Consider the following 72,089-nt stretch of genomic DNA (forward strand, 5'->3'; position numbering starts at 1 on the left):
CGGTCCACCTGGAATATACGAGCCATGGTGCTCACAATCAACAACCATATGCATATCAACAACAAACACGCGAAGTGCATGACCATAACCATGGAGAAACGGATAGCACAATATACCCCAAATAGGAAGACCATAACTAAGGCGCAATCAACCATTCAACATCCTGTCATGACCCTAAAACCAACCCAGTCGTGATGGCGCCTATCGTGAAACTAGTCTAGCCGATGCAATTCTCGAATTAACCATTATTCAATAAAAGTCATTTTTAAGCCTTTAATTAATCAATATATCATAATGTAAGTCTCTAAATAAACAGTGCGGAATAAATACAGAAGCCCGACATCGGGGTGTCACAAGTCACGAGCATCTACTAAGGTCTGAATACAACAACGAGTCTGAAAATATACTAAAAACAATCTAAGGAAGACAAGAGGAAGAAGAACAGGGATGCGAACGTCGGGTAGCTACATTGCTAACTCCGATGACTCTGCCACTAAGCAATCAACACCTGCTACAGGGTTCAGAAATACCTAAATCTACACACAAGGTGCAGGGAGTAATATGAGTATGTCAACTCAGTAAGTAATAAAAGTAAATGAAAGCTGAGCAGTAAGAAAACATGTAAACCATGTCATAACGCTACAACAAATGCAGTACATTTCCAAAATAGTACTGAAATAATTTACTTCGTAAATCAAGCTTAGTTTCAGTAAAACCTTTTAAAACAGCTTTCAATAGTTTCAAACTAGTGATAAAATAGTGAGTAAAATGATAGAAACATAAACAGCCCCTCGAGAATTATATGTACCATACACCGCCCCTCGGGCAAAATATCAACAGAACCAGCCCCTCGGGCTACCTCACAATCACTCGTAATCAGCCCCTCAGGCATAACATGAATCAAGAACTGCCCCTCGAGCAAAACATGGATCAAGGACAGCCCCTCGGGCAACAACATGAAACAATAACAGCCCCTCAGGCAATATCACATCTCACACTGGGTACCCGCGCTCACTGGGGGTGTCCAGACTCTGGAGGGGCTCCTACAGCCCAAGCGCTATAACAAGCCATCTCGTGGCATAATCAAATTGGCCCTCGACCTCATAACAAGCCACCTCATGGTGTAACAAATCAGGCCTTCTACCTCATAATCATGAATCAATAACAACTTGATGCGGCGCGCAGCCCGATCCCATAATATCCTCAAAACACATGCCCTTAGCCTCACTCAGTCAGAAATCTCTCAAGCCACTCAGGCAACAGTAAAACATGATGTTCAGCCCAAAATGTCATTTAAATTATTAAAACAGAGTAAACACGACTGAGTTATGAAAACAGTAGAATACAGCATGACTGAGTACAAATATGAAGTCAACACAGTGAGGAATAGTAGTAAAAATCCCCTAAGGGCCCAAAACAGTTGGCACGAGGCCCAAATATGGCATTCAACCCAAAACATGGTAATACTTTCCAAAACACAATGGTATCAAATAGTTTTCAATCAAATACGCGACTTAATAGTCGTACGAGACAGACCAAGTCACAATCCCCAACAGTGCACGACCCCATGCTTGTCATCTAGCATGTGTGTCACCTCAAAGTAGCACAACGATGTGAAATCCGGGGTTTCATACCCTTAGGACAACATTTACAATCATTACTTACCTCAAATTGGTCCAACCTATAGCATGTGATGCCTTTACCTCTCGAATCAGCCTACAAATGCTCCAAATCTAACCAAAATCAGTATATTATCATCAATATATGCTAAAGGAACAAAGCCCAAGCAAAAATAATCAAATTAACTCAAAAATCCCGAAATTGGCTCAAACCCGGCCCCTGGCCCACGTCTCGAAATCCGATAAAAATCACAAAACTGGAAAACTCATTCGCTCACGAGTCTACCCATATCAAATTCACCAAAATCCGACATCAAATGACCATCCAAATCCCCAAAATCAACTCTCCAAACCTTCCTCCATATTTTCCAATTTTCACTCCAATTCCCAAATTAAATGATATGAATCAAGACATAATTATGAGATTTAACCAAATTTGAGTGAAGACCACTTACCCCAATCAATCCTCTGAAAATCCCTTCAAAAATCGCCTCAATCCAAGCTCCATAGCTCCAAAAATACAAAAATGGCCGAAATCCTCGAAATAGAGTACTTTATAATCTGCCCAGATATTTACCCTATGTTATCGCGAACAAACTAATGTGATAGCAAAGCACAAAATTTTCCAGCCCTTCTTTTACCCTATGCGATCACGGCCATTCCCCCGCGATCGCGTAGAGCAAATTTTTCCAACAGCCTTCTCCAACTCTTTCGGACAGCCTCTAGTATAATGGTCATAACTTTTTGTACAAAACTCCAAATTACAATTGGTTTATCTGAAAACTAGACATCAAGGGCTACAACTTTATTTTTGGATCATCTTCAAATTCCTTATAGATTGTGAGATATAATTTTCCAAAGTCGGGTCAGTGCAGCAGAGATTTTACTCTATGCGATCCCGGGAAGACTTACGCGATCGCATAGCTCAACTCCATTTTTCCAAATTTTCTCTATGCTAACGTGGTCAGATCTATGCTAACGCACTGTACACCCCTGAAGCCAAAAACCAGCAACTAGAAATGGTCCGAAACCACCTCGAAACTCATCTGAGGCCCTCGGAACCTCAACTAAACATGCCAACACATCCCATAACATCATTCAAGCTTGTTCCAACCTTCGGAACACTCAAAACAATATCAAAATCATCGAATCACCCTCGGATTCAAGCCTAAGAATTCCAAAATTTCTGAATTTCGAATTCGATCAAAAAGTCTATCAAACCTCGTCCGAATGACCTGAAATTTTGCACACACGTCACAAATGCCACAACGGACCTATTCCAAATTTTGGAATTCCATTCCGACCCCGAAATCAAAATTTCCACTACCGACCGAAAAATGCCAAATTTCCAATTTCACCAATTCAAGCCTAAATCTACCACGGACCTCCAAAATATATTCCGGACGCGCTCCGAAGTCCAAAATTACCTAACGGAGCTAAAAAATCATAAAAATCCAAATCCGAGATTGAATACTAAAAAGTCAAAACTTGGTCAAACCTTTCAAATGTTAAGCTTTAAACTGAGAATTGTTCTTCCAAATCTATTCTGATTACCCTGAAAACCAAAACCGACGATTTACATAAGTCATAATACATCACACGGGGCTAGTCATGCCTGATAACTAGAGAGCGAAGTGAAAAAGCTCAAAATGACCGATCGGTTTGTTACACACCCTAAGAGCCATCTCGCTCGAATTCTAACATAAGGCCCAAACATAACTGTATCACGTGCATAAATAGTCAACAGTCTCACAATCCATCGTAGCATAGGAGAGTATCACATGGAACATATTAGAACACAAATAAGATCAACTCTAATTGATGACACACACCCGAACCATAACTATGTTGAGTAAACAAATCCAATCCGAATACATATTGATCTCACAAGGCCTACCAGTGGCCTCGAAATCGATTTTGATCCTCCAGAAATAGGTAGATAACCTCCGAAAAGTTCATAATAACCTATCCATAATACATATAACTTGTCGTAAACCTCTTAACATACCTTCACCATCCGCAACCCAGGAACAACCTGCCTTGAGAACCCTCCTAGTCTTCAAATCACTAGAATACAAAAATCTCCATGTCTCATCCCAACTCCACCACTCAAATTACTAACACATCCCCCATAGACAATCATCTCACGAAAAATACTTTCATAATTCTTCTGTACCACATAGCAAAATCCTAACATCAGTAGTCAATCAACCAAGCATTTATCGTAATACTAGTCAAGCTTCCGCAAGTCAAAACACAATGTGCCTTTTGAAATACGCACCTTTCTCGGCGATAACAGATAGTTCCATTTTTCTTCTAAAAATCTGAAACCATCCATGCTGTCTGAGACTCATGACCTTCCTTTTGAAACGAAACCGCAAACTTGTACATGCAAATCACGATCCTACACGTCGCACCGCATCTATCATGAAAACACAAAAACTCCATTATCAACTCTGAATCATAAGTAGGATACATATTTCATCAGCTAGAAACCTTCCAATTTACCCTATCTAGGAGAAGATCATAACACGCAACGTACTCCTTATACTTATCAAAAACATTCGTCCCAAGCCGTACTCAAAACTATCGAGAACTCTTCAAATCCCATTGGCACATAATCAAGCCATTAGAACTGAATCTCTCTAACTCAAAAATGTTATGCAAATCAATCAACCCAAGACTATTGCCACAAAATACCTACAAAGCCTCGCCACACCAAAAGAACCGATCATTTCTACTACCATGATGATCCAACCCACTGCCAAATTGTCTTATTCCTTTGAGTTCTTCTCGAATGCCTTCAAGTTAACATTTCTCCTTGCCAGTACACTATGATACTTAACCCAAAGCTCACCACAAGAGATCCTAGCATAAAATCACATCGTCTTAAGGCCCATAAGCTAATATATTCCCTCTTAAGCACCCAATAGTACCACAACCGAAATGTCTACTTTGAAGAGACCTTCCATAAATCTGAAATTGTTTCCTCAATCTCTCTGATACTGAAATGTAGGATCCATAATGATACAGAAATACTGTAAGTCCTGACACCGTACAATGCAAATCTCAGATCTTAGCCATAAAGAAATCCGAAAAATCCTCAAATACCATATATGAAGCTTGAACTCACTGGAACCTTCTTGAGAGTCATCCAATCTTCTCTAATCTCCAATGTACCGTCCAAATGAGCCGAATAACTTGTGCTCCATTAAAACACAAACATCTAAAGAAGTAACCCCACCTTCAAGCAACCGAGTAAATTCTCTCTCCTTGCACACTACATCCATCATGAATAACAAACCCGGATCATCCCAAGATTTCCATATATCCATAAATTATAACACCTCACACATCCAGCAATTTCCTTGCTCTAGTAATCCTCGAAACCAACATCTTCAACTAATAACTATTCCACAAGTATGCCTCATACCAAAGATTAATATAACACTTGACCATACAGTCTGATTGTCAATAGGATCCTCCCTCACTTTTCTCGAAGCCATTTAACATAACATCTAATAACCCACAATACCTGTACTCCATAACTGCCATGATCTTGCACTATAAGTCAACTAAATCCTTTATAAAATCATGTATCACTAACCATAAAATACCTCAAACCATCTTCTAAGAACATATACATCCTCGTGACAGTCTTGTGAACTTCCTCGAGTAACCCAAACTCAAATTGCAACACATGAAATCTACTGGTAGAAAGAAAACTCTCCACAAGATCATCATAAAGATCACACATCCGTAGACCACCCCATAGGTGATAACCCACCTACTTAGCCTCAAACTGACATCTCTCTATGACCCCATCTTGGTCACTTAATCTTCTGAGTCTAAACTCATCAACAAGACATAAGAATCTTTTTCATTCCACAAATGAACAACATGAAATATCTCTCAACGCGCTTATAATTCGAGACTATATAACACATCAAGACAGAAATCAAGCATCCATAGTCCTTTCTCATCCAAAGCAAAATTATTCTCCTTACATCCCAACTATCTAAGCACATCTCATAGTCATATAATACTCATCATATAGCTATCCAACCATTCACTAAGCCATCAATTCCACTCCTGGAAACACTACTGAACATATAAGTCTGAAAGCACATACTTACACAACTGAAATCACCGAGCCCAAGCTGTGGTAAGAACCTGGCCTCAAGTCCTCCAGACTGTCCTAACTCTACAACACAAAGAACATATCTCGCACATTTTCCCTGACATCATAAGCCGTCGATGCAAAGCTAATATCGAGTGCTCAATATACCGTACGAGTGGATGGAAGGAAATCAAAGATATACATTTCAAGTTGAATCAAAGCAACACGATAAGAAAGAAAGATGAGAATTTTCCTAGATTCCCTGTAGCCTCTCAAAAATAGGTATGAACGTCATCATACCAATCCGCAAGACTCTACTAGATACTTTCTCATGACTTGCAGAACTTTTGAACCTAGGACTCTGATACTAATTTGTCACGACCCAAAATTCACCTAGTCATGATGGCACCTAAACCAACCCGTTAGGTAATCCATATAATAGTCAACACAACTCTGATAAAAATAATAATAATAATAGATTAATAAGTGAAATAACTGAGTTTCCATACTATTACCCAATGATTGGTAGTACAAGTCATGAGCCACTAAGACTTATATTTACAAAGCTAGTATGAAAATAAATACGACATTTGTTTGAAATGTACATAAAAAGAATTTGAATTTAAAACTACCAAGGACAAATGGTAGCTATATCCAGAAAACATGTACATCTTCAATGCCAGCTCCCGTCATCCACATCATCTTATCTCCAATATCTGCACGCAATGTGTAGAAGTGTAATATGAGTACAACCGACCCCATATACTTAGCAAATATCATAACTAACCTTGGCAAGATAATAGTGATAATAATTATAAATGGTACTCGCTAATCACATGTACAGTTTATAAATCTAATAAATACAGAACAATAATATGATCAAGTCATGAGTCACAGATAAAACACACCTTGGTCCATATAATAACTTAACATACTCTGCTCAGTCAACAATCCAGCATATAAAGAAGATATGCAAATAAATCAGGTATTCAACCAAGGAAAATTACAAGTAAAGATGAATTACAATAGCCAAATCAAATAATCTATTGTGGCATGCAACTTGATCCAAATAGAAATCATATCATGGCACTAAGGCCCGCATCAGAATTTCAGTAACTGAACCAAACCAATGATCAGCTCTCCTAGATCCCACGTCAACAAGAAATCCGTCAGTTTCTCACTATTCGTGTGTACACCATCAAGAAGAAACATGAGAGAGTGACCCTGGGGGGATGAATCCATATCCACACATATCACGAACAACTCGCGTGCTATTATAATCTGCTCGGCATGGTCACATGCTCAATATCATAATCCGCTCGGCGTGTCATATGCCCAATATTATAATCTGCCCGGTGTAGCCACAGACTCAATATCACAATCCGCCCGCATTGGTCACATGCTCAATATAATAATCTGCATGGTTTGGTCACAAGCTTAATATAACAATCAGTCTGACGTGGTCACATGCTCAATACAACAATCCGCACAGTGTGGTCACAAGCTACAAGTCTAGTCCATATCACACAGAAAGCAGATATACAAGGATATAAGTGACATCTTAAGGTGTATGCACGTGCAAGTTAGAATCCAAGTTGGTTTAGATGAAATAGCTACACCGTTGGTTATGGTAACAAAACTCTCAGAAAGAAATTTTGTATGAGATATGTTATTTAACATGTAGCAGCACTTGTACGCATCAAGCTAACAAGTTAGAATAAGTTCCCCTATATGATTAGTTTAGAGTAAGGAACCAAATAATTCCCATCTAAAAGTTTGGATATGCGGACTATGCTTCAATTATTCCACCAAAACACACAAAAAATGAATTCCAAAGAAGTTTGGAGATATATGTTAGTGATCCTAACATTAAGGGGAGAAAATAGGCAGCTAAAAAATGCATGAAATATTGCTAGACACATTTGCTGAACCAAAACTAAATATTACATTCCAACTGCAAATGCTCCAAATATAATCAAAGTCCATAAAGGACAAAGTCTACGACATGCCTGAAGCATGATAGACCAATCAGTTCCAAAGATAAAAATTCATGAAAAAGGAAAGGAGTAAGTTATCAAGATAGTCATAATAAGGATGAAAGCGCTCCAGGGGAGCATCATGAGGAAAGGCTCAGGTACCTAAAAATAATGAGATAATGAAATCTTCATAAGTTATGTTTGTATTGGGTAATGGTGGAACATATGTAAAATGATTATCGACGATATCATTGATATAATGTAGCGCTCAATATTATAAATGTTAGCGAGGATATTGAGCTCAAATTTGTCATAGAATGTGAAAATATAAATGATTGGCCAAATAAAAAATACGTAATTAAGATTGACTTCACTTGGAAAATGTGAAATTTTGGACGGATAGTCCCACCACCTGAAAGCATAAAGCCAGTGGGGTACATATGAATTCTTGTGCAAAAACTGAAATGAAAAATACAGTCGATAGACATAAAGATGACTTGTGGCACACATTTTTTCCTAAATATTCTGGCATTGGTTACATGAACACATGTTCTCCTATGGTGGATGCAATTACTTTCAGATTTTAGTTTGGAGATACATGAAAAGCTTGATATGCATATAACGAAAACCCTTGAAGGATTTAAATAATTCTGATGCATATAAAAGTTCCCAAAAAATTTACTAAATAAAGCTTCAGCAAATCCTTGTATGGATTAAAGCAATCATGATATATATGATTTGTTTTGTGTCTTAGTGCAGTTAGTGCACTTATGTATCTTGCTAGAACCATGAGTATAACAATATGCTAGTGGAATATAGTTTTACTCCAATGTGGAGATATTGAAATAGAATTACCAAAGTTCGTTCTTCAAATAATCTATTTGCATATGAGGATACTGCCATATTATGAGTAAAGTATTGATACCAATTCAAGTCATGCCAAGATATTAGCAACAAACAAAGTAAGTGACTCAACACGCAAGAGATTGCGACTTTTCTTTGAAAAGAAGTTTTCATTAATATTGAAGATAATATTGCTTGCATGGCTCAATTTAAAGAAGGATATATCGAAGGAGACAAAAAATAGCGCATTTCACCAATGTTCTTTTTCAGACACGATCTTTAACAGAATGATAAAATGGATGTTAAACAAATTTATTCAAGTGATAATTTAGTAGAATAGTTCACTAAGGAATTGTTGATCTCAACATTTCAGAAGTTGTTATAAAAGATTGGAATTCATCGTCTCTGAGATAAGTGATGTTCTTATCAGGGGGAGTAAAATATGTGATGTACTCTTTTTCCCTAGCAAAATTTTTAAAGAGGCAGAAATCAATATGTATTACAAGATATGTATACTCTTTTTCCTTCACAAAGATTTTTTCCCACAAGGTTTTTTCTTAGTAAGGTTAAAATAACCTGATTGGTCATTTTGAGTTCTAGCATTTTCTATTGTGATTTGAGACTTAGAGTGGCTTCATATGGTATATTTTGACTTGCATGCAGGGTTGATTTTGATTTTTAAGTGGTTCGGGATTGGTTTGATAGAGTGATTCTAAATTTGGAAGCTTTAAGTTGGAAGAGTTGACTAATGTTTGATTTTTGAGTAAACGATCTTGGATAGGTGATTTGATGATCTCAATTGGTTCATATAGTGATTTTGGACTTGGGAGTATTTTTGTATTTGAATTTGGATATTCTTAGAAGATTTTGGCTCTATTTGTCAAAAGTTGGCAGTTTGAAGAATTGAAAAAATTCACAGGTTTGTCCGGGAGTTGACTTCGGTTTTATCATACTCCTATTGTAGTTATAAGATCTTGTAGATGTTTGTTTGATTAATTGGAACTTGTGTACAAAGTTTGATTGTGATCCGGAATGTCTAAGTGTGATTCGGGCGCATTCGGCAAAGTTTGAAGGTTTGAAAATTTAAGAAAGAATTTGATATTCGATGCATAGTTTTTATGTCATTTATGATGTTTCGAGTAGTTGGATAAGTTTGGATAATGTATATGGACTTATTGGCATGATTGGTTGGAGTATCAAGGGGCTTGGGTGACTTTCGAAATGATTTAGAACCATTTCGGATGTTTGTAATCCCGGTTTGCCGGTATAAGGTAATGCATCGCGATCGCGACCCAGGTATAGCATTTGCAAATAGGTAGGTAAGCTGGAGGGAGTTATGAATCGTGTTCATGATAAAGGAACGCACTCGCAAAGGGTCTGTGCATGAAGGTCTTCGTGTTTCCATGTGTTGGACCACGTTTGCGTAGAGAGATTAGGAGCTTGGAGCTGTGTGTGTCGCATTCGTGGGGAGCGTACGCATTCACGATGTGTTGGGTGTGCTGGTCATCACATTCGTGAGCTAGTCTTCGCGTTCGTGAAGAAGAATTTTGGTTAGAGGCAGCTTTGTGCTTCACGAAAACGAGGTTTTTTCCACGTTCGCGAAGGGTACCCTTGGAGCAGATTTATTTAAGATATTATTTCGGGATTTTACCCATTGTTTCATATTTTAAGCCCTAAACTTTGAGAAAAGGATATTTTGAAGAGCAATTTCACTACTACCTCGGAGGAAAGTGATTTTCACTTAGATTTGATTTTATATATTGATTACCCATAGATTTCTACACATAAAACTTGGAATTTTGAAAGAAAATTTAGGGATATTGTCTACACTTTGAGAGAGTGTATTTTGGGGATTTGAGTGCCGATTTGGACTCGATTTTAGAATTTAATCATATATTTGGAGTCGGCAGATTATGGGTCAGATTTGGGTATTGGTTCCGAGTTTCGGACACGCGGGTCGGGTTGAGTTTTGTTGACTTTTGGAAATTTCTTCAGAGATCAGCGTTTTATGGATTGAGATCATTTCCTATAGTATTGGTGGACTTCCATGGACGATGTTTGGCTAGATTTGAGCCGGCTAGAGGTGATTTCTCAAGAAATGCAATTTTGGAGCTATGTACTAGCCCAATTGAGGTAAGTATCTTGCCTAATCTTGTTGAGGGAATAACCCTTAGGATATGACTTTATTTTTCTGTTTGAAATGTGTGAGAAGCGACATATATGTGAGGTGACGAGTATATATACGGGTGCTATGTATGATTGATTACTAGAATAGTTATCATGACCCAAAATTCTCACCTTCGGATGTCGTGATGGCACCTAATTTAAGACTAGGTAAGTCTAACACATGCTGAATTATTAACAGATCTAAATCATTTAACCATTAACCTAGAATCCAGTAACTACCATACTTAGCCAAAAATGATCATCAAATATACAATATCCAAAAACCGATAGTACGAAGTCATAAGATCTTCTAAGAGTAACTAAAAATATGAAATACATCACTATTTGAAATGAAAATAAACAGTATCAAAGTAAAACTCCAAAAGGTGACTCCGGGGCCTGCAAACGCAATGGCGGGTATGCCTTGAAATCTCTGCCGCAACTCACAATCAACTAACTAGTGACCGACATGCTCCAAGGCACCTAGATCTACACAAAAGATGTGTAGAAGCGTAGCATGAGTACACCATAATGATACCCAGTAAGTATCAAGACTAACCTCGGTGGAGTAGTAACGAGGTTCAAGTCAAGACACCTACTATACATAACAACCTGTGCTATTGTTAATATAAATCTAACAGAGGAACGAATTTCAATGTACACCTAACCATAGAAAGAATAACAATATAATGCTAGCAATAGAAAATGGAAACGCAGAGTGGCCACAAGAAGTAACATGTGATAACGCAACAAGTAATCAGAACACATTCCAAGTGCCAATGATACCAATTAAGGAAATAAATGACAACCAGATAATCCATTGTTCTATCACAAAGTTTACGCAAGAATCATCCTGAGGCACACACCTCATAATCACAAATCACGAGTCCCAGATCACGAAATCATAATCACATGTCACTTTATGTCAACATTATCAATCGCAATTGCACAGACAAACTCACGTGCTACACGAAAAACTCACGTGCCAATATCGATAATACCTCAGACCTGCACGGATGACTCACGTGCTAATAGTGACAATATCACATATCTGCATGGACCATGCATGTGTCACCAGTCCAATCCACACACAGAAATCAAGTATATAATAATACATGTACAAGATCAATAAACATCAAGAATCATCCTCCTGGATTGATATCGGTGACATGTTAAGGTTTATACTTGTGCAAGTGTACTATCACATCTCAAGTTAACAGGTAAATTAGAGACACCAAGTAGCACATTGAAAATAACACAACAAAAACAGTAGTATGTATGACACACACAAGAAGGTCACACCACCACACAAATATCATCAATAACAATGTCCCCAGGCCATCACAAATCATCCCCGACATAGCAAACCTTGTCTCACCGCGTGCGCAATAATACAATAAATGCAAGCCTTGTCTCGTGACACGCGCATCAATAATTATCTCACCTTGTCTTTCCCCATGTGCAAACCCAACATATATAGCCCGCCTTGTCTTACCGTATGTGCAAATATCAATAATAACAATAGCACGGATAACTCACGTACGAATACCCCGGCAATCCTCTGAAAAATTCCACATGTTCCAAACACACAACAACACAACATAACAACTCGCAACACACGTGACCATATGCCACAATATTTCCATAACAACAATATACCACAATAATACATAGCCCACGATCAACATCACTGAGCACAATAACAATAAGAATAACACAAGAGTACGGTAAGTAGATCAACACAATGAAACTAAAGAATAGACTCAGCAGTGAAGGAGATAACATGGAATAACAACTTCAAATAAGGATAAATCAACAATAAAAAGGGTAACATGAAATGAAACTTCAATTAAGAATAACTCGATAATAAAAGAGGTTGCATAACAATAAAAGCATATATGAGTAAGCTTGACAATGAAGGATAGAGCTTGAACAAACAATTTCGAGTATAACATGTAAGAGTAAACTTAAAGATGGAAAGTATAACATGATATGACAACTCCAATTAGATGCATGAAAGAAGCCTAAGAGTCTAAATCGGTCAATTTCCACATATAACGTCGTATACACACTCGTCACTTTATGTACACATCTTTCACATAAGCAAATAGTACAATCAAATTCAATCCTAAGGGGGAGTTCCCCCACACCAAGTTATGCAAGATACTTACCTCAACTAGGCTAAATCAACACTCAAAAATAACTTTTCCTTTATAATTCACCTCCGCTCGGCTCAAATCTAAACAAAATCGACTTAATAATATCAACTAATGCAAGAGAAACCAATTCCAATAGTAAAGCTATGATCTTTATACAATTCTCTAAAAGTCAACCCCGGACTTGCCCTATCAAAACTCGTGTCCAAGGGTAGATCTTGACTATCCATAACCTCACGAGTCTATATATGTGTTTTACTTCAAAATACGAGTCCAATTCGACTCTCAAAACCCAAATTTTTATTTTTCAACACATAGATAAAATTTCCCAAAATTTCACTTTGATTCTCAAAGTTTTGATGTTAAATCTCCTCACAAAAGTGGAAATTACTTCGCAAAAGCAAAGCTTGAACAGTTCTACACACATCGTAAATGCGACAATACATGTCGCAAATGCGAAAACTGGCCTTTCGCAAAAGCAGCCAGTTGGTCGAAAAGTGACCTCCCCGGAGCCTAGGCCACCATCGCATTTGCGAGGTTGTCTTCGCAAATGTGAAGCTTGCCAGTCCCCAACTTCTTCGTAGATGCAGTGACTTGTTCGCAAAAGCGATAATCACAAATGCGGCCATTATCTCGCAAATGCGAGATAAGAAACACCAGCAAATATGAACCTTCTATAAAACTCTTCGGAACGCGTCCGAAACTCACCCTAGCCCTCGGGCTTCAAATCAAATATTCATACAAGTCTAAAAATATCTTACGAACTCGCTATCACTATCAAAACACCAAAATAATATCTAGAATCGCGAATCGGATATCAAAATGCATGAAAATTTATATTGAAACTTAAGAACTTTTAAAAACACAAGCACACGTCCTATTCCTATCAAATCAACTCGAAATGACGCCAAACTTTGTAAAAGATCCAAATAGAATAACAGACCTATTTCAAGTCCCAAAACCAAAATTCGAATATGATAGCCATAAAGCCAAACCATAGTCAAACCTAAGGAATTTCTAAACCTTCTAATTGCCAATTTTCTACAAAACACGCCAAATCAGCCTAGGGGTCTCTGAATTAAATTAAGGACATCCGTCCAAGTCTAAAATCACAATACAAACTTATCAGAGCCATCAAAATACTATTCCAGAGTCGTTTTTATAAAAGTCAAACCTCGGTAAATATTTCCAACTTAAACTTCTAAAATGAGAATCACTCATCCAAATCAATTTCAGAACATTCGTAAATCGAACTGAACCATAAAAATAAGTCATAATACACAACATGAAGCCACTCAAGACCTCAAACCACTAAACAAAATGTTAAAGCTCAAAACGACTGATCGGGCCGTTACAACAGTCTTTAGGTTGTACTATGCCTTGATTTTTTTATTGTGCTTTTTGCGGTCATGCTTTATATATTTGTATGACTATTTGAACTCCGTGAATCATGCTAGATATCATGTGTAGATGTTGATTTCTTGTTATGCATGATATTTACTATCGTATGGCGTATGTACCTGATCTGAGTTGTAGTTGTATACTCACACATGCATACATCTTAGCATGCTATCTTCTTCAGTCCATGAGGATGTGATGTGATATCCATTATTCGTATACATGTACTTGTATATGCTTTCTGTTTGATGGACTGGATTGACATCATGTGAGCGATCCATGCGGGATGAGTTATTAAGGCACGTGATTTTTCGGTGCAGTTGTTATGATTATGACATGTGAGTTGTCCGTGTGGCTATGGCACGTGAGTTGTCCATGCAGCGTGTGGATAAAAATCCATCCCCCTAGGGTCACCCTCTCATGTTTCTTTCTTGATAGTATATATGCAAGTTGTGAGACACCGATGGATTTCTGGTTGACGTGGTTTATGGAAAATTGATCTTTGGTAGGACTTTGTATCTCTTCTCTATTAGCAAACTCCTTGGATGTATACATGATTTTTCTGCATATCTTATCTATATGCTAGGTCCGGAATGTATACATGTCTTTGTGCATATCTTCTTTATGTGTTGTCTTACTTGATGAGTTGATTCATGGATATATCTTCTCTATATGCAAATCCGTGTGACCTGACTTATTTAATCATGCTTATCTTCTCTATATGCAACTGTATAAGGATTATTTGACGTCTTATGCGTAAGAACTAAAAAAGATTTCAGTATCTCGTAAAAAAGAATATGTAATATAATTTTTTAAAAAGTCTAAATAAAACAAAAGAGTTTTTGATTTCTTTCTCGCATCGAGGGAGAAGAAGTGCCCTCCTATCTTTAGATTTGGAAAGCGCCACATAACAAAGGTGGCCAATATTTATAAAAAAAATAAATGACTCTTTCACTAGAATAGGTTTGACCAAAAGGGAGGAATATTGACATGGTAAAGTACACGAGGCGCCTGTGAAGTTTAAGGGCTCATTTGGTACGAGAGATAATGGATAATTATTTTCGGGATTAAATTTGAGATGAGTTATTCCATGTTTGATTGGGATAGAATTATGATATAATTAATCCTAAAATAACTAATCCCGAAATAATTAATTATGGAATAACTTGTTTCCTAATCAAACGACAGCTAAGTTTCTAAATACTCCTCTAACATATTACTAGTTGATCTCGTAAGTCTTTTGTATATATATATATATGAGCATCGTAGTTTAAGTTTTACCTAGAGATTGGTAGTTTGTCAGGGCTGAAGTTCTTGTAATTCATTCCAGAGCCTCATTCGGAAGCGATCCTGTAACCCCTTGGTACTTTCGGTTATAAACTTCAAAATTCTCATTACTATCCTTTGATATGATTGAGGAGTAGGTTGGTACATTAGACGATGTACCTTCATTTTTTCTGTATTATATAAAATCCATAAACTCATTATATAAAGGATGATCGATATTACCTCCTGCTATATTAGCAATAATTAGTTTTTGATTTTCCATTTAGGCGAAAATATTATTCCCTCCTACCTGGCCGACGAAATTTTAAAACCAGCTGCAAACCTATAGTGACATCAAAAACCACAAATTGATAAGACTCATAGTGAAACTCCACCAACTTAATTTCCATTTGACCAATTCACCCTTTCATTTCTCATTTCTTTTTTCCCTTCATGAAGCCCTTTAATTAGTTAGAGAATCCCCAGAATCAATCCCCCTTCTATAGGTAAAGAAAGTATGATTTATGGTAGAGCTTAAGATAGAGGAAAAAGTACTTTCGTTATTAAGTTTAAAATTTAACAGACGAGTCTTAATATGAAAGTCATCATGAGCCAAGTCAACTATCAAAAATTAATATATTTCATTTAGAAATAAAAAATTAAAGAGGGTTCTTCTATCTAAAAATAAATACTACATTAAATGTTAAGGAAATAAGAAAAATGTTAAAATTCGACCAAATAAGAACCAAAAGTAGATTAAATAAATTTGCTTGAGTTAAAAATGTTTAAAATAAAGATGTGATATAAGAAGCTAATGGAGGAGGAAGATGTAAAACTAAGAATGCTTTGATTAGTAGATAGCTTCAAGTAGAAAATTGTCATTCATTTTCATTACGATATTCTACATTGTCTAGAAAACATGACTAAGTTTATTTATTATCATTATTAAAAATCAAAATCTCATGCTTAATGACTTGTTTCAATTCGCAACTAGATACTTACATCAATGTCCCTCACATTGAAAATCAAAATAAAACTATCAATACTTATTCCGGTTAACTTTGGGGATACGTCATATCTTATGCTTAAACAAAATAGATTACAATCAACAACAACAACAACGACGACGCCCAGTATAATCCCACAAGTGGGGTCTAGGGAGGGTAATATGTACGCAGACCTTACCCCTACCCCGAAGGGTAGAGAGGCTATTTCCCGGAGACCCTCAGCTCAAAAAAGCCACAGGAGACGATATATTAGTACCATAAAAATGCATAATAAAATAACAGCAATATAAGAGATATGACATACAGAATACGAAATACGAAATAGATGGCTGGTATAGTAAAAACTAGCAGGTAAAGCCCTGCATCAATAGACGACCAATGACATTCTTAGTCTAACTCCTAACTGGCTAGTCTCACTCTATTATGCTGTAGAAATATTCACAACTTTCCCCTAACCTACAACCTTAATGCTCGACCTCCATAATCCCTGTCAAGGGCCATGTCCTTAGTAATCCTAACTCGCGCCATGTCCTGTCTGATCACCTCTCCCCAATACTTCTTAGGTCGCCCTCTACCTCTCCGCGTGCCCACTACAGCCAGTCGCTCACAACTCCTCACCGGTGCATCAGTGCTCCTCCTCTGAATGTGCCCGAACCATCTGAGTCTTACTTCCCGCATCTTGTCCTCCATGGGGGCCACACCCACCTTCTCTCGAATATCTTCATTCCTAATCTTATCCATCCTTGTATGCCCGCACATCCACCTCAACATCCTCATCTCTGCTACTTTCATCTTCTGGATGTGTAAGTTCTTTACCGGCCAACATTCAGTTCCGTATAACATGGCAGGCCTAACCACTGCTCTATAAAACTTACCTTTTAGTAACAGTGACACTTTCTTATCACACAAGACTCCCGACGCTAACCTCCACTTCATCCACCCCACCCTTATACGGTGTGTGACATCTTCGTCAATCTCCCCGATCCCCTGAATAACCGATCCAAGGTACTTGAAACTACCCCTCTTGGGAATGACTTGAGAGTCAAGTCTCACTTCAACTCCCGCTTCCGTCGGCTCAACCCCAAATTTGCACTCGAAGTATTTCAAAATTAAAAGCTTTATAATAATTTTTGTCTAATCTATTAATCCTCCTTGTACTATCATGTTATTTATTACAAATTCAAAAGGAAAAAAAATAATTCAAGCTCGTGATTACAGTGATTCATATACTTTAGCATTTTATCACTTATCTAAGTTCAATTAACATTGACAAAAATAAATATTCCAAAACCATTTCCCTTGAGCCCCTGAAAACACAAACTCATTAAATGAAAAAATATCCCAAACAAAAACAATTCCCAGGGCACTTCTGTAAATTTAGTAGAATTTTAAGTTTTTTCTTTATCAAAAACCAAAGAGATTGCTATGAAAAGTCCTCTCATTCTCTCTCTTCGTTCCTAAGCCACTCTTCTCCTTTTCTCTCAGATCCACAGCTCCAACAAAAAATTTCATCGCAATGGCATTGAAACCTCTCTATACACTCTCTACGATCTCGTGAATTTTCACCTCGATAGGGAGTAGAACATTCTAGAAGAGTCAATATATACGCCGTTCATTTGGTCGGTACGGAGTAAGTGTGAATGGGGGGAGTACCGTCAACACCGAGTTTCAATGGTGGCGCACAGCCGCAGGACACGGCGGAGTATCTAATTGAAGCATTTATTGGAGAGAAATCGTTCCCGCTTGCTTCGGATTACTGGCAGAAGCTTCTAGAACTTCCTCTTCATCTCCATTGGTCCTCCAATCGTGTTCAAAAAGCTTGCCTTCTCTTCGGTACTTAACTTATCTGCATTTTCTAATTTTTTGTAAGCTTTAATGCTTTTTATATGTTAAATTGTTCATTTCCTAGTTTATTTATTGAATTTTGCTAACCAAAAAAAAGTTATCTAGATATATTGTAATGTTAGTTCGCATTTGAAGTGTTGTTAGAAAATGTTATTTGATTATTCTAGTTGATGTCAGAAGATTTCGGAATACCGTATGCTAGTTTGCGTTGCTAATAAGGTTGTGTGCTTTTTAATAAGGTGCATTATATGTGGGTTGGGAAAAGTGAGCGAGTGAGTCGTGGCTGTCGCAGTTGTTGAGGTACTTTATCAGGTTGCAATGGCTAAACTTAATAGAAATGGAAAGAGAAAAATAAATTCATACCACTGTTTTGCAAACTCACGTGACTCCTGTGTTAGCTGAAAGCCAGAATCTTATGGTTTTGTATTACAAAGTGCAGACTTCAGAAATCTGTCTTACAAAAATGGTAAAGATAAGTAAAATGAGTAAATATGGCTTATACATAAATGTGATCTTTGTATACAAATATATGGTGTTTGTAGTTTGCTCCTTTTAAGGATTTGGAAAGGTTTTAGTGTCTATACTCTATGCTAGTTGTGTAGGCACTTATATCTGAAGCCATTCATCAAATTTGCCACTTGGTGGAGCTCTAGCTGAATATTCTTATGCTCCTGCGTACTCTATTTAAAGTGGACACTAGCCTAGTTGTCTCTCAATCCTAAAATCTGAACTGGTGATAATTTTAGGTGTAAAATTAACGTTTATGACATTGATACCCTCAGAGGCAGGTCCAAAATTTTAATTTGATGGATTCAACCTTTGAAAACTTACCATTGAGCCTAATGCACTTCTGGGATTATGGTTTCGAAATTTAATATTTGTTGAAGTTTAGTAGTAATTTTTACAGATGCTGTGTCTAAAATGCTCGGTTCGGTTGAACCCAAAACAAACATGCTACGTCAGTCTCAGGATCTCCTCAGATGATCTTTTAGAACTTTTTAAATACAAAAGTCTATTGGTTCTGATTTGTCGATTTGCAGTGCGCTTCCCAAGAATCGAAGAAAGAATTCTCTAACTAAAATTTTCAAAAAGGATCATGTTGTCTGTTTGAAATGGAAGAATTTGTAACTTATAGTAATTTCCATGTCTAAATTTCCTTCAAAAGTGAATAATTATATATCAAATTACAAACCAACATCTGTCAAATTGATCCTTGTAAAATTAAAATGGACTAAAGTTTTAGGAGAGATAGAATATCTTATGTTTTCTAGTTTAAGTATGTCTTTAAAATAATTTTGTATAGTATAGTTTATTATTGTTCGAATTTAGCAGAATAATATGCAATTTAATCTGAATGTATAGTATAATATGGCTTCTTGGATGTCCATTTATGTATATAGATGAATGCATTCCATGAGCTACAAGTGGATCAACTTGAAATTTAAAGGGGATTAAGAACAAAGATGACCTAAGAAAGTGCTTATTGTCTGGTTTGCACAAACTTTGGTGTGAGGTGTGGAATCTCAAATCTTTATGGAATACTATGGGTAATGGCATGGACGGTAAAGGACCTGCTAGGTGGAAATTCAGAAGATAAAATAGAAGGGATAATATGGGAAGTAGCATTCCTAGTGGTCATGTAGACAATACCGAGAGAGGACATCGGAGGGCTTTTGGTGGAAAGGAAACCTCTTTTGAACATATTAGAGGAATTTTGTTCTTTTTTATTTTTAATTTTATTTTTGGAGCACTTTAAATATCCCAGGAAATACAGATGATTGCTTGCTTTTTGTAGGTACCAATCATTTCTAAGGTTCTCACTTCTCTATATAGTGTACATCTTTTCAATAAAATTATCACCTTTATTAGAAACAAAGAGAAGCATAAAAGGGTCTTGCATCAAGCCTGTGCAGTATCTCAGCTACCTTCTAAGACCATCTGTGTGCTGGTGTAGCTAGAATATAGATTGCTTAGGAATGCATTTGATTTCTGTTACATTTTAAACTGACATTATATCTGGAGTTCTTGTGTAATGAATAAAAAACAAAGGAGAAAAAATATGAGAATTGATGAAAGATAAAGAGTGTGGAAGGAGGAGAAGTCCAATAGAGAGAAGGAGACAAATGCAGAAGCTCAACTACAGTGCAAGCGCCTAGATGAAGTTACTATGGAACACATAAAATATGCCCCTAGAGTTGTTTATGGAATCAAGAACTTCATTCTCTGGATTCTTTGAGCGGATTCATGAAAATTGCTTAACTATTTCAGTTGAAAATTTTGTTTCATATTGAAGCGTAGTGCAAAAATTAGGTAATGCTACTTGGGCTCAAGTTATCTAGAGTTTTGACTTCCTGCCAATGTTGTGTTAAGTAAAATTGTATTCTCTTTTCTCTGCTTCATTGTTATGTGGAGGCTGCTTTTGGAAAAAATGAACTTAGTACTGATTTCCATGTAATTTAGAGCAAACCTGAAATACTTAGGTAAGCAGAGGGTGAAACGTGGTACCTCCATTCTACTTTTCATGTTTTTATGCCTCATGCTTGGCTTTGTATGTATTTTCTTGCTGATATATAGTTATTAGTTATATCCACATAGCTGCAGTGGTTATAAGATGTCGCTCTGAGAGCTTTTAGGACATATCAGTGGGCTGTTGGCACTATCCATATGAACTCTTTATCAGAATCTCCTATTGTATCTTTTCTGTCTATAATTTTTCTGTTTACTTTTTCTAGAACCAACTCTTAATCATGAATGGGAATAATTTATCTGACACATTTATTCCATCTTTTTTTTTCTTGGGATGATGAGGTCAGAGCTATGATCTTCTAAATACCATCTGTTTTTTGTTGCAGCTCAGAACAACTGTCATACGAGGCATCTTGCAAAAATATTAATTCACCTGTCTTGGTGTTTGCAAGAGTGTGTTTCTACGTCTGATGTATCTTCATCAGCTTATGTGAAAGCTCTCAATGCAGTGTACATCTCATCTGTTTTTCTGAAGCACCTCATTGAGAATGCCAAAACTGACAACTTTGAAGATCTATACATGTCTCTGAATGAAAGTGAGGAGGAAATTCCAAGTAACGTCTCTAAAGGTAATGCATTCACAGCATAGTTTGTTCATTTTTCCTTAGTGGGACTTATCTGATTTTCTTATTTATATTCCCATTTCATTTTTCAGTTTCGTTCTTTCTTCTATATTTATCTCTTCTTTTTGTACTTTTGTGTGTGGGGATAGGGTGACTGGAGTATGTAGCTACTTAAAAGTGACCACTAAACTGTTTCAACCACTATGGCTGAAACAAAGCGAATAGATCTATGCTATCTAATAGTGGATTCTACGCTTTATCGACGTCATTGCTCACAGTTCAAGACAGTATTCAGTCTAATGTATTAAAAACTTGAATGGTTGTCTCCAATTATACTCCAAGTACTGATGAGGTGTTTGGTTATTAGCTTTTGCAGATATATTATTAAGGTAAATCGCAAAATTCTTGTTACCTATGTATGGATGAAATTGTGCAATACCGTTGGAATGGCCGAAGGATTCTTTTAGATTCTAACTCGTAATATCTTGTATAGCTGGTTTCAGTGGGATAGCTTGCAGAAGTTGTTCTCGCAGATATTGATCTGGTTGAGTTTTCAACATTTGGGAATCTATGTTGTTTAACCTTCTCACTTATGTTTTATCAAGATTTCAGATCTCTGGGAGTCCAAGCTCATTACTTCCTACTCTTTCCACCATTTCCTCTTTCTTTTATCTTTTACAGTACAGGGTATTGAGCATCTTGTTGTGCATAGTGTGCTTAATTATCTTGGCAGAGTAGATGTAAGGTATGTTGAGCTTTGTGCAATAGGTATCTTCTCACATGGCTTGCCAGTTGTTTGCCTAATAGTGTGTTGTTTTTCTGACAGCTCGGATACATATCTTCTACACCATGAGTTGCTTAATTTCATGCTTGTCGCCTTGTCAACTCAGCTTCTTTCTGGACCATCACTAGGAGCTGATGATATTCATCCTTTCTTTGATGCAGCAATGGCTCAGGTCATCTATGGTTTCTTGCAGTAGATATCTCTGAAAAATATTGAAATTTTATCAATTTGCTTTTGTATTTGCTGCCAAATTCTTTGGCTAGTCATGAGCTACTTCTGAATGTACTTCTGTCTGCAGCCAACTTCTTTGGTTAATCTGGTTATTCGCAAGCTACTTCTTAACTACGTCGCACAGCTACGCTTCCCTTTGAAGGCTTCATCTTATTATATTTTTTCTGAAGGATATCAGCCAGGAGTTCTACAGAGAGTTGGCTCTGTTGCAGGTAGAGTAAAGTGATTTATTATCTCTCCCTCTCTCTATCTCTCTCTCACACACACACACTCACACACTCACTCTCTCTCGTCTGTAGCTTATCATTCCGTTCCTTCTATAGCATATTAGTATATTATGGAAGTGTGAGATATGATCTTTATATTTACTTGATTAGCGCTAATTTGGCTCCTAATCCATTACTCTGTTTGCAATATTTCGTGGTCAAAAGAGATTCCTAGAAATGTTGAATCCCTCCGGTCGCAATTCATTCACTTATTTTGTCTCTTGTTTAGTCAATGTGATGTCCCATCATTCTCATTGAAGCCTCTGCTTTTTCCATTGACTTGCAGCAAATCTCGTGTTACTGCCACTGAATTTCTTTGCGAGTTCAAGTAATGAAGCTTCAAAAAGCCCTTTGGCAGACAGCAGTCTTAATATTTTACTCATCCTTGTTCATTACCGCAAGTGTCTTGGCGTGGATCGTTTGAAAGATAAAATCGACTACAGCAGTCCAGATTCGCTTCCAAAGGAAGAACCCTTCTTTGAGAATCCTTACTGCAAGGCCCTTGAGAATGCTCGGGATATTGAATGTTAGAACGATTATTTTTTTGTTCCGTGTCCCTTTTGCTACTTCATGAATTTTATTAATGATTCTAAGCTTGTTTGTGTTCTCTCAAGCAGTTGATCGTGTAGATCTTGAGGGGAATGCACCTAGTGGTCTGGTTGTGAGATTACCCTTTGCTTCTCTTTTTGATACCCTTGGCATGTAAGTGTCAACCTATTTTACTTGTTGATCTAAGGTGACAACAAGATGTTGTATACAATTAATTACAATAATAGTTCTTTTTTTTATTTAAAAAATTTGGCTATGCATGAGAAGTTTCTTGGGTGACCCTTTAGTTCCCCGTTGCGGAGAAGAGGTTTTATCATTTTGACTTTCTTTTTTTGATATTCGTGGTGTTCACGCCAGATTGCGTACGCCTCGACTAATTCCACTCCACTGGGATTTGTATCTAAGACATCATGGTTTTCAATCCGCTTCATTGACTACTGGGCCGCACCCTTGGGTGCACATTGAAATCTGGGACCTCATGGTTCTCAACCCACTTCATTGACCACTGAGGCTTTGACAGAGGGGAAGAAATGACACTTCATGATGCCTCATGGTTCATTTTGACTTTTGTCAATCCTTTAGGTCTCTTTAAAGTGAAAGACCTTAAAAAATACTTCCACGTTATGGTCTGATAGCATAGAAAATGTGTATTTGGACATTTGACGATACCATTGTTTGCTGAGACATTATTCGGCTCCGGTAATGAGTGGGATTGCAACTATGTTTCCAGGTGCTTGGCTGATGAGACTTCTGTACTTCTGCTTTATTCACTCGTTCAAGGGAATTCCGATTTTCTCGAGTATGTGTTGGTGCGGACTGATCTGGATACACTGGTATGCACAGATGATTTAAATTATATGTTTATTTCTTGACTGAATAATGGTTGTTGCTTGTGGATATCATTCCCGCCAGTCCCTTTATAAGGAAATCAAGAGAAGACATAATCCATAAGGAGTGTATTAATCAACTAAAGTATAATGTAGCTACTCGTAGTTTGATCTTTGCAACTGCTTTCACAACAAGTTGCCTTATTTATGGATTTGATATCTTTAAAAAATAAAAATAATTGGGATTACTATCCTTGGTTAAAAGATGCTAAATATTTTCCACTGTTTTTCCTTATTCACTTTCCAACTGTTCTCGCGTTAGTAATTATAATTTCTTGCCTCTGAACTTGAGGTTTACTCTAGGTTTTCCCTTGGTTACAACTTAGAATCTTACTGTCTGTCTGTATAAATCAACAGTTGATGCCTTTGCTAGAAACACTGTATAATGCACCAAGGAGGACATCCAATCAGATATATATGGTGTTGATTATCCTTCTTATACTTAGCCAAGATTCCTCATTCAACGCCAGCATTCACAAACTGGTAAATAGAGAATCCCCCTGGATTTTTGACATTTAAGCCATGGACTGTCTTAATTTCACATCTTTCTGCAGGTGCTACCCTTTGTTCCATGGTACCAAGAGCGGGTTCTTCATCAGACTTCTCTTGGTTCTCTTATGGTCATAATTTTGACGAGGACAGTGAAATATAACCTATCTAAGTTGCGGGTATGATATAAAATGTCTGTTAGTTTATTGTTCCACATTCTTTGTTTCATGCTCTCTCTCTCTCTTTGCAGTTTTTTCTTTTGGGTGGGGGGGGGGGGGGTTGGTGTTGTGGGGTTAATTTTCCTTTGCCAGTTCCACCATATATGCTGTTAGTTTTTTATTATTTTCAATTCTGAAGTATCTCATTGCATGTTCTGGATGCCATCTTTTATTGGTATGTTAAACATTGGAATATTGATTTTAGAAAGTTCTGCTTCTATTTTATTTGTTATTTTTCATTTGCAAAGTCTCTTACACCTGCTCCGGGTGCCATTCTTGGCTGGGATGTCAAGACTGGGAATGCAAATTGGATTCGGAATACGCACTAATAGTTAGTTTTGGGAAATTTCAGTAGTAATGCATAAATTAAAGAAGCTAATGTATTTAAGGATTATGAAATAACTTTTTCTCTGAAGGAGATTTATGATTTAGCTTGAAAGCATGAAATGACACATCTTTGATATGCAAGAGAAATATCAATAAGTTACTTCTCCTAAATGCTCTAGATATTTCTAAATGTTTTCTTATCATAAGTAGAGGAAAGAGGCTTATTAATGAAGGTTCTTAATAAAAAAAAGCAAAAAGAAGCTTATTAATGAATGAAAAGTGTACAGCCAGTCATCCAGATTGATGATGTAAAGTAGGCAAATAGTACTGCTGAAAGCTTTACTATTATATCCGAGGTTTCAAACATTGACAAAACTCTGTATGTGGTGTTACTAAAATTTGGCTAGTGAACTTTTCGAGTCACAATTCTCATGTCTCCCTTCAGACGTGAATGTCACTGTGGTTTTTTTTAAATTTCTGAAGAAGTTGACGGTGTAATGAAAACCATTGCAGTGGTTAAAGCAGTTAAGCTTATCTTTCTGCATATCTAAAGTTAAACTGATTCTGAAAAAATGAAACTACACTAACTAGGCCCTATTGAAAAAGGTTTTGAGACTTATTTCCCCACCCCTCTTCCCCAAATAAAAAAATAAAGGAAGGATACAAAAATAGGATGATGAAGGTATGAGTTGCATCTCGCAACTTTTAAGACATCTGTTTGCCAACATCTTTGGAGCTGTACCTACTTTGTATTTCCGCACTTGCTTATGTGTTACAGTCAACTGTTACGTATATCCTCATCAGACTATACCGACATGAGGCAGTATTTCTACTGATCTACTGATACATCAATTTGAATTGTTATACTGTTCAATTCGGGTAGAGCAATACAACTAACATGGAATGAACCCTTGCTTCTGTTTGAGTATGGGTGCCATAATTAATATTCCTCCTCTTTTTGTACTTACCAATGAAGTTACTCTGGTGATTGGTAATTTGGTGATGAAGTTGATCGAACCCTGAAAGCTGACTTCAAGCATGTGTTTTCTGATGCATTTAACAGGATGTTTATCTTCATACAAATTGTCTTGCAACTTTAGCAAATATGGCACCTCATGTCCATCGCCTAAGTGGTTATGCATCACAACGATTGGTCAGCCTATTTGACATGCTTGCACGCAAGTAAGTTTCTTGTGCCTTGTGTCTGCTGGTGAGTTCAGAGTTTTTTAGGTTGGTCAATTGTTGTTTTGAACTTGATCTATAAATTAGGTACAACAAATTGGCAGAGATAAAAAATGATAAGATGCATGTGCCCAATGGTGAATCAAAGGAAGGAGATAGTCTCCAAGAAGATATGGTACTTCGCACTTGGCTTTTAGCATCATCGAGTCTTTTTTTTTAAAATTGCTGTCTGCTAGCATAATTGGTATTTGGTAGCATTGAAGTTCTTCAAATATATTTGCAGGCAGCTGAGCTGCATATTTATACCGACTTCCTAAGAATTGTTCTTGAGATATTAAATGCAATTCTGACCTATGCCTTGCCACGGAACCCTGAGGTATCAGTACTTTCAATCTTCTATCAGTTCATGAGGATTCTTTGCTTGTTGCAGCTTTTTTAAACACATTCCAAAACTGGCAGGTTGTTTATGCAATTATGCATAGGCAGGAAGTCTTTCAGCCGTTCAAAAGTCATCCACGATTCAATGAACTGCTTGACAACATATTTATGGTGTGCTTATTCATTTGTGCATTTGCAGTTCATAGGTTTTTGAAAAAGGGTTTTCTGGAAGTGGGACTTGCATTCTATTCATTGTAAACAGTTCGGTAGTGTAGTCTGGAAGGCATTATGACTTTGTGATTATGTTATTTTAAGGTCTTGGACTTCTTCAACAGTCGCATGGATGCCCAAAAGATGGACGGAGAATGGTCTGTAGAGAAAGTATTGCAAGTCATTGTTGTTAATTGCCGATCTTGGAGAGGTGATGGAATAAAGGTATTAGTTTTGCCGACTTATGATGAGTTGCTTGTATCTGATAATCATATTCTGACATAGATTTTGTTTACACCGTAGATGTTTACCCAATTGCGTTTCACATACGAACAAGAGAGTCATCCTGAGGAGTTCTTCATTCCGTACGTGTGGCAGCTGGTTTTGTCTCGAAGGTTGGTTTTTATAACAAAACATATGCTCTTTGTCAGAATATGCTTTAACGCCATGTTCTTTCCCATGTTTTATATTTTTGTTCTCTCAAGGTTACTTTTTGAAACATGTAATAAGCTGGTTAAATCTAATACCATTCAAGTGGAAACATCCTCTTTACCTATTTCATTTGTGGTGGTGAATGTAGATATTTCCAATCTGTAATTGATTTGTTTTCTTTGTTTTTGGCAGTGGTCTTAGCTTTTCTCCTAGCAGCATAAATCTTTTCCCAGTTGACGCTCCTCTCGATGTGAGTATGATTGCTTTTTATTCTTGATTCAACCCATAGGGTCCTGGTAGGTTGGGGGATTTTAATGGATGTCAGGATATTTTCTTGACCAAGTAAGAAGGTTTTCTTTGTTGAGCCTGGATCTATGTGCACTGGCTTTCTCTGTTTAATGCTTTTTCTTGTCTAGTTCCAACAACCCCCCCCCCCACCCCTCTCCCAGACACACCCGGTCCAAAGCAAACTCTTGTATGCTTGCCTGCTCTTAGAGACTGTCAATCATCATGATTAAAATGTATGTCCACAGAAGATGACACAAGCTTGTTTTAGTGGAATCTCACATATACGGTATCAGTAAAATTTTATGTTTCTTCAGGATCCTTTTATGACATCTGAAGACAGTCTGTTCTTTAGAAATTGTGTTTGAGTTTTGTTTGAAGAGCGTATGCATGTCTAACTATGATTGAGCTATTAAATTTTGTGCTTAGCAAGTCTGATCTCTTTTCAATCTCATTATGTGTTCTGGAAGGGTTGAAGTGTTTGAAAATGTTTTTACTAGTAATAATTTATGATTACTGTAGTTTGAGGAATCATTCTCTGAATTGATCTATCTGGAAACAGGTCCAGGATAATGTAGAGGAGGCTGAAAAGCCTCAGAAGGATGAGATCAATGGAAATGGGCCAGAGATAGAGGCACCAGTTTGACGGACTATGATCCCAGAAGACTACGTTGTGTATATATATACATGTACCCGTAGATATGTATTCTTGTCATTCTTTTCTGTTCATAGCTTAAGAGTAGAGAACTTTTACGTACAGCTGAGTGAATTGATATATCACCAGTATAATAAATAAAGGTATTGGTCAAGCTTAGGCTTACGATATAGTTCTACAAGGAAAAGCAGCTCCCATTTTATCAATTTTGATGATGCAACTATCGTATCTCTTTACCCTTTTGGTCCGTGACCAATTTTGGAGTGGCCGTTGAAGTAACGCGGTTTTTTCTATCAATTTCGAACAACTTGCGCTTGCAAAGTGTATGATGTAGGCAGTATAGTTTTTCCTTCCTTCAACAATGTGTAAGATGTTGTAGACTTGTAATGGTGACAAAAAGCAGTGTGAATAATGTACGTAATATGATGAAGGTATATAAAATGAAGCATGCGATTGTCTTTTTATAACATTTCTGGATAATCTGACCATATACGGATATTGAGTCCAGTATATTTTACGCGAGGGTTTCAAGATTCTTCCAATAATGAAGGCTTATGTAGTCGGCAGCTCGTAAAGTCTCAAGTTTATATCTTCGATTCTTTCTTTAAAATGTTTCTCTTAAAAAACTCGAGTGTGTTTGTGCGTTGTATGCAAAAGATCGGAGGGGGCATAAGACTTTTGTTCGTATAAGGAATTTTTCTCCATCTACGAAATATGCAATAACTTTTAATTGATGTTTGTACGACAGATATTATCTCATCATTATGCTTATAGTTTACTTCTCCTGTATTCTGGACTATGTTCTTTTTGTCGCTTAAAACGTTTTATTTTAGCTTAGTATTTTGGATATTAGTACTAAAATGTCAAAATCCTAGTTTGATTTGATATTTTGTTAGACCATCGTATTCATGTCAATTGGGTAACAAAGAGATGACTTAGTGATATCTCCGTTACATGATTCACCTGTTTTTTCCTTGTTACCAGTAACATTACGTTCTTGTCTAAGAGTGAAGAATAGGCAAAAAAATTACTGCCGAAGCAGCATAAACACGTTTCTGCTGATACAAAAAAGTAAACACTTTATTTTAAATTGTTTAATTGATTTCCAAGATGAGACAAAGGAAATTACAAGATAGGAGAATCACACCAACAAGAAGATGAAAATTTTGCTAGCTTACCACCTGGGGATTAGGTAGAACTCATCATATGTATCAACATTTCTTGACTCATAAAAGAAATAATTTAAGAAAAAATAAGACAAGCGGAAAAGTTCAACAAATATGTGAAGAAACCAGATTGACAGACATATTTCTATATCATAGTTTTTAATTGAAATTAGAAGGTGTGGTTACATGGCAATATAATATTGTTTACATCAGATATAAAACAACGCACTAGTATAATTATAGTATTAACTTAAGCTAAAGAATTAATTAACATTTCAGACTTGGAAGATGCCACCTCCTTTAACATATTCAGTAAAAGCTAAAGCAACTAATCCCAGCATGGCAAATCGTCCATTCCAAATTTCGGCATCAGCACTCATAATCCCACCAGATTTAGACTCAGCACTAATTCCTTGGAACAATGGGATAAGTGAGGCCAAGGTTAGCAAAGCACTTGTCCCCAAAAACCATGAAAATCCACCATTTGATAACTGTGCAGATAAATCTCCACCGTTTGCTAGCTCAACACCAAGGGCTGCCACAAATCCGATCATTGCTAGCCTACCGTTGATTCTCTCGGGTCCTGCTCCACTGAATGAAAATACGTCCGAGAAATTGGTGCTTGCCTGTTGCAGAATAATGAGTAGAGGATAAGAATTATAATGTTTAATTTATTTAATTTGCTTTCCGGTCAGAGGGTTGTAAATAATCTCTCTTCCTTCGTATTTTTGATTGGAAAATTATTTTATATAATGAAACTTTACTTACGAATAACTTTTTAATTGAAATTTTAATCTGAAATGGAGCTAAAATATAGTAGCTGAACTTGACATAAGAAAATTCTTTTTTGAGACGAAACGTGCAAGTTGCAACGACTTATTAAGTGAAAAATAGATGTTAACACTGCTTAAATATGTGAACTTTTGAAAAAAGATCCCTAACCTTTGCAGGAGGAGGAGGTGTTGGCTTCGATGTAGCAGCAGTATTGGTCAAGGGGCTTGAAGATTGCTCTTTTTTCTCACCATCCTGCATGTTTAATATGATCTCCTTATTCAAGAATTCTTCTCATAATAATAAACTTTCTAGTTTCAAAACTACTCCATTTAATTTGCACTATCATATTTATTTAAAAGTCAAGCATACACATAAATACTTTTTATGATTTTAAAAAAAAGGTTCCTGCACAATGAAAACAATATAAAATAGTAAGTTATAAGTTTTATGCACTAGCTAGGTACCTCAGACATGCACTTAACGCGAAGACGTGAACTCTTCTGAAAACGTGGCAAGTAACAGCCAGGAACAAATTGATTCAGACCATTTCTCTTTGAAAAACTTGTCGGTGGACTACTTCCCACTATCATGGATTGCATGGCAAATGAAGTTGTCATTTTTTCCTCTCTAGCTAAAACTCACAAATATATATTAGAGAAAAATCCTTTACTCTTCTCTTATCAGAAACTAAGAAATAGCAAAACACTGAGGATTAGGAAGTAACTAAGACAATGAACAAGGATTAATGTTCTTTGGTACTGATTCTTGACCTAACTCACTTGATCACATAATTGCACTGAAGTATTAGTAGGCATTTATAGTGCATGGTGCAAGGGTAAGACAAAAGCGGTGTGGATATTTGTAGAGCCACGTAATTCAGTTTTGGGCCTCTAAAGATGTCTAAGTCACGTGGACTCATTGAGCTTTTACAAAGTAACACGGTGATGTGGCCTCCCCATTTACCGCATGTCTAGAACCTGCTAGAATGAAAAGGGTACCCAAGAAAACTTAACAAAACAGTGTGTGGTGTATTCGGTTTCAACTTTAGGTGTGGCAACCGACCAATCATTTTAACCATAGTTTACTATAAGATTAGAGTAAGTATATTAAGTGATAAATTTGTATACAAAAATATATGGCGGTATACGGTTAAAACCGGGCCTACCCAAATGTGCTATCTGATCGAGACAAGGGAACCGTATCGAGGCGTAGCCTCGTAATGAATCAGATCCGAGGTCGAAGACGAGGCATCGATTCCAAAGATCGAAGCGCCTGCCAAGATCGAGGCCAACAACGACCAAGGCCATGTATGACAGACTTCGAATGAAGCACAATAATGGAAAATTGAAATATCCGTAACCGGTCGAAGATCACGGCGGAAATCTCGGACAGATCAAATCAAGGGCGGTTATTTGTGTCGATCATGGGATTTACTTCCGTAATTAGAATGTACCATATGTAGGATTCCTCTACTATATAAAGGGGAGTCCCCATCATTTGTAGACACCTTACATTCAGGAATATCAAAGCAACCTAATATTTCTCAGCTTACTTTCTTGTTCATCAGCTTATTGTGTCTTTAACTCTTCTTGCATAACTAGCTCGAGGATGTCCGAGCTCGAAAGCTATATCCAAACGCTAGTTTGCTTTATATTATTATCAATTTGCATCACTTATCTTTACGTTTATTAATTATTATTAGGTGAAATCACATATTCTTAAAACCACATTATAAGTTTAGTTGTTATCCAATTTTTAGGGTAAACAGTTTGGCGCCCACCGTGGTGCTAAGGATAATAGTGATTGCTTAATATTAACCTTCATAACACACATTGCTTTTACACTTGTTCTTATAAGTGTTTTTGATTTCAAGAATCAACATGTCAAACTCTCAAGCAGTACTCACTCACATAGATATAGGCCTTGGTCTTCATGGCAAGAACGAGCACGTGGTCGCCCCGAGAAATGGAGTACCTCCAATCAATCCTGATGTACTACAAGCTGTAGATCCAATCGATGATAGTTCTCGAGTCGCCATTCCTGGAGATTTAGGCGCTGACCCTAAAAATAACATCCACAGAGATGCCCGGGTAGCCGATTAGAATGCACAAAATGGTGAAGAAGGTGGGATTAGCCTTCGAATGATATTCGACATGTTACAAACTCAACAGGTTACGATAAGGCAACTCTAAAATCAGAATCGAGCGCCAAGCAGAATCAAACTCGATGCATCACAGGAAGTTGTTCATAGGGTCGAAATTGAACGATAATGGATCGGGAACTGACCCTACGATCATGAAGATGCTCGAGGAGCTCACCAAACGGATTGGATCGGGAGAAAAGAAAATTGAGGCTAATGATAAAAAGATAGAAACGTACAACTCCCGGGTTGATCAAATATCGAGGGTACCCCCAATTCTAAAGGGTTTGGATTCGAAAAAGTTCGTACAAAAGCCTTTCCTACCAAGTGCGGCTCCGAAGCCCATTCCGAAGAAATTCTGCATGCCAGAAACTCCCAAGTATAATGGAACCACTGATCCTAATGAGCATGTCACTTCTTATACATGCGCAATAAAAGGAAATAACTTAGAAGACGATGAAATTTAATCTGCTCTGTTGAAAACATTTGGAGAAACTTTATCGAAGGGGGCAATGATATGGTACCACAATTTGTCACCTAATTCCATCGATTCTTTCGCCATGCTTGCCGACTCGTTCGTAAAGGCACACGCCGAAGCACTAAAGGTCGCGACTAGGAAAAGTTAGACTTCTTTAAAGTGAGACAAAAGGATAATGAGATGCTAAGGGAACTGGTATCTTGATTTCAGATGAAGCGCATGGACCTACCCCTGGTTACTGATGATTAGGGTGTCCAAGCCTTTACTCAGGGTTTGAACGAGCGAAGTTTGGTAGCATCACGTCAACTAAAGTAGAATTTGATTGAATATCTAGCGGTGACCTGACCGATATGCATAATCGATACCAGTCAAAGATCAGAGTCAAGGATGATCAGTTGGGAGCCCCGTCTGATTCTGTTTACCCAAAGAGATCCGAAGACAGGATTCAGAGAGACATCGACATAGATCGGTACCACCGTTATAGCGCAGATCGTAGAAACAATAGACCGGGATGTAATCCCATTCGAAATGATCGAAGTAATGATCAAGGTCAAAATTTCCGAGGGCTCATGAGTAAGAGTGGCTTCGATAAACATGTCGAGCCTAAAGAAGCGCCACAGTTATCGGAATACAACTTTAGCATCGATGCTTCAGGTATTGTGTCAGCCACTGGACGAATCAAGGATACTAGGTGGCCCAGACCCCTACAGACTGATCCAGCTCAAAGGAATCTGAATCAAATGTGCAAATACCATGGAACCCATGGTCACAGAACTGAAGACTGCAGACAGTTAAGGGAGGAGGTAGCTCGTTTATTCAACGAGGGTCACCTTCGAGAGTTCTTGAGTGACCGAGCCAAAAATCACTTCAAATACCAGGACACAAATAAGAAACACGAACATGAAGAACCGTAACACGTGATTCATATGATTGTTGTTGGGGTCGATGTTCCTCAAGGCCCAATATTCAAACGCACCAAAGTGACAATCACAAGGGAGAAATGTACTCGGGATTACTTACTAGAGGATACCTTATCTTTCAATGATAAGGACGCAGAAGGAATCGCTGCTTCACAACGACGCACCGGTAATATCTATCCTTATGAATAAATTTCAAGTTAAACGTGTGTTGGTTGATCTATATAGCTCGGAAAACATTATTCGATCGAGGGTCATAGAGCAGCTCGGCCTTCAGGATCAAATCGTACCTGCAGCTCGAGTGCTCAACAGTTTTAACATGGCAAGTGAAACCACCAAAGGGGAAATCATGTTGCCAGTAAACGTGACCGGAACTATCCAGGAAACAAAGTTCCATGTAATTAAAGATGATATGAGATACAACGCGCTGCTCGAGAGACCTTGGATCCATAATATGAGGGCGGTACCTTCAACGCTTCATCAAGTCTTGAAATTTCCAACACTGGAAGGAATCAAAATGGTGTACGACGAACAACCAGTATCCAAAGATATGTTTTCAATTGATGAGGTAATACCAGTATCGACACTAACATCAACAAAGGGACCAGAATCGAAGGAAAAGCAAGAAGTCAAATAGCAACCACAATCGACGGCATTGACCAGATCGGAACAACAGGAAACTCTCGAGGATGATGATTATATGATACCTCGAACCTTCGTAATCCCCGATGATTCCGATTCCACGAAGTCAATGGTCAAAGAGTTGGAACAAGTCATACTGATCGAGTATCTGCCCGATCGAAAGGTATACCTAGGCACGGGGTTAACTTCCGAGCTCAGGGAAAAACTTGTTAAATTCCTTATTAAAAATATGGATTGTTTTGCTTGGTCCCACCATGACATGACAGGGATCCCACCGGAGATCATCACTCATCGATTGAGTTTGGACCCAAAGTTCCGACCAGTAAAGCAAAAGATAAGGCCATAGTCTGAGGTAAAGAATGCATTCATTAAGGACGAGGTAACCAAACTTCTAAAAATAGGATCCATCCGAGAAGTAAAATATCCCGAATAGCAAACGTAGTTGTAGTCCCCAAGAAGGGGAATAAACTTAGAATGTGCATAGACTACAAAGACTTGAACAAAGCATGCCCTAAAGACTCCTTTCCTCTGTGGAATATCGACCGCATGATCGATGCCACGGCCGGCCACGAGATCCTCAGTTTTCTCGATGCCTACTGTGGGTACAACCAAATACAAATGAACCCGGTGGATCAGGAAAAGACTTCGTTTATTACTAAGTACGGTACTTATTGCTATAATGTAATGTTGTTTGGGCTGAAAAATGCTGGTGCTACTTATCAACGCCTAGTAAATCGAATGTTCGAAGAACAAATAGGTAAATCAATGGAGGTTTATATTGATGAAATGTTAGCTAAGTCCCTATGCAGAGGACCATTTGACATATTTGTAGGAAACCTTCTACATATTGAGAAAATACAACATGGAGCTCAACCCGAGAAATGTGCATTCAGGGTCGATTCAGAAAAGTTCCTCAGCTTTATGGTGTCAAATCAGGGAATCGAGATAAACCCCGATAAAATCAAGGCAATCGAAGACATCACAGTTTGGACAGCGTGAAGGTCGTACAAAGATTAACAGGGCTGATAGCCGCTTTAGGCCGGTTCATCTCGAGGTCTTCCGATCGAAGTCACAGGTTCTTCTCACTGCTCAAAAAGAAGAACAATTTCACTTGGACCCCAGAATGCCAATAGGCATTGGAAGAATTAAAGCAGTACCTTTCGAGCCCACTATTGCTTCATACTCTAAAAGCGAACGAGCAACTCTACTTATACTTGGCAGTCTTAGAGGTCGCGGTAAGTTGTGTCCTAGTTCGAGAAGAGCAACAACAACAACAACAACAACAACAATATCCCAGTATAATCCCACAAGTGGGGCCTGGGGAGGGTAATATGTACGCAGACCTTACCCCTACCCCAAGGGGCAGAGAGGCTGTTTCCAGGAGACCCTCAGCTCAAGAGAGAAACAACAGACGATATATTAGTACTATCAATAGACTCATAATAAAATAACATAAAATACATAACATAAAATAACAAAATAACAGCAATATAAGAAATATAGGAAATACGAAAAGGATGGAAAGTATACTAATATCCAATAGATAAAGCCCTGCATCAGTAGCTGATCAGTAGCATCCTAAGACTAACTCCTAACTGGCTAGTCTCACTCTAGTGCACTGTAGAAATATTCACAACTTCCCCCAACCTACAACCTTAATGCTCGACCTTCACAATTCCCTGTCAAGGGCCATGTCCTCAGTAATCCTAAGTCGTGCCATATCCTGCCTGATCACCTCTCCCCAATACTTCTTAGGTCTCCCTCTACCTCTCTTCGTGCCCACCACAACTAGTCTCTCACACCTCCTCATTGGTGCATCAATGCTCCTCCTCTGAATGTGCCTGAACCATCTGAGTCTTGCTTCCCGCATCTTGTCCTCTATGGGGGCCACGCCCACCTTCTCTCGAATATCTTCATTCTAAATCCTATCCATCCTTGTATGCCCGCACATCCATCTCAGCATCCTCATCTCTGCTACTTTCATCTTCTGGATGTGTGAGTCCTTAACTGGCCAATACTCGGTCCCATACAACATAGCAGGCCTAACCACTGCTCTATAAAGCTTACCTTTTAGTAACGGTGGCACTTTCTTGTCACACAAGACTCCCGTCGCTAACCTCCACTTCATCCACCCCACCCCTATACTGTGTGTGACATCTTTGTCGATCTCCCCGATCCCCTGAATAACTGACCCAAGGTACTTGAAACTACCTCTCTAGGGGATGACTTAAGAGTCAAGCCTCACTTCCATTCCTGCTTCCGTCGGCTCGGCCCCAAATTTGCACTTGAGGTATTCCGTCTTCGTACTACTCAACATGAAACCTTTAGACTTAAGGGAATGTCTCCAAACCTCTAGCCTCTCATTGACGCCGCGTCATGTATCGTCAATTAGGACTATGTCATCATCAAATAGCATGCATCATGGCACCTCCCCTTGAATATGATGCGTTATGGCATCTATCACCAAGGCAAATAGGAAAGGGCTGAACGCAGACCCTTGGTGCAACTCCTATTTACTACGTTAGCCAAACTTTAGGTTAGGCCGAGACCCGGTACCCATACTTAGAAAAGTTAGCGTTTGCTCTAATAAGTGCCTCTAGGAAATTAAAACCGTATTTTCAATGTTACCTAATTTGTGTTATAACCACTTACCCCCTTCACAACATTTTGCACAAGCTCGAACTCTCGGGCCGACTAGCCAAATGGGCCGTCAAAATCAGTGGGTACAATATCGAGTATCAACCCCAAATGGCCATCAAGTCTCAAATCTTAGCAGACTTCTAGTCGAATTTACACCAACCCTCGTACTCGAAGTCAGAAAGGAACTATTGCTAAAATCGGGTACATCTTCGGGGGTATGGACCCTTTTTCACAGATGGTGCTTCAAATGTGAAGGGGTCCGGGATAGGCATAGTTTTGAAGCCACCCACAGGCAATACAATTAGACAATCTATCAAAATCCCTAAGTTGACTAACAATAAGGCCGAGTGTGAGGCCATGATTTCAGGTCTCGAGCTGGCTAAAAACTTGGGAGCAGAGGTCATCAAGGCCAAATGTGATTCCCAACTCGTGGTTAACCAAGTCAATAAAACCTTTTAGGTTTGAGAAGATCTAATGCATAGGTACTTGGACAAATTGCAGGTAACCTTACACCGGTTCAAAGAATAAACCCTACAGCGTGCACCTCGAGAGCAAAACAGTGAGGCTGATGCCCTTGCGAATTTGGGATCATCAGTCGAAGATGACGAAATTAGCTAGGGGACTATCGTACAACTTTCAAAGTCGGTAGTCGAAGAAGGCCACGCCGAAATAAACTCCACAAGCCTAACTAGGGATTAGAGGAACAAATATATCGATTATCTGAAGAATGGGAAACTTCCATCAGACCCTAAGGAATCGAGGACACTGCGAGTGAATGCTGCACGATTCACATTAGCCGAAGATGTAACATTGTACAGAAGGATGTTCGATGGGCCGTTGGCAATATGCTTAGGTCTGGGAGACACCGACTATGTCCTATGAGGAATTCATGAGGGTACTTGCGGGAACTATTTTGATGCCGAATCACTGGTTCACAAAGTCATCAGAGCAGGATATTATTGGGACAATATGGAAAAAGATACTAAAGAGTTTGTTAGAAAATGTGACAAGTGCCAAAGACATGTACCGATGATCCACTAGCCCGGGGAGCCGCTTCATTCAGCCTTATCCCCATGTCCATTTATGAAATGAGTAATGGAAATCACCGGCCCTTTGTCATCGGCCCCAGATAAAGCTAAGTTCAATTTATTTATGACTGACTATTTATCTAAATGGGTTAAAGCACATGCTTTCGAAAAAGCCAGAGAGAAAGAAGTTATAGACTTTATCTAGGATCAAATCGTATGGTGATTCGGATACCCGCCAAGATAGTATGCGACAATGGAAAATAATTTATCGGCAACAAAATAACGAGGTTCCTTGAGGATCAAAAAATAAAAAGGATATAATCGATGTTGTATAATCCTAGTAGGAACAGACATGCCAAATCAACGAACAAGACCATCATTCAGAACCTAAAGAAAAGGTTGAACGACGCTAAGGGAAAATGGAGAGAAATTTTACCTGAAGTCCTCTGTGCATATCGGACAACGACAAAATCCAGTACGGGAGCAACACCATTCTCCTTAATATATGGCACCGAAGCTCTGATCCCGGTCGAAGCTGGGGAACCAAGCGTCAGGTTTAGATATACAACTGAAGAATCAAATAATGAGGCTATAAACACAAGCCTCGAATTGCTAGACGAGAAACGGGAAGCCGCCCTCGTTCGAAATGACCACTCAGAAATAGTGGATCGAAAGATATTACAATTGAAGAGCCAATCTTCGACAGATCAAAATAGTGGACTTAGTTCTAAGAAAGGTCACCATCAACACTCGAGACCCAAATGAGGGAAAGCTCGGTCCAAATTGGGAGGGACCGTATCAGGTCCTCGACATCATCGGAAAAGGGTCTTACAAACTTGGCACGATGAACGACGAGCAATTGCCAAATAATTGGAACATATCACTCCTCAAACAATATTATTGCTAAGGTATAGTTTTCTCATTTTTTATTTGTATTTGATACTAACTTATTGCATGTGTTCGATCGAAGACTTTGAGAAATTCTTCAACACAAAGACCTAAGGTTTTAAAGCACGCGTTGCACTCTTTTTCCCTTAGATTGGTTTTTGTCCCAAATGGGCTTTTCCGGCGAGGTTTTTAACGAGGCAACAATTATTTGTGCTACTTGGGGACAATTCAACAATATTCGAGGCTTCTTTTTAATAAACCTCGAATATTTAGGGGCATCACCCTCAGATGTAATCATTCTCGGATGTGATGATCTCAAGGAAAATACTCCATATCGGCAAGTCTCGATAGGTAAAATTTTGTAAAGGGCTAAACGGTCAAATGAACGGTGTCCTTATAGATTATTCGAGCCCCAATGGCAAAACATGTAAGCATGAAAGATTTATGGAAAAAAGTATTTTTTTTTCCTTACCAGATGTTCCATGTGTGAGCACGTGATTTTTGCCCTATACATGAATTACTTCCATAAATTCAAAACAAAATAACTTCCTTTTATTTGGAACTTTTGAGGATTTCGTAGGAGATTTCATAGGAGATTTGGAAGAGCTAAAAATACAGAAAACAGAGAAACGACTAAAAAAAGAGATAAAACTACTGTTTCATTGATTTTGCTTTGAATTTGGGAAGTTTTGATATTTTGAAACAAATTTCTAGTTCATCAGGAGTAGAATGCTTTGAATTTGGTTTGTCAAAATCCTAGTTGAGGTCAGCTTCGATTACTGTTTGATTGAGAGTAGATCTGGACTGTTTTCCATCATTTTTGTGGCTGAAATAGACTGTATTTGTTGAGTCCTGTTGTGCTGCTGCTGCTTCGATCATCTACTTGAAACTCACCTGCTCTTATTTTCCTCTTATTTCCCAGGTACTTAGCTCTGAATCCCAAATATGTAAAGAATGGTTTATGGGATGTCTTTGCTGAAGAGAAATGAATAATTGTGCTTTCCTTTACCAGACGTCATCTTCCCTTAGATTTTTTTTAGTCTGCTTTGTCGAGTCTTATCTCAACATGTTGTTTTCTCAGGCTGTTTTGAAGTTTTTTTATAGTAAAGCTGCAATGGGACTATATGTAGTATTTGTTGATTTCCATTTGTTTAATGTCTAAGTTCTGCTGTTGTTAGAGGTGATCGTCAGCTTGTGATCCATGAATATTGTTGCGTAGATTTTTGAATGTCTTGTTAGTCACATAGTTGCTACAATTAAGACTGAACATGTATTTAAAGATGGAAACCATTAAGTGGTCGGTCCAGTTTTGTTTGAGAGCGATTGAGAGTGAAATAGGTGTTTTGGTTTGCAAATGTCATTGCTCTAAGCTGATTTGGATGGTTATTATATGACTAAGTGTGTAATAAAATTAAGCATGTATAGCTATATTCAGTGTGAAGTTTGAGTAAGGTTTATATTCAGTTGCTTTTCTAGTTGCTTTTCCTGTTCAGGTGATTGTTAGATATTCACGTTATTTCATCAGACTTCACAATTGCTTTTCTCAAAAAAATTCAATGGGTTTGACACGAGATAGTGTGATTCAGAATTGACTTTGGTTTAATGGTATAAAAATAAATGTAAAGGACTGGCTTCCATGTTGATGTGTGGACTCGACTAGGGACTTCGTCGTTGGTTGAAGCTGCCCTGGTCTAAGTTTGGACTCTCCCTTGAGTCAGTCTTGGACTAATACCAATTGGTAATTCAGAACATGTCCTACGTCTGTGAGCCATTAGGCCCCACGTTGGGCCCAAGTTTGGATTTCATACTGTTAGCCTCTTGCATTTATAAAATGTATTCTCTTAGTTTGGCCCGCAGAAGAACCCATGTCCATTAATATCGAGTAATTACAATTTTAGTAACCTTTTTAATTAATTTGTCGTTTCTTTAATATTGGAAATGTGCCATATTATAGTACAAGTAGTTTATGGTCCTTATGAATTAGTGTAGAAACCTTTAAATTAGAATAATTTGAGGTGCGCCGCGCTCAAATAAAATCTCAAAATGCGTGACCCTCATTTAATTATTCCTTTTTAAATCCTTAGAATTCAAGGCGTGTCATTTAGCAAATTTTCATGGCCCTCGCGAAGTTAACAACGCGTTAGTTGCTTTTAGGCGCATTATTTAATAATTTTACCTTCTTAAAACTGGGTGTACATTTCATGTGACCCAAATCCAAATCCTAAAATGTTGAATAAAATGTGTTCCGAATTGCGGGTACATTTCATGTGGCGCGATCCAAAGGCATGTTTTAAACGATGTTCAATCTACTCCAAAAATGGAACAAAAGCGGTTAAAAGTTAAAATTTGCACATAGGTTCATAATTATTTAAAATCAGACAATTAAGCTGAATATAACAGTTGAGCGACCATGCTAGAACCATGGAACTCGGGAATGCCTAACACCTTCTCCCGGGTTAACAGAATTTCTTACTTGGATTTCTGGTTCGCGGACTGTAGTACAGAGTCAATCTTTTCCTTGATTCGGAATATAAACCGGTGACTTGGGACACCATAAATTATCCCAAGTGGCGACTCTGAATCTTTAAACAAATCCCGTTTCGATTGTCCTTTAATTGGGAAAACTCCCTTATATTTATACCATTTACGGGGTGTAGGTAAAAAAGGAGGTGTGACAGCTCTGGCGACTCTGCTGGGGATCGAACCCAGAATCTCTGGTTCAAGGTTCATGAATCCGAGCTTAGAATAATTGTTATAGTTGGCTTTATCCATTATCTAATTTTGTTACATGATTTGGGCCTAATGTGCTAATTGATTGCTTTTACCGCTTTGATATTCCGTGAACTGTATATAAATTGTTGTGAAATCCCTCTTCTCTCTGAGTCTTCTAAATCATGAAGAAGTGTGCACTTCGTGTGACTTCTTTTCTGTTAGAGTCATATTCCAAATTTAGAACGAGGTTCGGACAAGTTGCAAAGCTGGCGAAGTTTCTGTATTCCCGGTACGCTGCCCCCCTCAGCTCGAGTTGTCCGCTCGGGTAAGCCAGGTCTAGAACAATAAACCCCAGGATTTAAACCTAGTATAACAAGACCTCATGCCGGATCCCTAGTAGGAACGTTTGTTTGCATCATGTGCATTTTGACTTTGGAGACTCAACACAGGGGTTGGGTCTGTCTAGGACAGGTGTACCCGAAATGAAAAGACCATCCTGATGCATCCTACTAGCCATTTGTGCATTTATTTGGTTCAGACTTGCATGCTGACCGGCTTATGAATATTGGGAAAAGTTGAGGAAAGAGAAATAGCAGTGTGAGAGTTAATCGCCTGTTCTGAAAAAAAAATAATGTTCAAATAGTGTCGAAACTCTGCCGAATTTTTGAAAGAAAAAAAAAAGAAAAAAGGTTTTTTTGCCAATGAAATAATAAAAAAAAGGAGAGTTTTGTTTTCAGGTCCAACTTCCTTTTTGCAAAAATAGCCCAAAAGCCCAAAAATTTTACTTTAATTTGAAAATAATTCAGAAATAGCTGAATGTCCCTAAAAAGGGTGTCGGAAGGCTGTTTTTGCAAGAACAACCACTTTTGGTCACTTTTAAAGGTTTTGGCTGGTTAGCTGACACAACCGTAAAATTTTCGTTTTCGAAGTGCTGAAAGGCCACGTTGGCAAGGCCGGATGTTTTGTGAAATTTTGAAAAATGGTCATTTCTCTTAAGTCAAAATGAGTCATGGTTTTCTTTCAATTAGAATCACCTTAATAAATGTGCAGGATGAGCACAAATCAAAATGAACCTTTCTCAGTCTGTGAAGAGATCCCTTTGGAGCTACATATGTGGTGGCATGATTTGAGAGGCGACAGCAGGAAAGTTGTGACAAAAGCATTGGGCGGTCTTATTGGGCTCTTGAAGGTTAAGCCCAGAAAAGACGTGATTGAGGCCTTGATACCATTCTGGAACCCAGCACATAATGTATTTCATTTTGCTGATTTCGAGTTAACTCTTACACTGGAGGAGATAGCAGGCTATGTCGGTTTCGAAGGGAATCTTAGAAGTCAATACCCGATGGCACCGAGAACAGTAACCCCTCACAAATTTTTGGATTTATTAAGCATCAGTCGTGACATCCGAGACGGAAATTTGGCCAAAAGGTTCTGTACATTCTACTTTCTGTATCGACGTTACGGGAATCCTCGTGGCTTCGAAACGCCAAATATCGGTCTTACTCATACGGGAAACCAAGACAAGTGGGAAGCTTGGAGAGGATTAGCTTTCATAGCAGCGTTCCTGGGTATTTTGGTTTGCCCTAGAAAAGATGGGAACATAGAGTTGGGACTTGTAGGGATAGCCGATTCTATGATGAAAAAGGCAAATGGGACTATAGTGCCGCTAATCTTGGCAGAAATTTACCGAGCACTGACCCATTGTCGAGAAGGAGGGAAGTTCTTTGAAGGGTACAATATGCTGTTACAACTATGGATCGAGGAACACCTTTGCCACCATCCTAGATACTTGAATTGTGGTATGACTGGCCTTGAATGCATCAGAAAACAAGAAAAGCGGGTGGAGGGTGATGAGTTCCCGGACGGTACGGAAGCATGGCATGCTCATTTGAGATCTTTGACCGTAAATAAGATCGAATGGACATTTGGTTGGCTCTCGGTCAACGAAGTAATCTATATGTCGGCTAAGGTGTGTTTTTTGCTGTTGATGGGTCTTCGGAGTATCTAGCCTTATGCTCCGCACAGAGTCCTACGTCAGTTAGGCCGATACCAGACCATCCCACACAATGAAGATTTGAGTCAACAAGTCATTGAGTTAGAGCCAAAAGCTGCCTTCCCAGAAGAAAAAGTGCGTCAGGTTTGGCATCAGTGCAGATCCTTAGGGCCTAATACTCAAGTGCGAGATCTATCCAGAGGCGCGGTAGAGCCTAATTATACTGCCTGGTATGGAAAAAGATCCCGAGTTCAACATGAGCTCGAAAGGCCCGCAAAAAAACCCCATGTCCAACAATTCACCGATGGAGCACAAGTGCAATGGGACTAGCTGACCAAAGAAAACGAGTACAGGGCTACCATAAGAAAACTGGAAAGGCAAGTCAGAGAACTTCAATTCAAAAATAGCTTGCAAGTCGCGGCGAATGAAGGAGAAAAGAAAAAGCTAGCCAAAGAAAATGAGGCCATTCGAGCCCAAATTCAGAAAATGAAAACAGCTGCAGAAAATCCAGCCCGACGTGACAGAGATGAAAAACTCATAGCTAACCTAAGGCAGAAAGTAAATGACTATAGTTTTGATTTGAACAAAGCAGAAATCGAACTAGCCAAGGCTCGAAAGCAATTGGCTAAAAACGCAGATGAACGAGCACGCCTGGTTAAGCAGTTGAAAGAAAAATACGACAATGAGGTCGCAGGGTTAAAGAAAAGGGTCATCGCCACGGAAAACAAAACGATCAAACAGGCAAAAGACTTCAAGTTTGAAAGGGAACATTGTTATACAACATTGGCACAATTAGAAATAGATTTGCAACAACTTCAGGAGCAAAATCATGCGGCTGAGCAAACTTTGGAAGCCAGGGCCCAGCAGATTGGGCATTTGTTACAAGAAAAAGGCGCCATAAGAGAGAATTAGAAGCATCGCCGACTACATCATTATGAAGTGCCAGATCTGTGAGGATATGACTCGCACTACCTTCTTTGCAGTAGCAATAACATTTGTTAAACAGATAATAAATGACTTGGATCGACTTCAAAGGGAGCTTGCATATAGGCCCGCGGCGAGATCGAATGATGTCCCTCGGGCACCAGGAGCATTGATGTATTCATGATTTTTCCGTTTGAGTCTGTATTTCCTTTTTTGTTAGCGTCTGTCAGTCACGTGGAGTTTGTATTATTGTCGAGTCTGTATTTTCTTTGTTGGAGTATGATAGTCTATTTTCGGAATCTGTATTTCATCTTTACATCGAAATCTGTTAGTCTTTTGGAATTTGTTAGTTTTGAGTTTTGTAATGGAAGCATTTGTTCTTTTTTATGAAAACTGAAAATCCCAAAAAATGTTTTAATTTGCACTTATCTCTAAGAACTACGCTTAGTCTGATTCATGCGGTATCATGATACGTAGGCAATCTCCATAGGATTCGACCGTAACCAAATAAAAAGAGAGAGAGAAAATAAGAGGAAAAACAAGAGAGTAAAGAAAAGAAAAGAGCGGAAAAACAAGAAAGAAAAGAGAGAAAATAAGAAATCAAGAGAGAATAAAAACAAAGAGAGAACAGAGGCAAGAGTGAAAGGAAGGAAACAAAAAAGAAAGGAAAAGGGGGAATTTTGCAATTAAAAGTAAGAAAAGTCTGGGATGAAGCATGCAACCGATCAAATATATAATAGAGACGGTTAACTGTTTAGGTGCATTCATGCCCAATGTGCGGTTACCAATCTGTTAAAGCCTAATCGCTAACAAAGTTGTTGTTTGATGTATTAAGTTCAGGCAGGTGGTTAGTTGATTGGCATTCTAGCAACCCACTCATACAACACCCGATCGAAAAACAGGCTGAATATGGCCAACCAAGAACCGGACACAAGTATTGTTGACCCGTCAAAAGAGGTGGAAGAACTAGATGTTAATGCAATGAGGGAAGAGATGCATAAGTTAAAGCAGCAGATTGCTGAAATGTACCAAGCCTGGGCGAAGGGGCATCCACCACCGGTTTATCCCGCCAACCCTGCTTATATCCCACCATCAGCCCAACCTCCAAAGCCTCCAACTGTGAACTCATCTCCAGCCTTTCCCCTCTACCAACAATGCCATGGCGCCACTTCCCATACTTCTCAAGATCCACCACCCAAACAAGTCTCATACCCTCCCCCACCAATTATACCTATTTTTGTGGCACCTCCACATGCTACATTACATCGATCTTCCAGTAAACCCATGTTCCAAACTCACCACAACCAGTACTATCCCCCTGAACCCACCTTCAAAGTTCTAGAACCATATTCTTGCACCCATCATCTTGATCTCCCGGTAGAGACAGAGAAGCCACCCAAAAATCCCGTGCATGAAGAGATGATCAGAAAGGTCAAAAGCTTAGAACAGTCGTTCCGAGATATGAGGGGGTTGGGAGGTCAAGTAAGTGTGGCCTATAAGGGTTATGTCTGTTCCCAGATGTTCAGTTGCCAGCAGGGTTCAAAATGCCCAAGTTTGATCTGTACGATGGGCATGGTGACCCAGTAGCACACTTAAGAGGATTTTGTAGCAAGATAAGAGGAGCAGGTGGAAGAGATGAATTGCTGATGGCATATTTCAGCCAAAGTCTGAGTGGATCGGCCTAAGAATGGTATACCAGACAAGATCACAATAGGTGGTACACATGGGACGATTTGGCCCAAGCCTTTGCCTGTCATTTTTAGTACAACCTCGAAATTATCCCAGACTGTCTATTGTTGACAAAGATTGAGAAGAAGCCTAGTGAGAGCTTCAGGGTATATGGATTCTGTTGGAGAGATCAAGCATCGAGGGTTGACCTTCCGATGAAAGAAAGCGAGATGGTTGATTATTTCTTGCAGGCTTTGGAACCCACTTATTTTGGTCATTTGGTGTCAGCAGTAGGTAAGTCCTTTAATGAAGTTGTTAAAATGGGAGGCATGGTTGAGGAAGGACTCAAGTCCAACAAGATCATGAGTTATTCAGCAATCAAGGCGACCACCCAGGCCATTCAAAACGGTACTGGAGGTGTACTCGGGAAGAAGAAGAAAGAGGATGTTGCTACAATTGAGTTGGGAGCTTGGGTTGGATCCAGGAACATTCCACGTTACTACAACCCGTCTCGACCCTACCACCAAAATTACCCCCACACTCCATATAGTCCACCACAACACTACTACCCACCGCTCGATCCCCATTTTTCCGTCCATCACGCACAAACCTATACCAAACCTCCCGCTCACGCACAATGGCATGCGCCGGCTCCACAAAATGCCCATCCACCCCCGAAAGCCTACAGAAACCCCCCTGGGACAAGTTTCCGGCCAAATCAAGCCTTTAAGAATGGGAGGTTGCAGAAAAAGAAGACCTTTACTCCTTTGGGAGAATCATATGCTAGTCTATTCCATTGACTGAGACAGTTGGGTATGTTGAATCCGATCGAGGCTAAACTGCTGAATCCCCCTCCCAGAAATCTTGACCGCTCGGTGAGTTGTGAGTATTGTTTAGGGACCCCGGGTCACGACACAGAGAAATGCTGGAAATTGAAAACAGTTATTCAAGAGCTCATTGATACTAATCAGATCGAGGTCCAAGCCCCGGAGGCACCCAACATCAACCAAAACCCATTTCCAGCCCATCATGAGACTAATATGATTGAGATAATGCATAAGGGAGGGGAGCCTAAGAAGCCTTCGCAAACCGTCATGATGATTCGGGCTAGTGAAGCCAAGCCATTTGAAAAGTCAACAAGTGAGAAGTTTGTGATCAAGTTGAATGGGGCAAATAATGAACCATCTGTGGAGGTCAAGAAGGGGTACTCAAGTGACGTTGCAGGAAAACATGAAAGAGCAAAAGTGGTTGTGCCAGGAGTGACGAACAAGCATGTGGTAATTATGAAGGGCGCCTCCACAGATCCTGTCATTATCAAACCGGTAACTCAATTACCGATAGTCAACAGCAAGGAAGTCCCATAGAATTATGAACGAGTGACAGTGACTTACAAGGGGAAAGAGGTTAAAGAAGAAGTGTGTGAGACTCATGGTTTGACTCGATCGGGGAGATGCTTTTCCCCCGAAGAGTTGAGAAAAGCTAAGACCTCAAAAGATAATCCAGTGTTCGTGAAGAAAGCGGTGACCGAGGAAGAAGCAGAAGAATTTCTGAGAAAGATGAAAGTACAAGACTATTCCATTGTGGATCAGTTAAGGAAGACACCAGCTCAGATCTCGCTCTTGTCATTATTGATCCATTCAGATGAACACCGCCGGGCTTTGATGAAAATCTTGAACGAAGCCCACGTTCCTGACAAAATCTCAGTAAACCACTTGGAAAAGATATCTAACAAGATATTTGAGGTAAACAGAGTCTCTTTTTCTGATGATGAGTTGCCCGTGGAGGGTACCGAGCACAATAGAGCCCTCTATCTGACGGTGAAATGTGAATATTTCGTGGTTACTCGGGTACTTGTTGACAATGATTCCAGTGCAAATATTTGCCCTCTTTCAACTCTGAACAAATTAAAGGTGGATGATGAAAGAATTCACAAGAATAGTATCTGCGTTCGGGGATTCGACGGGGGAGGAAAAGATTCAGTCGGGGACATAGTGCTTGAGCTTACAATAGGGCCAGTTGAATTTACTATGGAATTCCAGGTGCTCGATGTGGCTGTTTCTTACAATCTGTTGCTAGGTCGACCCTGGATTCATGCTTCCAAAGCGGTCCCGTCTACTCTGCACCAAATGGTTAAGTTTGAGTGGGATAGACAGGAAATTGTTGTGCATAGCGAAGACAATTTGTGTGTTCCCAGTGATGCCATTGTTCTATTCATAGAGTTTGAAGATGACAAGGGGTCGTGGGTCTATCAGATTTTTGACACAGTAGCGATAGAGAAAGTTCCTTAAGGGAAGTGCATGCCAACTCCAAGGATAGCTGCTACATCAGTCATGATAGCCGTTGAAATGTTGAAAAATGGTTTTATACCAGGCAAAGGTTTGGGCGCATCTATGCAAGGTATCGTACAACCGGTTTCTCTTCCTAAAAACTTGGATACATTTGGTCTGGGGTTCAAGCCCGTAGTCGCAGACATGAGAAGAGCTAGAAAAATGAAACAGAAAGCATGGGCCCTTCCAAAGCCAGTACCGCATCTTTCCCAGTCATTTGTCAGGCCTGGTACCAGAAAGCGCCCAGTGACGGCGGTTCCCATTTCGGTGGTTGATGTGGATGAAGATTTGATGGAAAGGTTCGAGAGGATATTCACCGATGTGAACATGTTGGAAGCTGGAGAGGGTTCTAGCAAGGCGGATGTGCAGTTTGTTGGGCCCGATGCAAAGATTAACAATTGGGAAGCAACTTCTCTCCCCACCAGGAGGGAGTTTTGTTAGTTTGCTTTGATTTTCTTTCAATTTATCTGGATTATTCCAGGGTTGTAATTCAGATTCTATGTTTCGTCCGTTTGGATGTATAAACCCCGTTGTCTTTAATTTCAATGAAATGCAATTTCTCTTTTCCTTTCTTCCTGATAGTTTTATTTTTGTTTTCCTTTTTCCTTGTACAGTTCTTTTTATGCTGGCTTCAATGATATGACATGCATGCGGAATCTCCGGCCCAGTCTTAAATGCCAATCTAATCTTGAAATAGTAATTCAAGAAATAGAGTGTGATGTTGAATCAGAATATGAAGAGGACGAAGCCTTTGAAGAGATTAGTAAAGAATTAAGCCATTTTGAAGAAAAACCCAAGCCTAACCTGAGTGATACAGAAGCAATCAATTTAGGGGACCAACATAATGTCCGGGAAACTAAAATAAGTGTCCATCTTGAACCACAACTCAGAGAGGATATAACTAAAACACTGTTCGAGTATAAAGATGTTTTTGCATGGTCCTATGATGACATGCCAGGTCTAAGCACTGGTTTGGTGGTTCACAAATTGCCCACTGATCCGGCATTCCCCCTGTCAAGCAGAAGGTGAGGAAATTTAAAACTGATATGAGTGTGAAAATCAAGGAAGAGGTCACCAAACAGTTCAATGCAAAGGTCATTCGGGTCACTCGGTATCCCACTTGGTTAGCCAATGTAGTGCCTGTGCCGAAGAAGGATGGCAAGACCAGGTGTGTGTTGATTATCGAGACCTCAACAAGGCAAGTCCCAAGGATAATTTCCCACTGCCGAACATCTATATATTGATCGATAATTGTGCCAAACATGAAATTGGTTCTTTTGTGGATTGTTATGTGGGTTACCACCAGATATTAATGGATGAGGAAGACGCAGAAAAGACAACATTCATCATGCCATGGGGAACGTACTACTATCGGGTCATGCCATTTGGTTTGAAAAATGCCGGGGCAACTTACATGAGGGCAATGACGACCATATTCCACGACATGATACACAGGGAGATCAAGGTTTATGTGGATGATGTGATTGTAAAGTCTAGAAAGCAGTCTGACCATGTCAGAGATCTGAGAAAGTTCTTCCAAAGGCTTCGCAGGTCCAATCTCAAGCTCAACCCTGCAAAATGCGTGTTCGGTGTTCCATCTGGAAAGTTGTTGGGATTCATAGTCAGCCGACGAAGTATTGAATTAGACCCGTCAAAAATCAAAGCCATCCAGGAATTACCACCTCCAAAGAACAAGATTGAGGTGATGAGTCTGTTGGGAAGATTGAATTACATCAGCCAGTTTATTGCTCAGCTCACAACAACTTGTGAGCCTATCTTCAAACTATTAAAGAAAGATGTTGCAGTCAAGTGGACAGATGAATGCCAGGAAGCATTTGATAAGATAAAGGGGTACTTGTCAAACCCACCTGTGTTGGTCCCACCAGAACTAGAGAGACCTTTGATTCTGTATTTGATAGTCTTGGACAATTCATTTGGATGCGTGTTGGGACAGTATGGCATTACCAGCAGGAAGGAGCAGGCCATTTATTATCTCAGCAAGAAGTTCACAACTTACGAGGTTAAGTACACTCATCTTGAGAGAACGTGTTGCGCCCTCACTTGGGTGGCACAGAAGTTGAAGCACTATTTGTCATCTTACACTACTTACCTCATCTCTCGTTTGGATCTGTTAAAGTATATCTTTCATAAGCCTATGCCCGCAGGGAGGCTCGCAAAGTGGAAAATCTTGCTCACAAAATTTGACATCATCTATTTGACTCGAACTGCAATGAAAGCACAGGCCTTGGCGGACCATTTGGCCGAGAATCCGGTTGATGAAGATTATGAACCTTTGAAAACTTATTTCCCCGATGAAGAGGTGATGCACATTGATGAGTTGGAACAAGTTGAGAAGCCGTGATGGAAACTTTTCTTTGATGGGGCTGCAAACATGAAGGGTGTGGGGATAGGAGCGGTACTTATTTCTAAAATAGGGAAGCACTATCCTATTACGGCTCAGCTTCGTTTTTACTGTACCAACAACATGGATGAGTACGAGGCATGCATTCTGGGTTTGAGGTTAGCGGTGGATATGGGTGTCCAGGAAGTCTTGGTCTTGGGTGACTCGGACCTTCTGGTGCACCAGATTCAGGGAGAATGGGAAACACAGGATCTGAAACTCATACCGTACAGACAATGTTTGCATGATCTTTGTCAACGATTTCAGTCAATAGAATTCAGGCATATCCTAAGGATCCATAATGAAGTTGTCGATGCTTTGGTTACTCTAGCGTCAATGTTACATCATCCATATAAGGCTTATGTGACCCTTTGCATATTCAGGTCCATGATCAGCATGCTTACTGTAATATGGAGAAAAAAGAACCTGATGGGGAGCCATGGTTCCATGATATTAAAGAATACATCAGGATGGGGGTATATCCGGTATAGGCCACAGGCGATCAGAAAAGAACAATTCGACGATTAGCAAGCAGATTTTTCTTTAGTGGAGGGGTATTATACAAAAGAACTCCAGATCTGGGATTGCTAAGATGCATAGATGCTAGACAGGCCACAACTATCGTAACTGAGGTACACTCCGGGGTTTGTGGACCGCACATGAGTGGGTATGTGTTGGCAAAGAAGATTCTCCGGGCAGGTTATTATTGGCTCACTATGGAGCGAGATTGTATCAGTTTCGTGCAAAAATGTCATCAGTGCCAAGTGCATGGAGATTTGATTCATTCTCCACCATCTAAATTACATACAATGTCTGCACCATGGCCTTTTGTTGCTTGGGGAATGGATGGCATTGGACCAATCGAGCCAGCAGCATCTAACGGGCACAGGTTTATTTTGGTGGCCATTGATTATTTCACCAAGTGGGTAGAGGCTAAAACATTCAAGGCTGTAACCAAGAAGGCGGTGGTTGATTTTGTGCATTCAAATATCATTTGCCAGTTTGGGATACCGAAGGTGATCATTACAGACAATGGGGCTAATCTCAATAGTCATCTGATGAAAGAGGTATGTCAGTAGTTCAAGATTACACATCGCAATTCTACCCCGTACCGCCCTAAGGCGAACGGAGCAGTTGAGGCGGCCAACAAGAATATAAAGAAGATACTTCGAAAAATGGTAGAAGGTTCTAAGCAGTGGCATGAGAAGTTGTCGTTTGCATTGCTCGGTTATCGCACTATTGTTTGTACTTCAGTAGGGACGACTCCTTATTTGTTGGTGTATGGCACCGAAGCAGTGATACCCGCAGAAGTGGAAATTCCATCCCTTCGAATTGTCGTAGAGGCTGAGATCGATGATGATGAGTGGGTCAAAACCCGGTTGGAGCAATTAAGTTTGATCGATGAAAAGAGACTGGCAGCAGTGTGTCATGGCCAGTTGTATCAACAGAGAATGGCAAGAGCATACAATAAAAAGGTGCGGCCACGGAAGTTTGAAGTGGGTTAGTTAGTATTGAAACAAATTCTTCCTCATCATGTTGAAGCAAAAGGGAAGTTCACCCCAAATTGGCAGGGGCCATTTGTTGTAACTAGAGTGTTGTCCCATGGCACATTATATTTGACAGATGTAGAAGGGAAATGTGTGGAGATGGCTATCAATTCTGATGTAGTCAAGAGATACTATGTATGATTTCTTTGTTTGATTATACTTGTTTGTATTTGGCATGTCTTGAATATTGGAATGACGAAGGCATTTTGTTATGCTATCTAAACACTTTATCCCTTGTCACCCCTCTTGAGCCTTATTTGTTTCCTTTCATACCCCTCTTTCGGAATCAGTAGCAAAGATCAGGAACACAAACGTGAAAGATAAGTAAAGGAAAAGAAGAAAAGAAAAGAACAAAAAGGTAGAGAAAAAAAATGAAAATCAAAAAAAAAGGAAAGAAAAAAAAAGGAAAAAAACAAGAGAAAGAAAAGAATGAAAAGAAAAAAAAAGAAAAAAAAAGAAAAAAAACAATAAAAAAAAGAAAAAGAAAGCAAAAAAGAGAAAGAAAAGAAAGAGAAAAAGAAAATCACAACAACAAAGTAGTCTCTATGGCACGAACTACGTTCGACCTGATTTCTTTTAAGGATACGTAGGTAGCCTCACGGTTCGGTCTCATCAAAATAAAAATCCAAAAGTCCCCAAGCAAGAAATTGGGGCAGAAGTTGTGGTTGTTGTAAGAAATCTGATTCCGAAAGTTGTAATTTCGAACCCATTTGAATGGTTTTGAGCCTCTTATACTCTTTCTTGCTAATCCCATCCAAAAGCCACATTACGGTCCAAAGAAAGACCTTCCGATTAGTCTTCGAGAAATGCCAAGTCGAGCAGGTAGAGGTGATTCATATCAAGGGCAACACTTTGGTCCAAATAGGGAAAGAATAAAAAATGAGAGAGTCTTATTGGTGAAAACCCTCACGGGCACTATAAGGCGACGAGAGCTGAGAGGAATCAAAAATGAGAGAGTCTTATTGGTGAAAACCTTCACGGGCACCGTAAGGCGAAAACGAGTTGAGAGATGAACGAACGAAAGAGGTCTGCTGATGAAGACCTTTCAAGGCAACGCAGGATGAACAAGGTCAGGATTTGAGTGAAGAAATCAGGTTATGGAAATTCCGGGGCAACAAAGTATGGCAATTGAAAGTTGATTGGTTGGGCGGATTGGGCCGATTAATCCAAATTGCATGTCATAATCATCGGTGCTAGCTGCTCCACTCAGATAAGTCTCTTCTCTTTTCCTTTTCAGATAGTCTCCTAGTTTTGGATTTTCTTATCTTTAACTCTGAAAGTCATTGCATTTCATTTCTTTCGGGTTTATTTCTCTAAGACGTTCCTCAATGTTAGTTATATTTAAGCAAATAAGAAGGAATTTCAAAGTTCACTACCAGCTTCAAGATTGCAAAGCACAGTGTGGCCAGAGCATACCAAAAATAGCATGGTGTAAGGTGGGATAAAGTGCCGGCAAAAGTTTCATCGGCAGAATGATTTAGTAATTTTATGGGAGATGCAGAGTTTCAGTTAAAGGGGTCCGAGGTGTGAAACAACGATTTGGGTATAGAACACTCGGGTCATTTAATGTCATGGGGTTTGAAAGTCAGTCAGGCGGTTCAGGGCCAGTGCGAAGAAGACAGTCAAAACAAAATAATGCAGTGGAAGGATATTCAGCACGAATGCTATCAACTAACCACCATCTTAAACTAACAAAATGTTCTTTGATTGAAGCAGGGGCAGAAAATTTCAATTGTTTCGGAGAAGCCTTCCGTAGAGAAAGGCAGTCGCCAAACATGTTTGATTTTTTATTTTCAGGACCCTCCTGGAAAATGGGACCTAGTTTAAATGTTCAAAATAGCATAATCTAGCATAAATGCATCCTAAAGGAATATAAGTTGGCTTAGAAGTTTGCATGTTTGAGATAGGATTCAATTAGGAGTTTTCAGGACCCTCCTGAATAATGGGACTTAGTTTTAAGATTTCGATTAGATAACAACATTTAGCATAAATTATGTTGTAGGGTAGTATAATTCAGCCATAAAAGTTGTCACTCTTAAGATAAAATTTGACCTTAAAATTTCAGGCCCACCTGGATAATGGGATTTAATTTTAAAATTTCAGGAGCCCACTTGGATAATGGGATTTAATTTTAAAATTTCAGGACCCTCCTGGATAATGGGATTTAATTTTAAATTTTAGGCCACTCCTGGATAATGGGATTTAATTTAAAATTCCAGGACCCTCCTGAATAATGGGACTTAGCTTTAAGATTGCGATTAGATAACAGCATTTAGCGTAAATCCTGCTGTAGCTTAGTATAATTAAAGTTGTCATGCTTAAGATAAAAATTTGACCTTTGATTTTTAGGACTCTCCTGGATAATGGGATGTAGCTTTAAGACCCTCTTAGATAACAGGATTTAGCGGAAGTCACACCTTTAGAGGATATAACTTAGATTTAAAATTATTGTTTAGGTAAGAATTGTCAGGACCCTCCTGGATAATGGGACCTAGCTTTCAAATTCTTAGTAATACTTGGTAATATGATTTAGTTTTACACTCACATCTGTACCCAGCCACCAAACTGGGGCAGAAATTTTTCTTTGTTTTTCGTCTATTTTGTTGAAGTCAGGAGCCCGCCTGGAGAGCAGGGAATACATTTCAAGTCAGCAGTCAAGATCCCACCTGGAGAGTAGGGAATACATTCAAGTTTAGCAATCAGGAGCCCGCCTGGAGAGCAGGGAATACATTCAAGTTCAGCAATCAGGAGCCCGCCTGGAGAGCAGGGAATACATTTCAAGTCAGCAGTCAGGAGCCCGCCTGGAGAACAAGGGAGTACAATTCAAATTTTATCTTTCAAGTTCTTATTGATAGTTGGAGCCCGCCTGGAAAGCATGGAATACATTTCAAGTTGGAAGTCAGGAGCCCGCCTGGATAGCGGGGAATACATTCACGTTCAGCAATTAAGTGTCCACTCGGAGAAAGGAAAAACATCTCAAAGTGTAGTTGGCAGTCAGGCATCCACCTGGAGAAGTGGAAAACATCTCAGATTATAACTCAAGGTAGCAACAAAGGGATTTCATCAAGTCAGCAAGGCAACAAGAACCACAAGAGCAAGTGTGAAGATATAGATAGGATTTTGTAATGCATAGATCATAGTATAGTCTAGCTTCTTTTCATTTTATCATGGTTTAATAACGGGATACAGTAAGCAGTAGCAGCAGCAACAACAACAGTGAAATCATGGCTTTACGGTAGTCTCAGCTACCAGACATTCCCGAACTGCACTGACCTGATTCCTTTTTAACCAAGGATATATAGGCAACCTCGGAAGCAGGGTGCTGTCAAATATTTCAAAATGCTTCCCACGGAGTATTCAAACGGGCAAAAATCGCTCGTGTCCGCTCACTTATCTTTGCACGAAAACTCTTCGTGTTTCAGGGCAAAGAGGGACAGCTGTGAGCACGTGATTTTTGCCCTATACATGAATTACTCCCATAAATTCAAAATAAAATAACTTCCTTTTATTTGGAACTTTTTGAGGATTTCGTGGTATTTTCTGTTAATTATTTGCATTTGTCTGTGCATTTCATTTTTATTTAATTAATGAAAAATACAAAAATATGCTGCATTTGCATTTAGGATTTAATTTTTGCATTTTTGAATTAGTTAGTAAGTTAGTGTTTTATAAAATTGGAAAAAAATCACAAAATAGTTCATTTTGGCACTTTAATTTTAATTTTTCGAATTTTGGTAGTTTTTCTTTAATTTGGCATTTAATTAGTGGTGGTAATTATTATTTAGAGTTAATTAATTTAATTTGATAAGATAATTTGATTAGGAATTAATTTAGGTTTTATTTTTAATTTTAATTTTATTTAAAAGAAATTAAAGGGAAAATTGAAAAAAAAAAAGAAAAACAAAAAAATGAGATCAGATTTTTGGGCCAAATTTGATTTTCCAGCCCAAAATATCCGTTTAACCCAGGCCCAGACCAGCCAAAACCCGGTCAGTCCCACTCAAAACCCAAACGACGCCGTTTTGTACTGCGCAATCTGAGCCGTTGATCTCCCCTTGATCAAACGGCTCATAATTGAACCCTCATACGTATTTAAGTGTCTGAATACCCTTCCCCCCCCCCCCCTCAGAACTCCCCTCTGCTCACCACCCTCGTCAAAAAACACCCTCGAACCCTAACATCGCCCTGAGATCCCACCGCTACTGGTGGCGGTGCCACCACCAATCCTCACCAAAATCACACCCTTGAATCCTATCCACCTCCCCGTCCTAAATTTCCAAACAAATCCCCTCAAATCACCCTAGAATTCTTCGAATTTCAAATCTGAGTTCGAACCCTAAAAAGCCCGAAGTCAATTTCCGTCGAATCTGTTGGCATGCATGACCATAGGCTTCCGATTTGTTCGAGTTTGAAGTCTGATTCAACGCGAATTGATGCTGCTCATTTTTTCTTGACAAAGAACAAGTGATTAGCATCAGTTTCATTTAAATCAAGATGTCTAGTGCCATTTCGGGTTTACTAGGGTAAGTTTTCTTCCCTGTCCGAGTTTCACCTTTTGTTCCTCTTCTTTCTTCTCCCTTTCTTTAGTTTTTTTTTCTTACTTTGATTTAAATTCGAGCAAGGTTTTGAATCTAGGTTCCCTATAGATTGATTTTGTGTTCGTATCTGCTCCATTAGCTTTTCAGTTTTCTTTTTCAAATTTTAAAGTTTGTGGTTTGTTTAGTTTTTATTGGTGCCATGTTTAAACTTCTCATTTCGTCTTTGTTTTAGTCGCATAGTTTAATTTAATTAGGTCATTTTGAATCCCTGCCTACTTCATTAATTAGTCAGTCACTCAGTTTAAGTTTTGGGTGTTGGAAATTGTTTGAACGTTTTCGTTTGCCTGCTATGAAATACTAATTCGTTTGGGGTTTGTCTTTGCTAATTGGGCTTTGAGGCCAGTTTAGACCTCACCTCAAAGGGTTTGTTTGGGTTCTTGGGTCGTATTTGAGCCCATGTCTGTTTGAGCCATTGGGTCAATGCGACCCATTTGGTTCCCAAAGTAAAAACAGAGGGTATAGGGGTTAGTATAGGAAATTTAGGTGGGAGAATCTCCTATAACTGAATAGGGAAGCTTCTAGGAAGCTGGGGTGGGGGGCTATCTTGAATTCTAAAAATTTAACTAAGGGCTTTCGAGCAAAAACAAAAATATAAAAAGGGTCTAGGTGCAAATCTGATCCGCTTATAAAGGCAGCTTTTCTTGCCTTTGAAGGCAGAGATTTTTCTGAGGGCCAAACTCCAAAAATATAGAAAAAAACTGCAAAAAACAATCTACTATTTCATAGGAGATTTGGAAGAGCTAAAAATACAGAAAACAGAGAAACGACTAAAAAAAAGAGATAAAACTACTGTTTCATTGATTTTTCTTTGAATTTGGGAAGTTTTGATATTTTAAAACAAATTTCTGGTTCATCTGGAGTAGAATGCTTTGAATTTGGTTTGTCAAAATCCTGGTTGAGGTCAGCTTCGATTACTGTTTGATTGAGAGTAGATCTGGACTGTTTTCCATCATTTTTGTGGCTGAAATAGACTGTATTTGTTGAGTCCTGTTGTGCTGCTGCTGCTTCGATCATCTACTGAAACTCACCTGCTCTTATTTTCCTCTTATTTCCCAGGTACTTAGCTCTGAATCCCAAATATGTAAAGAATGGTTTATGGGATGTCTTTGCTGAAGAGAAATGAATAATTGTGCTTTCCTTTACCAGATGTCATCTTCCCTTAGATTTTTTTAGTCTGCTTTGTCGAGTCTTATCTCAACATGTTGTTTTCTCAGGCTGTTTTGAAATTTTTTATAGTAAAGCTGCAATGGGACTATATGTAGTATTTGTTGATTTCCATTTGTTTAATGTCTAAGTTCTGTTGTTGTTAGAGGTGATCGTCAGCTTGTGATCCATGCATATTGTTACGCAGATTTTTGAATGTCTTGTTAGTCACAAGGTTGCTACAATTAAGACTGAACATGTATTTAAAGATGGAAATCATTAAGTGGTCGGTCCAGTTTTGTTTGAGAGCGATTGAGAGTGAAATAGGTGTTCTGGTTTGCAAATGTCATTGCTCTAAGCTGATTTGGATGGTTATTATATGACTAAGTGTGTAATAAAATTAAGCATGTATAGCTATATTCAGTGTGAAGTTTGAGTAAGGTTTATATTCAGCTGCTTTTCCAGTTGTTTTTCCTGTTCAGGTGATTGTTAGGTATTCACGTTATTTCATCAGACTTCACAATTGCTTTTCTCAAAAAAATTCAATGGGTCTGACACGAGATAGTGTTATTCAGAATTGACTTTGGTTTAGTAGTATAAAAATGAATGTAAAGGACTGGCTTCCATGTTGATGTGTGGACTCGAACTAGGGACTTCGTCGTTGGTTGAAGCTGCCCTGGTCTAAGTTTGGACTCTCCCTTGAGTCAGTCTTGGACTGATACCAATTGGTAATTCAGAACATGTCCTACGTCTGTGAGCCATTAGGCCCCACGCTGGGCCCAAGTTTGGATTTCATACTGTTAGCCTCTTGCATTTATAAAATGTATTCTCTTAGTTTGGCCCGCAGAAGAACCCGTGTCCATTAATATCGAGTAATTATAATTTTAGTAGCCCTTTTAATTAATTTGTCATTTCTTTAATATTGGAGATGTGCCATATTATAGTACAAGTAGTTTATGGTCCTCATGAATTAGTGTAGAAACCTTTAAATTAGAATAAATTGAGGTTCGCCGCGCTCAAATAAAATCTCAAAATGCGTGACCCTCATTTAATTATTCCTTTTTAAATCCTTAGAATTCAAGGCGTGCCATTTAGCAAATTTTTATGGCCCTCGCGAAGTTAACAACGCGTTAGTTGCTTTTAGGCGCGTTATTTAATAATTTTACCTTCTTAAAACCGGGTGTACATTTCATGTGACCCAAATCCAAATCCTAAAACGTTGAATAAAATATGTTCCGGATTGCGGGTACATTTCATGTGGCGCGATCCAAAAGCATATTTTAAATGACGTTCAATCTACTCCAAAAATGGAACAAAAGCGGTTAAAAGTTAAAATTTGCACATAGGTTCATAATTGTTTAAAATCAGACAATTAAGCTAAATATAACAGTTGAGCGACCGTGCTAGAACCACGGAACTCGGGAATGCCTAACACCTTCTCCCGGGTTAACAGAATTCCTTACTTGGATTTCTGGTTCGCGGACTGTAGTACACAGTCAATCTTTTCCTTGATTCGAGATTTAAACCGGTGACTTGGGACACCATAAATTATCCCAAGTGGCGACTCTGAATCTTTATACAAATCCCGTTTCGATTGTCCTTTAATTGGGAAAACTCCCTTATATTTATACCCTTTACGGGGTGTAGGTAAAAAAGGAGGTGTGACACCATGCCTTAGTGAAATTTCTACTTTTCAATTTCTATTTTACTTGTGATCTATTGCGAAAGCCGGCTCAAGTGCCAATCGCAACTAAAAGCTCGAGTTATCGACCCCATATTCGGGGACTGCCGTCCAAAAATCAACATTTTGAATTATTAAACTCCGAGACCATAAGACCTTGAAAAGGCAGTCCTCGGTTTTATAGGCCACGGCCACCCCACTCGAGGACTGACACTTCAAAGAAAGTTTGAAGTATAGTTAAGAAACAAGCCCAAAAGGCAGATATCAAGTTAAAGGCTATGGCCAAACTAACACGGTTCGGAGACGTTCGAATTCCGTAATCAAATAGGCCTTCAAATATTTTCATAAAATCGGTTAAAAGGGGCTACCCTCGGCAAATTTACATAGGGTTTCGATAATATCAACCCTCGAAAACCTCAAGAGGTACCAAATTGTTCGAACTCTCGAATAAACATATGCTAAGGCATAACAAAGTTTTTCGATAACACTGAATCCTAATGGGTACTGATTTATCTCATGCTAAAGCATAAAAATCTTTTAAAAGATTAAAGTTTTTAAGCCGAAAAAGGAGGGAAAAGCCACTCTTTTAAAGGCCATATCGGTCTGATTCAAGAGCCTAAGGGCCATTATTTTGTTGAGTTCGGGGATTTACCTTCGCTCAACCGGAACCTAAGGGTTTTTTTCTACTCCAAGTTCGAGCAAGTACTCACTCGATTATAGAGACTATACTAATATGACTTCGACAAAATTTTCACAAGACAACAAAGTGAGTCAAAATTCTCGCAAGTTATAAAGTACACTAGAATTGTCATAAGGCGAAAGTAAAATAAAGTTTTCACAAAACAAGAATTGGAGACAAGTCGGAAAGAAAAGGAATCTTTCATATATGCAAAAAACTTACAAAGACCACTCAGGGTCCTACACAAAAAATAAATAAATAATAACAATAATTCTAAGTGCCTAATCTTCCTCGGGATCCTCATCTTCATCTTCTCCACTCTCGGATACACTTGCACTCCCAGAGTCATCATCAGAAGAAGAAAGTATTACTCTAGCTTCGGCCTCGAGTACTTTCGCACCCTCAATCTCGGCAACAAGGTCAAACCCACGAGCATGAATCTCCTCGAGAGTCTCTCTCCGAGACTGGCATTTGGCATGCTGGGCAACACAGAATGATTGAGCCTGAGCAGCATCGGTGATCTTCTTTGCTCGAGCATGAGCAGCTTCAGCATCGGCTCGGTAGACAGACACGACCGCCTCCGCATCCGCCTTTGTCTTTTCTACCTTAGATGTGGCCCTTGCAAGCTCCGCGGCCAACCGGGACTCCAGGTCCTCAATTTTCTTAGCACGGGCCAAGCTTTCCTCCTTCATACTTTAGAGCTAATGCTCGGCTAATGACAGTTGAGCTCGAGCAGCCTCTTTCTCCTAGGCAAGGCGATCCATGTTTTGTTTCCATCCCAAAGTCTCCGCCTCCTTCATCCTAGCCTCTTCGCGAAGCTGCTCGATCTTTTCGGCCCTCTGCTGAACCTGCAGGATTGGAGTGTTAGTCATCATTTCTGGATTAACATAACAAGCTTCGAAAATTACCTGCTCAATTAGGTTGGTTTGCCCTTTATGAGTTATTGCCAATTCAGTTCGGAGGCCCTTGATCTCCTCTTCCTTTTGCTCAATGATATCTGAGTACATTTCTTATGCTATGAGAGTGATGAAGTAACTGTTTTGATTTATTGGTTTCATTCTAAGTAAAATATTGGTCGAGGTATTTGAAGATGCCAAATTGTGATCTCTTCTAACATTCGGTTATTGTTTTGCGTATTAGTTTCATGTATCCTTCTCTTTTATATCGTGGTATATTTCTATTGCTTATTTGCGGTATAGGTTTTATCAGTAAGTACCTTTTAACTAAAAAGCCTCGTCACTACTTCGACGAGGTTAGACAAGATACTTACTAGTACATGGGGTCGGTTGTACTGATACTACACTTCTGCATATTGCTTGCAGATTTTTGGAGCGGAGTTGCTGGTGATGTCAGGTGCTGACTCTGAAGATGTTCGTGCATTCAGGATATAGCTGCCACTTGTCCTTGGTAGCTTAGGTTTTGCTAATCTGTTATGTAAATTTCAAATAGATCGTGTAATTATTTATACTAGTTTGGTAAATTCTAAATCTTAGAAGCTCATGATTCGTACTACCAGTTCTTGGGTCAATTTGTAAATGTTTAGATAATTCTTCTCTATTTTTCCTATAAACTCATTTGGATTGTATTTTCCGTTAGTTGGATTACCTAGCGGATCGAGTTAGGTGCCATCACGACCAGTGATTTTTAGGTCGTGACAAAGTGGTATCAGAGCACTAGGTTCGTAGGTTCTACGAGTCATGAGCAAGTATCTCGTAGAGTCCTGCGGATCTGTATGATGACGTCCATACCTATCTTCGGGAGGCTACAGGGCATTTAGGAAAAAATTTCCTTTCTTTTTTCCTTATTGTACGGCCTTGTTTCAGCTTGAAATCTACGACTTTGACTCTTCCCAATCGCTTATATGTGATGTTGTGCACTCAGCATTCGTTATGTGCTGATGATCGGTGATGCTGCAGATAGATTACGATGGTCTATGGATGCTTGATTATCATCATGATGTGTTGTCTAGCCTCAGAAACAGATGCAGTGTTAAATCTTCTAGTCGTTCATTTGTGGTATGAGGCAGGTTCATATGTCTGCTTGGTAAGCATAGACTTGGGAAGATTGCATGGTGGCCTAGTTAGGGGTGTGCATTCGAATCGGTTTATCGATAAATCAAATCGATTATTTGTTATCGGCTTATCGGTTTATAAATTTTGATTTCAAAATTTTCCTTATCGATTTCGATTTCAATTTTGTCCTCTTTGGTTATCGGTTTATTGATAAAAAGATAAGATATACTAAAAAGACCAAAAAAAATTACCCTTATTCTATAATACCTTTTCCTTTATCCTAAGTCCCTAGCTCTAGTATTTCCTCTACCATATTTAAGGAATGATCATATTTAAAGCTCAAGGGAATTAAGTTCAAATTAATGGAAAACAGAATTAGCCGTGATGATGTATTTTGTTTTGTGTTTTTTTATACCGTTGGAGTGTTGGTGGCATACATTTGATCCCTTACTTTAGTTTCGTTGCATGTGCTTGTTGACACAATTTTTATGTTATAAACATTGTTCGTCTTATTTTAGCTTCTTTTTGTCCATATTAGTTAGACGTGTTTATAGCGATATACTTTCCGTGAAATCCCGCAAATTTTCTTATTGGTGTAATCGAAAACCGAATCGATAAGCCCCAAAAATCAAAAAAATCAAAACTTTATTGAAATGATAACGATAAGCATATGTACAAATCGATAATCGATAAGTAATTATCGATAAGGGTCAAAATCGAATGCACACCCCTAGGCCTGGTTATTGTGATTAAGGTGGGTTCATGGCAATGTGTCGATTTGAGTATAACTGGTGGGCCATCCTGCATGATGAGTTTGGATCGTGTGTCTCGTATGAGGTTTCCATTCGGTGGAGTGCATATGTCATCATTTCAAAGCATTTAAGGAAGTTGTTTAACTATTACAATGATGGGTAAGCGCTTGGCAGAGTCTTCGAAGTGTTCTACGATCGGCATTGCTATTCAGCTAAATAGTCGAGCGAGATTGGGGCATGCTGTGAAGATATGGTACTTTGGGTTGCTAATGAGGTGTTCTATGGCTTCGAGCTAAGTGGTAGAGTCTGTTAATGATGATCGGACTGTAGGATCATGGGCCGTATCAATTTTCGGACAAAGAGATTGCTTGGTTATTTCTTTGAATAGGTATATACTGGTGAAGCACGGGTTTCTCGACGCGTATTAGCTGTGTATTGAAGATCAGAGTAAGATGAGTGGTTATCGAGAAGGTTCTGACGAGTTCCAGGTCTTATGTAGCCTTTAAAGACTTTTGAATTTGTCTGCGGGTGGGCTTGAAAACAGTAGCGAATGGTAATCGGATCTGCGGTATTTCCTTGTTAAGAAAGGTCTATATGTCAATGTTGGAGTGATGCAATAAATGGCTTGGGGTTCCTAGGAAGTTCCCTCAGGGTGGTCATATCGGATTGAGTTACTTTCGGGTTGGCAGTCTGCATGACTCGGTTGAGTTAGAGGCGATTGGTTTTGATTACTCGATTATGTGTTACTGAGTTCCGAAGAATTTATCATGGCTATGACCACGACCGAAGTTGGTGTTTACCGCAGGTATAGAAGCTATATTGCGCATGGTGGTGTTCTCCTGGATTGAGTTAAATGAAAGATTCTCGGTTGATGAAGTGTTCAATTTGCTTATGGTTCATATTGACTATGAGATTTCCGTAGTGTCGTGAGTTATCATGTTAGGGGTGATGCGCCGTATAGGGTTGAAATATTGCATTTACAAGGTTGCGGTTTAGTTTTGGAGGGAGGTATATGAGTTCTTAATGACATGGAGGATTTCGGGTGTCTAAGGTTTTGTTGGCATTATCTATTCTCACCAGAGGAGAGTTCGCATGTTGGCAGGTTGACTTATGAGTATTTTTCCATAGAATGATGGAGTATGGGTGACGCATTAGCCATTTGAGTAGGAGTGTTGGAATTGGATATGAAGATTCTGGTAATTGTGAGGTTCAGAGACTGGATGTTCTTGTTGGCAGACTATCCCTTGACTGCGAGTTATGAAGAAATGTTGAGGAGTGGATGATTGATGGTAGGTATTATGGAAAGGTTGCTACAGACTTTTAGAAGGTTAATTACATGTTTGGGGATGATCAAAAATTGATTTGGGGGTTGCTTTTGAGCCTAATGAGAATGTGTATTTTGTATCGGATCAGATTTGTTTGTTCTTGCGCAGTTGTTACCACATGTATATTAGTGGGTGGAATGGATGTTATTCGCGCCTTGGTTTATGTTATATGTTTCTATCTTATACTATGACGGGTTGTGAGGGTTGCATGATTCTTCACACGCATATTGTGACTCAGTTTAAGCCTCATGGCACTATGGGCGAGGTGGCCTTCGTGATGTTGATTTGCTTATTGCACCATAGTTGTGCTTGTCCTTCTCAGTATTATTTGTTCCTAATAATTTTCCCACAGTTATATTTTTGTGCACTCTGTTGTGCTTGATGTTGACGCACATGTGATCAGTGAGCCTGAGTATTATGGCTCGATGGGTACCCTATGTGGATTGATATGATGGGATCGGGTTGCACGCCGCAACGGTACATTGATGAAATATGACTCCTTATTCCTATTTCGTGTATTTTGCTTTCACCTTGTTGAAAATAGTTCATAGTAAAATGCTAAAGTTTCCCTGCCTGCTTAACTTGCTAAGTAGTCTTCTTATTTAGTTTTCTTACTGATATCTGTCATGTCTGAATTATTACTTGTTAGTGTACGGAACCGGGTTGTGTAGGGCTCCATATGATTATTGTTGACACTTGTCCGTGGGGATGCTTGTATTAGCTGAGATGAGGTTTCTAAACTTGAGATTTGCACTATTGTATTGAGATGAGGAAGGTTTGGAAAAATAATACTATATTTTTGCTGAGGATTTGGACAATGGCCCTGGTTGGACGAGTGAGTTTCTTGGCTTATTGATCAGATGAGTGGTTAAGTAGTTATGCGTGTTTCTTTCATCATCGGTAGGGTATGAAGGTTTTGAACGAGGTTCTAATCAATATGAGGTTTGCTACTAGCACCGGATTTGTTTTTGGGCAGTAATAGTGGTCAGCAGTTCCTACTATACGTGTAGAAGTGTTGGGGTATATCATGTGATTACATCTCTGGTTATAGGTATGACTTGATACCGCTTTTTCAGACTTATACAGTGTGTAGATGTGGGATTCAGGTCTTGTAATGAATTCTGGATAATAGAGATTGGGTTCTAAGGTTTAAGGACCAAGGTCAAAATAAGGATCTCTAGTTATGTTGTGTTGGTGGGCTTATGTGGATCAGGGTGATGTGGGATCACCCCAGGTTATGCATAGTAAGGTTACACCGTGATTTGATAGCTTTGGAACAACTCCTGGCATGTTCGAGGACGAACGTGTGTTTAAGTGGTGGAGGATGTAACGACCCGACTAGTCGTTTTGAGTATCTGCACTTCGCTCAGTGTTTTGAGGGCTCGAGTATCTCCGCGTGATGTATTATGACTTGCGTAAATCATTGGTGTTGGTTTTCAAGTTATCCGGAATCAATTTAGAAGAATGAACTTCAAGATTTAAGCTCTAAGTTGGAGGAGCTGACCAAGTTTGACTCTTTAGCATTTGACCTCGGAATGGAGTTCCGTCAATTCCGTTAGCTCAGTTTGGTAATTTTGGACTTAGGAGCGCATCGGTATTGTAATTTGGAGGTCTGTAATCGAATTAGTTTTGAAATAGCGAAAGTTGGATTTTTGTGAAGTTTGACCGGGAGTAGACTTTTTGATATCGGTGTCGGATTCCAATTCCGGAAGTTGGAGTAGGTTCGTAATGGCAAATGTGACTAGTGTGAAAAATTTGAGGTCAATTGGACGTGATTTAATAGGTTTCAGCATCGATTGTAGAATTGAAGTTTCAAAGTTTATTGATTTTGACTTGAGGTGTGATTCGTCATTTCGAGGTTGTTATGCATGATTTGAAGCTTCGAGTAGGTTCGTTTTGTTATATAGAACTTCTATGCAAAATTTGGTGCCATTTGGAGTTGATTTGATATGGTTTGGACCCTTGGTTGCGATTCTAGAAGTTCTTGAAGTTAAGTTTGATCTTCATGCATTTTGGCATCCGATTCGTGGTTTTAGAGGTTATTTTAATGATTTGATTGCGTGAGCCAGTTCGTGTTGTTTTTCTGGACCTGGGTGCATGGTTGGTTTAGAGCCTTGGGGCCTCGGGTGAGTTTCGGATTGGTTTCGGAATGATTTTTCATAAATTTTTATTATTGGTACTGGTATCATCACATTTGCGATGTTTTTGTTGCAAATGCAACAACTGCAATTGCGAAGCATCCATCGCATTTTCAAATTCTGGGCTACTGGGGAAAATTCGCATTTGCAAAATGTTGGTCTTCGCATTTGCGAAGTACTAGGTCGCAAACGCGACAATGACAGGAAAACTTCTAGTTCGCATTTGTGATAAAATATTCGCATTTGCGGTGTTCGCATTTGTGGGGTTCGCATTTGTGAACCCCATGTCGCAATGTGACATCTGCAACCTGTTAATGTTGAGAATTCCGAGACTTAGCTTCATTTTGATATATTTTGAACCCTAGATTCGATGAGAGCCGATTTTGTGAAGTGATTTTCATACCAAATCATTGGGTAAGTACCTCTAATAAATTATCAACTATATTTCATGATTTTGTATAAGATTTAACATCAAATTCATGAGAAATCTAAGGAAAATTTGGGGATTTTGTCAAAGTCTTGAAAAATAAAAATTTGGATTTGATAGTCGAATAGGACTCGGATTTGAAAACAAAATATGTATTTGGACTCGTGAGGCTTTGGGCAGTCAAGACCTACCCTTGGACCCGGGTTTTGACCGAGCGAGCCTGGGGTTTGACTTTTTTGAAATCTAATAAAAATCACAACTTTATTAATTGAAATTATCTTCCCTTGCATTGTGTGATGTATTCAAGTCGTCGTTGGCTAAATTAAGTCGAGCATAGGCGAATTTATAAAGGAAAAAGGCTAAATTGAGTGTTGAGTTAGCTAAATTGAAGTAAGTACCTTGCCTAACTTTGTTAAGAGAATTTTTCCTCCTATTTGACATTGTTGCTACATGCGGGGGTGATACATATATTAGGTGACGAGCGTATATGTATGTGCCAAAGGTTAATCATGCTCGGGGGTAGATTATGTTATATTTGTGTTTGTAGAATTACGTGACCTTATTGCTTCATGCCTTACTTGAATCTTAGATACTAAGAACATAGTATTAAATGTTAGAAATCAATACTTAGCTTATTATAACTTGATCAAATTTGACGGAATTCTGAGTATACACTGACATGTCTAATTCGATCATCACTATACATAATCATTAATACATTATTACGACCGTTATTCTTGAGATACTAGATTCTATGCTCGTGTTGTAGATCATTTGTGAGATTTTTTGGAACACTTGAATAACACGATCCTTGAGGGTTATTGAACTATTGTTGGCGTTGGTAAGTTGTGATTGGGATTCCTTTGGAATATCCGTTTAAACACTTTCCTTGATGTTATTTATGCTTCCTGCCTTGTTTGTCATTGATATACATATGCTTGGCAAGGAAGAGTGTACAACACGAAGGGTGATGACATGTCATTATATATACACTATCATATGAGAGAGAGTGTAAATCACGAAGGGTGATGCCGTATCATATTATTGAGAGTAAAAGCACGAAGGGTGATATCATGCCATGTCATTTTAGAGTTAAAGCACGAAGGGTGATGTCGTGCCATTTCATTTATATTGTTATGCTTTTATCATCATGAGATCATGGCACGATGGGTGTTTCCGTGCAGGTGAGGACGAGGGACATGCATTATGATGTGATATCTGTTTCCTGTGTATACGTTTATGCCTTTACCTTGAGCTATTATTGTCGTACTTATAGATCTTGTGTGACTTGTTGTTATTGTCCTGTCCTTGATCTCTATCTCAATTTTTGTTGTGTTGCCCATGTCTTCTACTTGTTTAACTTGCAAATACCATGCCTACTTCCTACTGTTACAATCACACCCATGTCGTGTCTATTCTGTTACACTTTAGTACAAGCCCTTTTTCTATGTTAGTCACTCATGACTCTACTTATCAGCTTTTAAAGATCATGTGTTTCCTTCTTCTGTTATACCTGTATCTAGTCCTCCACTATGCTATTTAGTGAAGTTGATATTTTTTGTCTTTCAATTACTGTCATTACTCACATGCCTTCCACCTATTCTATTATTGTTGCCTGCATGTATATCGTCGTTCATTATTGCTACTTGCGTATTTCCTACTTGGTAATTCCTATTATCGGTTGGTACGGTTATGTGTATATTGGGTGAGGATAAGATAAAAGCACGAAGGGTGTTGTCGTGTAATTGACTTGATATCTGAGTACATTTCTTATGTTATGAGAGTTATGAAGTGACTATTGTGATTTATTGGTTTCATTCTAAGGAAAAGATTGGTCGAGGTATTTGAAGATGCCAAATTGTGATCTTTTCTAACACTCGGTTATTGTTTTGCGTATTCGTTTCATGTATTCTTCTCTATTATATCGTGGTATAGTTCTATTGATGATTTGTGGTGCATGTTTTATCAGTAAGTATCTTTTATCTAAAAAGACTATTCACTACTTCGACGAGGTTAGACAAGATACTTACCAATACATGGGGTCGATTGTACTAATACTATACTTCCGCACATTGCGTGCAGATTTTTGGAGCGGAGCTGCTGGTGATGTCGGGTGCTAATTCTTAATATGTTCGTGCATTTCGGATATTGCTGCCACCTGTCCTTGGTAGCTTAGGTTTTGCTAATCTATTATGTAAACTTCAAATCGATCATGTAATTATTTGTACCAGCTTTGTAAATTCCAAGTCTTAGAAGCTCATGGTTCGTACGACCAGTTCTTGGGTCAATTTGTAAATGTTTAGATAAAATTTCTCTATTTTTCCTATAAACTCATTTGGATTGTATTTTCTGTTAGTTGGCTTACCTAGCAGATCGAGTTAGGTGCCATCACGACCAGTGATTTTTGGGTCGTGACAATATTATCACGACGTCTTTGTCGTACGAGAATGAGATCCTTGTCGTGCGATTGTGATTGATATTAGTATGAGGCCTTTTGTCGTGCGAGTGGGATTTGCATTGTTACACGAGATCTTTGTCGTGCGAGTATGACTGATAATGTGGGTACCAAGTGCCATATGTTCGTGTTTATGTTTAATGGCTTGTTGTTGAAGCTGAGTCGTTACTTGAATTTAAGTGTTATCACTTGTTCTGTTGAGATTATTGTTATTATTTCTATTATACTTTTTGTTACCAATCTTTGATATATTGCACAGGTTATTTGACTAGTGAGTATCACATGACTTAAACCTCATCACTACTTTACTAAGGTTAGTCCTGATACTTATTGGGTACCGAATATGGTGTACTCATACTACACTTCTGCACCTTGTGTGCAGATTCTTGGAGCTGGGCGTTTGTTGATAACGAAGGCGGACATTGAAGTCATAGCAGCGTCCCGGATTCGAGCTACCATATGTTCACGGTAGATTAGGACCTCATTTCTATTTACGTAACTTTCGAACATAAGTTTTACTTATTTTTTTTACCATCTTTGTAAATCCAAAACATAGTGGCTCATGACTTTTACTGTTAGCCCTTGGGGTAGTTGTATTGATTTCTATTGTAGTTATATTAACAATACCTATAATTTTTCATTATAGTAATGTCTTATTATGTTTAGCTTACCCAGTGTATTGGGTTAGGTGCTATCACGGTCTTGTGGGATTTTGAGTGCTGACAAGTTAGTATTAGATCTCTAGGTTCATAGGTTTTAAGAGTCATGGACAAGTATCTAATAGAGTCTTGCAGATCGGTATGATGACGTCCATACTTATCTTCGAGAGGCTACAGGGAATCTAGGAAACTTTTCATCTTTCTTTCCTTATCGTGCCATTTTATTTTATCTTGAAGCTTATATCTTTGATTTCTTTTTGTTCAAGCATATGTGATGTTGAGCACTGTGTATCAGTTGTGCATCGATGGCTTGTGATGTCATGGATGAGGTGCAAGATGAGTTTCCTATGTTATGGAGATAGGCCAGTCTGGAGGACTTGAGACCAGGTTTAGACTGCAACTTGGGCTCGGTAGTTTCAGCTGTGTGAGTAATGTATTTGGACTTATATGGCTGCTAGTGTCCCTAGGAGTGGGATTGATAGATTGTGAGCTATGATATAGCTATATGATGAGTATTATGTGACTAAGGACTATGCTTAGATGGTTTAGATGCGACGAGAAGAATTTTCTTTGGATGCAAAAGGCTATGGATGCTTGATTTTTGTCTTGATGTGTTGTTCAGTATCGACTTAGGAGTGTGTAGGCGGATCTTGCCATTGTTCATTTGTGGAATGAAGTAGATTCTTATGTCTTGTTGATAAGTTTAAACTCTGGAAAATTAAGTGATTGCATAGTGGTTGTGACCATGATAAGGTCATAGAGAGATGCGAGTTTTAGGCTAAGCAAGTGGGTTATCTCCTGCGGAATGGCATGAGGTTGTGTGATCCTTATGATGTTTCTATGAAGGGTTTTCTTTCTACCAAGTGGGATGTATGTTCTGCAATTTGAGTTCGGATCATTTGAGAAAGTTCGCACGACTGTCACGAGGATGAATATGCGCTTGGAAGATTATTTGAGGTGTTTTATGACTAGTGCTACTTGAGCTTATAAAGAATCCAGTTGAGTTATACTGCGAGATCATGGCAATTGTAAAGGAAGAATAACGTGTTATCGGATGATGTGTACTATGGCTTCTAGATAAGTGGGGAGTCTACTATCAATGATCAAATTGCATGGTCATGTGTTATACTAGTTGGACTAAGGAATACTTGTGGATCAGTTATGATTTGAAGAGGTTGATTTTGAGGATGACTCGAGCAAGGAAATTGTTGGATGCATGATGTACTACACTTTATAGATATATGAAAATCTTGGAATGATTCAGGTTTGTTATTCGTGGTGGATGTAGTATGCAAGGAAAAGGCAATCACGTGCTTGCTTCTTTTTGGACATTCATGTGCTAATGGAGCACCAAATCTTTTGGCTCATATTGATTGCGAATTGGAGATTAGAGGAGAGTAATGACTCTCGAGAAGGCTCTAACGGGTTCGAGATTTATGTGTGGTATTTAAATATTTCCAGATATGTGTAGTGAGACTTACATTTGGTGGTGTCGAGACTTTCGGTATTTCTATATCATCATTTGTTGACGGCCAATTTTGACCCTCCTTTTTTAAATTAATTTATTTATACTTAATAATTTACAATAATTATTTTC

The 72,089-nt window shown here is 38.8% G+C and overlaps 2 protein-coding genes across 3 annotated transcripts; one reads left to right on the forward strand and one right to left on the reverse strand.

The window, feature by feature from the left end:
- Window positions 1-17,973: 17,973 nt before the first annotated feature.
- On the forward strand, window positions 17,974-28,595 carry LOC107824751 (uncharacterized). Of its 2 annotated transcripts, XM_075257327.1 has the most exons (18): window positions 17,974-18,384; window positions 21,249-21,491; window positions 22,167-22,230; window positions 22,312-22,441; window positions 22,568-22,712; window positions 23,053-23,292; window positions 23,384-23,468; window positions 24,046-24,148; window positions 24,560-24,685; window positions 24,757-24,870; window positions 26,300-26,418; window positions 26,506-26,593; window positions 26,702-26,794; window positions 26,878-26,967; window positions 27,112-27,231; window positions 27,310-27,401; window positions 27,631-27,688; window positions 28,286-28,595. In XM_075257327.1, the coding sequence occupies exons 1-18, from the start codon at window positions 18,192-18,194 to the stop codon at window positions 28,367-28,369; spliced, it is 2,187 nt and encodes a 728-aa protein (XP_075113428.1). In that variant the 5' UTR covers window positions 17,974-18,191; the 3' UTR covers window positions 28,370-28,595. The 2 variants fall into 2 exon arrangements, with proteins under 2 accessions (XP_075113428.1, XP_075113429.1); XM_075257328.1 differs by lacking the exon at window positions 26,878-26,967.
- Window positions 28,596-29,676: 1,081 nt separating this feature from the next.
- On the reverse strand, window positions 29,677-31,108 carry LOC107824752 (early light-induced protein, chloroplastic). Its single transcript, XM_016651565.2, has 3 exons — window positions 30,783-31,108; window positions 30,487-30,570; window positions 29,677-30,170 (listed from the first exon to the last, which is right to left on the reverse strand). The coding sequence occupies exons 1-3, from the start codon at window positions 30,933-30,935 to the stop codon at window positions 29,820-29,822; spliced, it is 588 nt and encodes a 195-aa protein (XP_016507051.1). The 5' UTR covers window positions 30,936-31,108; the 3' UTR covers window positions 29,677-29,819.
- Between the last annotated feature and the right edge of the window lie 40,981 nt (window positions 31,109-72,089).

Source organism: Nicotiana tabacum, chromosome 7 (genome assembly GCF_000715075.1).
Source record: "Nicotiana tabacum cultivar K326 chromosome 7, ASM71507v2, whole genome shotgun sequence".
NCBI classification, from domain to species: Eukaryota; Viridiplantae; Streptophyta; class Magnoliopsida; order Solanales; family Solanaceae; genus Nicotiana; species Nicotiana tabacum.

What these genes read in the sequence shown, in the direction of transcription:
- LOC107824751 (XM_075257327.1), top strand. Translation starts at nt 18,192, where the DNA reads ATGGGGGGAGTACCGTCAACACCGAGTTTCAATGGTGGCGCACAGCCG. An exon ending in CCTTGCCACGGAACCCTGAG is followed by an intron (nt 26,795 to 26,877) that starts GTATCAGTACTT and finishes CAAAACTGGCAG; the next exon opens with GTTGTTTATGCAATTATGCA. An exon ending in CAGTTGACGCTCCTCTCGAT is followed by an intron (nt 27,689 to 28,285) that starts GTGAGTATGATT and finishes ATCTGGAAACAG; the next exon opens with GTCCAGGATAATGTAGAGGA.
- LOC107824752 (XM_016651565.2), bottom strand. Translation starts at nt 30,935, where the DNA reads ATGACAACTTCATTTGCCATGCAATCCATGATAGTGGGAAGTAGTCCA. An exon ending in GCGTTAAGTGCATGTCTGAG is followed by an intron (nt 30,571 to 30,782) that starts GTACCTAGCTAG and finishes TTAAACATGCAG; the next exon opens with GATGGTGAGAAAAAAGAGCA. An exon ending in CACCTCCTCCTCCTGCAAAG is followed by an intron (nt 30,171 to 30,486) that starts GTTAGGGATCTT and finishes ATTCTGCAACAG; the next exon opens with GCAAGCACCAATTTCTCGGA.